Genomic DNA, 72,089 nt, shown 5'->3' with positions numbered 1-72,089 from the left:
GCAGCCTTGTGTGTTCAGTTCTCTGTCTGTAGACACAATTTAGGATGACAAAGAAAAAAATAGGACAGTCCATTTGTTATCCTAATTTGCTAATATTTCACAAAAGATGATCATTTAGTTTTTTTTAAATCTTATAGGACTTACTATCCTCATTTTCAAGCAAGGAAATTGAGCTGGGTTAAATTAAGTAGATTGTCCTAAATTCTCACCATTTTTCCAAGTAATCTTAAAGAGTGACAACCAGAAAATCTATGACTTCTAGGAATATATTTAGAAAAACATAAAAAAAAATTTAGAAAAAACACTGTGTGCAGTGTTGTTTTTAACAGCAAAAATTAGAACTAGATGTGCATCAATTGGATACAGATAAAGTATGAGATATTCATGAACCAGAATCCTGTGCTGGAATTGAAGTGAATGAACTGGAAATATGTGCACCAATATCCCCAAATTACAATATTAACTAAAAAAAGCAAAATGCTGAATGATTCATGCTGTATGATAACATTATATAAAGTTTGAGAACATGAAAATCAATTGCAAACATAGATTATAGATGCATAAATAAATAATAGTATAATAAACATTTGTAGGAATAGAATAGAGAAAAACATTAAGAGAGTGATTACTTTTGAGTAGGGAGATGGGAATAGATTCAGGGAGAATTTACAAAGGAAATCGCAATTTCATTTTAATAACCATGAAGCCAATGATAAAAACTTACCATGTTATTTAGTCAGGCTGTGGCACTCAGAGGTTTATTATATTATTACTTTAAAATACTTTTAGTGCATAAATTATTGAAAAATAAATCAAGGAATAAATGCAAACAGTATTTCTCAAATAGGAAGACAAACACTCTGCCTCTCAATTCCCTTTGTTCCATATGAAAATGCACATGCATTTAATCTACTTCAAATCAAATAAATCTGCATCTATGGAGAATATATGTAGAAAAATACTCTTGTATACAAGCACACACCATACACAAACAAAACACCACCTTGAGATATATTGGGTGTTTATTGCATAAAACATTTTGAAAACAATATATCTGAAAGAACAGTCATTGAATTATTTTGAGCCAAACAAAGAATAAGTAAGTATGACCTAAGGACCTCTGGATTATCTGTTCAACTTAACCTAACTCTTAAAGACAAAAATATATAAAGAGAACAATTGAAAATCTAATGCCACAATTTAATTATCAGCCTTGCCTCTCGTTGGTTGCTCTGTCTACATGCTTAATCTCTGTCCTAGTTCCTCTGTATAAAAAAAGAACAATGGAGTAATCTATTTCTATGAAATTTGTTTTAAATGATATCCTCAATAAACCTGAATCATCCATTACTTCCTAACATTGAAAAGTGATTATATTATGTCATTTGCTGTATCAAATATTAACTAAATATCTAGCACACAATAGGCACTGTATTAAAGCTCAATTCAACTCTTACTGGAGACCCGTTCTGGTACCTAGATGTGGGACTGTGTGATGGTTATTTTCTTCAGTAGTTCTCCATTTCAGCATGAAAAAAAGAGCAGGTATAAGGTCTATACATTATGTGAGACATAATCCCAACAAATTATTGCGATAACTTTGAAGAATAAATGTATGTTTCTCTTTCTCTACAGTTGAGAAGCCAATAGCTGTTTATGGGTATGAAACCATAATATGAAAAAGCCAGGATTTGAAGTATGTCCTACAAAGTCTAAACCCAGGGCCCTTACTTTGTAGTTAGTGTTGTTAGGAGCAATGATAATTGTTCTTAACCTGTTATTGACAGATTCAGTCTTCTGATACTTGATGAAGTCCTAGTTTACCACAACTGAACTATAGTGCTTCTTGAAAATATTCTAATGCTTCTGTTGCGTGACGTTCTAAATTTCTCCTGACTACACCTTCCACCACTCCTGTTAGTAGCATGTTGGACTTAGCTTCTGTGGCAATGTTGGCTGTGATATCCCCTATCATTTTGAAACGAACACCTTGCCTCAGAAATCTTCACTTAATCCAGATTCTTGTCCTCCTGGGGTGAATTGATACTAAAAACAATTTTAGTGATCACCCCAAGATGTTCATTCAAAGTAAATAAAATAGTCCTCTTATTGTTGAAGGTCTCAGTCTAATTAGAGAGAATAGCATGTAATTACCAGCATAGTCAGTGCATGATCTGAGGCACAGGATAGGAATGCCTTTCATTTAGCTGTTTAGAAACCTGCTCATGTAGATAACATGATATTCTTTCCTAGAGGGACCTGAGTTGTCACTTTAAAACATTGTTTAAATGCTGTTGAAATAATCAACTTTTTGGGAAAAGTCAAAGACACCTATGGATCTGGATAAATAATATGATTATGATGTTGAGAAATAATATAGTGGAAAAAAAAAAGGCCATGGATCATTCTACTTTCCAATGTGGGTTATTTCTCAGTTCCTTTTTGGTAACTTGGTTTTCCTTTCAGCTGATGTAAGAATCTCAGACTGTCCTGATAGCTGATTTTAGATGTCAACATCGTAATCGTTTGGTGGGGGCATTACAAACTGTACCCATGTAAGAAAGTGAACTTAGTCAATAGTGTTGCATGTGTTCTGACTGCTCCACCAACCTGCAGTTCCTCCATTTCTCTCCCATACCTCAGGCCTCCCTATTTCTTGAAACACAACATTAGGGAAATTAGGCCATTTGTTGACTCTATAATGGCCTCCAAGTGTTCCAGTTAAAAGAAAAGTCACGTCTCATTCTTAACCAAAAGCTAGAAACAATTAAGCTTAGTAAGGAAGGTATGACAAAAATCCATATAGGACAAAAACTAGGCCTTCTGCTCCAATCATTTGGCCAAGGTGTGAATGCAAAGGAAAAATTCTTGAAGGAAACTAAAAGTGCTACTCCTGTGAACAAACAAATGAAAGAAATAAATATATCCTTATTGATAACATGGAGAAAGTTTGAATGGTCTAGATAAAAATTCAAACCAGCCAAAACATTCCTTAAAAGTAAACAATCATTTCTATAAAGGCTGAGAGGTCAGAAAGCTGCAGAAGTAAAGTCTGAAGTTAGCAGAGATTGGTTCATAAAGTTTAAAGAAAGAAACTATCACCACAAGATAAAATTGCAGGGTGAAACAACAAGTCGTGATGTAGAAGCAACAGCAAGATATTCAGAAGATCTAACTAAGATTATTGATTAAAGTCACTACACTAAATAACAAATTTTCAGTGTTGATGAAAAAAGTCTTCTATTGAAAAAAACATACCAACTTGGACTTTTATAACTCTAGAAAGGAGAAGTCAATGTCTGCCTTCAAAGGACTGGCTGACTATTTTGTTAGGGGCTAATTCAGTCGGTGATTTTAAGTTGAAGCCAATGTTCATTTACCGTGTCAAAAATCCTAAGGTCCCTAGAAATTATGCTATTTCTACTCTGCCTGTGTTCTATCAGTGGAATAACAACCTCTGGATGACAGGCCACCTGTTTATCACATGGTTTCCTGAATATTTTATGCCTACTGTTGAGACCTACTGCTCAAAAAAAAGAAAATAGAAATCCTTCAAAATATTACTGCTAATTGATAATGCATCAAGAGGTCTGATGGAGATACAGAGGAAGATTTATGTTGTTTTCATGTCTGATAACACAGAATCTATTCTGCAATCTATCAGAAATAATTTTTACTTATTATTTAAGAAATACATATTGTAAAACTATAGCTGTCATAGGTAGTAATTTCCTTGATGGATCTAAGCAAAGTACAATGAAAACCTTCTGGAAATAGTTTACTATTCTAGATGCCATTAAGAACATTCATTGTTCATGGAAGGAGATAAAAATATCAGCATTAACAGGACTTTGGAAGAAGGTGATTCCAGCCTTCATACATGACTTTGAGGGGTTTAAGTCTTCAGCTGGAAGAAGTAACTGTAGATATACTGGAAATAAACAGGTAACTGTCATTAGAAATGGAGCCTGTAGGTATGACTGAATTGGTGCTATCTCAAGAGAAAACTTTAATAGACAAGGTGTTGCTTCTCATGAATGAGCAAAGAAATTGTCTAAGATGGAAACTACTCCTGGTGAAGTTGCTGTGAGTATTGTTGAAATGAAAGCAAAGGATTTAGAAGGTTATATACTGTTAGTTGACAAAGCAGTGTCAAAGTTTGAAAAGAGTGACACCAATATTGGAAGATGTTCTACTGTGAGTAAAATGCTATGAAACGGCATCACATGCTACAGGAAAAAATTTTGTGACAAGAAAGAATCAACTGATGTGGCAAACTTTATTGTTGTCTTATTTAGGAAACTGCCACAACCATCTCCACTTTTAACAACAACCATCCTGATCAGTCAGTGGCCATCCACAGTGAGGCAAGACCCTCTACCAGCAAAAGGAATACAACTTGCTGAAGACTCAGATGACTGTTAGAACTTTTATAGAAATAAAACATTTTTTAACTAAGGTGTGTATACTTTTTTTACACATACTGCTATTGCACACTTAGTAGACTATATATAGACTTAATAGACATGATTTTCAAAAACATGGAAAAAGAAAAACATCTGTGTAACTTGCTTTACTCAAATATATGCTTTATTGTGGTGATCTGGAATTGAGCCTACAATATCTCTGAGGTATGTTTAGGCTATATTAACTATCTGTGAAGCCTTTTTTCTTCACTATTTACCATGATTATTATACCTTGTGTAACTGTGTTATTAAACACAAATTTGTTTCAATGCCTGCCTTTCCTTTGAATTATAAGCATTTTGAAACTGTGGTTATAACTTATTTATTGTCATAAGTCCAAGACCAAACATAATACACAAAGTAGATGCTAAGTTTATACCTGTTGTAGACGAGTATCAAAGTAACCACTGTTTTCCACTTTTAAAATCACTTAAAGAAAATACCACACTTAACTTATGTTCTATAAATAGTTAATGCCTATAACCTCAAGGAGACAATTTTCCAACAATAAAATTATCACACAAGTGTGAGTTAAAATGAATTTGCAATCTAACAAGGGTTTTGTAAATCTGTACCCTAATGTAAAATGAAAACTTTCTCTAGCTTCTGACTTCTGAATTTAGTTATTAGAATGAAGCACATGATTCTTCCAGATCTGTATTTGAAATGGATCTCATTATTCTCCCACTGACTCTACTACTCCTTCTATAATTCTAACCAAGTCTATTTTCAGTATCATGGCTGGCTGAGGTAAATAATGGAGAATAATTGGTGACTACTTATTTTAAATTGACAGTTTGAATCTGGGGACATTTTGTGATGACACTCCTTTTAGTAGGACTCTGTACCTCACAGCAAAAGAACATGTAAAAATAATCACATCAATTCATAATAACAACTAAACTGATGTCTTAATACTTTTCCAACTTATTCAGTAAGACAAAGAAATGATAAATCACAATCCACATAACATCCCAATCTTAATAAACCTCTCTCATTGTGCCAATCATTGTGTCAAGCATTGCATAAATCATCTCTGATACTTACAAAGCCTTTCACTATGGGCATTATTATTCTTTTTTTACAAATTAAAACAAAACAAAATAAAAAAACCTAGGGTTCGGCATCAGTGACAGTGATGTCCTAAGTCTGAATGACAAGAAGTGGTAGAACAATGAAAAACATTTTGTTTTACTGCAGAAGTGAGCATCAGTATTTTTTTTAACTTTATTTTTTCTTTTAAGCTATGCACTGAAAGAAATTTTTCCCCTGATTTTAGGACAATGGTACGATTAGTGGCCACATTCCAAGGATGGTTGCTGGTGGGCAGTTACAGATGCCCTGAGACACAGGAGAAAGGAATAATTGGGTTTATGATGGGCAGTGACTCTGGTGTTCAGTGCAAGCTGGCACTGTTGTTTTCTGGATGACCTTTGTTAGGTGTGCCAAGAGGTTTCCATTTTTAATGCTGCTGCTAGATGTCATTAGTAGCAATCACTGTGAATTTTGTCTTGTCACTTGCACTAACCTCAGAAGAGAATTTTCTAAGGGACCTATATCAGAGAAGGTCACTAGCTCTTTCTACCATCAAACTTCTGGTCTGTGATTAGTTAAGGCAGGTAGGACATCAATGGAATGGTAAACTGTAGGTCTGGGGAACACAGGAGAGTTAAATTGGAATTAAGTTTCAAGACCAGGAAATCGAAACCACTATTGATCAGACGGACAAATAAGTGGGGGGCCAGGATTAGGGAAGAGGGAGCCTAATTTTGTTCTCCTTTTCCATCAGAAAGACAAATTAAATTTTACAGTGTTGCACCAAATACTTTTACATATTGATTTTGAAATTTATGCTTGACATTTAAGATAACAGAAAAGATACAGGAAAAGGGATGGGGATGTCGCCCAGGTATATGGTAGATGGTCTTTTATCAATAGTGATTTTAAAGATTTCCTTAAAAGTGGGACACAATGTGGATATTTAAACAATTTCTGCGTTTGTTCTCATGTGCATTATCTGAAATATTCTTCTCGAAAATCACAGCGGCTCTCACAAGGTGTTAGTTCTTCATTGAGGCTGTGAGATTGCGGCTCATGGAAAAGGAAAAATTTACGGCTCTAGAATTGATGCTGTCAGAGCTCCCTCTACTGCCTCTCCTTAAGTCTAAAACCACATAGCAGTGTTTTGGGGAAAGCTGAGAAACTGATCCAGATGTGAAGCAATTACGTGATTTTCCTGATACATTAAAGTAAGAAAATATGTAGAAAGAAGTGCTGCAGTGAAAGGACACCTTTCATGAACACATATTATAGAGACTGGAGAAGAAGAGGGTGGAAGAAGTACTAATACCTCATAGGCTTAAGGATCTTCATTGTTAAAATTATACTTCATGTTTAGAAAGAAGTCACTAGTAAATATATGTGCCTTTAAAAATCATACCAATTTAAGCAACTGTATTGCTGGCATTTTAATCTCTTTGAAGGTCTTCTAAAGATGACAGACTCATATGTTTCTAACATTTGAGAAAATCATAAGCAAAATTTCCAAAATGCTACCCTTTTATGGCATATTAGAGGAGAAATATATCAGTCATTCATTTTTATCTATTTGATGATGGGGCTACATTCTGAAATGCATCATTAGACAATTTCATTGTTGTGTGAATATCACAAGGGGTACTTATACAACCTAGGTTACTTAGGCTATGTGGCATAGCCTGTTGTTCCTAGACTATACATCTGTACAGTATGTTACTGTAGTGAATATGAGAGGCAATTGTAACACAATGGCAAGTGTTTACATGTCTAAACGTATCTAAAAATAGAAAAGGTACAGTAAAATTATGGTGGTATGGTCTTAGGGGATCGCCATCATCTATGTAGTTTGTTGTTAACCAAAACATTCTTATGGGCCTGGCATGGTGGCTCACGCCTGTAATCTCAACAGTTTGGGAGGCTGAAGCAGGTGGATCACTTGAGATCAGGAGTTTGAGACCAGCCTGGTCAATATGGTGAAACCCTGTCTCTACCAAAAATACAAAAATTAGCCAGGCATGGTGGTGAGCATCTGTAATCCCAGCTACTCAGGAGACTGGGGCAGGAGAATCCCTTGAACCTGAGGGGTGGAGTTTGCAGTGAGCTGAGGTCACACCATTGCACTCCAGCCTGAGTGTCACAACTGGACTCTGTCTCCAAAACAAAAACAAAAACAGAAAATCATTGTTTCATAGTACACAATTGTATAGTGCTATGGTGAGCCGTACTATGTGACACGCCCCTTCAGATTGGATTCAAATATTATCTTTCTGGTTTGTCTTCATAGTTTCCTTGTCTTTTCAGCAAAACTTGTTTTCAAACTATGTTCCCACTACCTACTATTTAAAATCTCAAGTAGTATGTAACTAAATTTATTCCACTAATTGCAGTCTTTTAAAGGGCATTCCAGAAAGAAAGACCAGTGTTCATATGATCCAAGCCAGGAAATCCTACCCAGGAAGGACTTGGACATGATCAAGAACTGTTCAGTTTTCCTGAAGCACCAAAAGAGAGGCGATGAGGAATGAGATGCCACTGAAGAAGTGAACAGGAAATGATTAATACTGGGCCACAAAGTCTATGCTAATCTTTAATTAAAAAGCAGTTTAAGGCAAAGGAAAGGTTTTAAGTATAGACATGCTGAAATGGGAAATAATGGGACTGGTGTGTTTAAGATTCGTTAGCCATTGTCAAGAGAACCAGGTGCAGAAAAAAGTAGCTGAAAGCTCTAAATAATGTTTCTTGGCCAGTTGGAGTGCCTCACTCTCCTAATCTCAGGGATTTTGGAGGCTGAGTTGAGACCGTTGGTTGAATCCACGAATCAGAAAACAGCTTGAAACAACAGTTGCTGGAGAGGATGTGGAGAAATAGGAATGCTTTTACACTGTTGGTGAGAGTGTAAATTAGTTCAACCATTGTGGAAGACAGTGTGGGGATTCAAGGATCTAGAGCCAGAAATACCATTTGACCCAGCAATCCCATTACTGGTTATATACCCAAAGGATTATAAATCATTCTACTATAAAGACACATGCACATGTATGTTTATTGCAGCACTGTTCACAATAGCAAAGACTTGGAATCAACGCAAATGCCCATCAATGATAGACTGGATAAAGAAAATGTGGCAGATATATGCATGGAATACTATGCAGCCATAAAAATGGATGAGTTCATGTCCTTTGCAGGGACATAGATGAATCTGGAAACCATCATTCTCAGCAAACTAACACAAGAGCAGAAAACCAAACACCACATGTTATCACTCATAAGTGGGAGTTGAACAATGGGAACACATGGACACAGGGAGGAGAACATTACACACTGGGGCCTGTCAGGGAGTGGGGGCGCTAGGGGAGGGAGAGTATTAGGAGAAGTACCTAATGTAGATGACAGGTTGGTGGGTGCAGAAAACTACCATGGCACGTGTATACCTATGTGACAAACCTGCATGTTCTGCACATGTATCCCAGAACTTAATGTATGATAAAAGAAAAATAAAATAAAATAGAAAGAAAAGAAAATAGCTTGAAAAACATAGCAATACCCATCTCCACAAGACGATTAAAAATAAAAATAAATTAGCTAGGAATGGTGGTGTGTGCCTGTAGTCCCAGTTATTTCAGAGACTGAGGCAGAAGGATTGCTTGAGACTATGAGTTCTAGACTGCAGTGAGCTAGGATTGTACTGATGTACCCTAGCCTAGGTGACAGAGCAAGGCCCTGTCTCCTAAATAAATACATACATAAATAGATTAAATAAAATAAGTATTTCCTATCTTCAGGACACTTTCAGTATGATATGTTAGAGGTGACATGTAAAGCATAGCAAATAAAGTATTATGTAATGTAACTTTTAATTACACTTTTAACTTTGAAGTAGTTGTAGATTGGTGTGCTGTTTTAAGAAATAATGTAGAAAGATCTCACATATTGTTCACACAGTTTACCCCAATAAAAATCTCTTATAAAACTATAATACAATATCACAACCAATATAGTGCTATTTGTAGTCAAGATACTGAACATTTCCATCACTGCAAAGATCCCCTATATTGTCTTTTTAAAACTAAACTCCTTCCCTCCTGCCCAATACCCTCTTTAAGCCCTAGCCACTAGGTCTCTTTTTCAATTCTGTAAATTTGTCATTGCCATAATGTTACATAAATGAAATAATATAGTATGTAAACTTTTGGAATTAACTCTTCTTCACTGAGCATAATACTCTGGATATTCATCTAGATTATTGCTTATATCAATAGTATGATCTCTAAAAAATTGCTGACTAGCATTTAATGTTGTGGATGTATAATAGTTAATGTGAGCTTTTAATCCATTGAAGGATATCTGGGTTGTTTCCAATTTGGGACTCTTATAAATAAAGCTGTTATAAACATCCATGCAAAAGTTTCATGTTAACATAAGCTTTCCTTTATTTGAGACAAAGGCTGAAGAGTACAATTGTTTGGTCTTGTGGTAGTTGCATTTTAAATTAAAAATATTTTCCAGAGTGTCATGTCATTTTAAGTTCCCACAAGGAAAATATGAATGGATCAATTCATCAGTACCCTCATCAGCATTTGCTGTTTATCTATTATCTATCTATCATCTATCTATCTATTTATCTATCTATCTTTTTACCATTTTAGTAGATGTTTGGTGATGGCTCACGTGATTTTCATCTGCATTTCCCTGATGAGTAATAATATTGAACTTCTTTTTATGCGATTATTTCTCTTTGGTGAAATGCCCTTTATATCTTTTGACTATTTTCTAACTGGATTTTTTTTTAAATGTTGAGTTTTGAGAGGTTTCTAGATAGCTTAGAGACTAGCTCTTTGATGGAGGTATGGTTTCTACATTTTTCTTCCAGTCTGTAGCTTGTCTTTTCATCATATTGCCAGAGTCCTCACAGAGTAGATGTACTGATTTTGTTGAAGTATAATTTATTATTTTTTCATGGTACAGATTGTGATTTTGGTATCAAGTCAAAAACCCTAGCCTTACCTCTTCCATAGTCCTGGATCCAAAAGATTATCTTCCATTTATTTATTTATTTTTTATAATTCTTTGTATTGCTTTTAAAATTAACTCTATAATCTATTTTCATTTAATTTTTATATAAATGTAAAAGTTAATTTGAAGTTCATTTTTGCCTATGGAGTTTCAATTGCTCCAGCACCATTGATTTAAAAGTTATCTCTACTGCATTTAATTGCTCTTTACATTTTTGTCAAAAATCGTATGGACATATCTGTGTGGTTTTAGTTCTTGACTCTCTATTCTGTTCACTTCAACTACATATCTTTCCCTCCAACAATACCAGAGTCTTGATTACTGGAGTATTTAATAAGTGTTGAAACAAAGTAGACTTTTTCTCTCTCATTTTACTCTTATTTTTCAAAATTGTTTTAGCAATTCTAAATTAGTTTCCTTTTCCTGTATATTTTAGAATAATCTTGTATATATTTCTAAAAATTCTTTTTAAGATTTTAATAGCAAATGAATAAAACTTTTATATCAATTTGGGGATAATTGATATACTATGAAGTTGAATCTTCCAGTCTGTAAACCTGAATTTCTTCATTTATTTAAATCTTTAATTTCTTTGATCAGCATCATGTAGTTTTCAGTATATTACTCCTGCATGAGTTTTTCAGATTTGTATGTAAATATTTTTATTTTACTACTTTATTCAATTTTGATGTCCATGTGTTCATTGCTAAATAATAGGAATACATTTGATTTGTGTAAGTTTATCTTGTGTCATGCAACCTTATTGAAATCATTATTATTTATTGAATACATTTTCTTGGTAGCTTGGTAGGTTTCCAGGGATTGCCTATACAGACAATAATATTATCTGCATATTAAGGAGTTTTATTTATAATTTGCATGCCTTTTATTTTTTATTCTTTTGCCACACTTATTGCACTGTGTTTTAAAAGATATCTGTCATCCTCAACCTTAGTAGAAATGTATTCAGTCTTTTATTATTAAGTAAATGTTAGCTGTAAGTTCCATAAATGCTCTTTATCAAGTTCAAATGTCTTCTTAATCATTGATTTAGTCATTTTTATGATGTCACTTTAAAATCTTTGGAAGACAATTCTAATACCTCTGTCATCTCATTGCTGACATCTTTTAGTTGTGTTTTCTATTCAATTTGTGATGTCTCTGGTTTTTTGTATTAGATGTGACACCATGAGATGTGCGTGTGGCCTTATTAATACTCGGTGGTGGTGAAAGTCCTCCACAAGACTTCCTCTAACACAACCCCAACTGGGAGGAAAGGGGTGCCTTGTTACTGCTGACATGGGGGTGCAGGGTTGGAAGTCTAGGCTGCCCATATAGCTCTTCTGATACCATGTTGGAAGTGGCAATGAAAGCTACCATGTGATAGAGATGAAAGTTCTGGCTCACTTTTCTGATGCTACTCTGGTGCAGGTGTTGGGAAACATCATTGCAGCCTGCTGAATAAAGGTGGCAGTCTATATTTATCAGTTCAGCTGTGCTAGTGTTAATGAGAGTAGGGCCACAGTTTTTGTTGTGGTGCCTGTCTAAAGTACATTATTTTCTAAAATATTACTCTCTTGCTAGAAGTCCTCTTTTCTGGTCTTTCAGCTAAAGAGAGCAGACTTTCATTGGGGATTTCTGTCTGTAGACATTGACATTTCTGGTATGGTGGCTTCTTTAGCTCTGGGTCTGGGATAAATAAGGTGAAAAGGAAACCCAAGGAATTTACCACTGTGGCATTCCTTATGCCCGGGGTTCTCTAGCACGTTTCTCTTCTTCTCTCCTTCACAATGTTTTTATGTGTGTTTTATATATAATGCCCTAGGTTTTTAGTTGTACTTGGCAGAAGAAATAGAAAAAGTATATCTATTCTGTATTTCATATATAATGTGTATCTATTCTGTGTTTTATATATAATGCCCTAGGTTTTTAGTTGTACTTAGCAAAAGAAATAGAAAAAAGTGTATGTATTCTGTATTTCCAGAAAATAAATTCTCAAGAACACACATTTTCATAAAGTTGCAGACTCCCTTAGCAGCTCTTGTGAAATAAAGCAAGAAAGATGGTCAGTGTTAGAATACATAAAGTGAAGAAAAAGAGGATGTTTGAATGAATTCCAAGCACAGCAAACATTTTGAGGACCAAATGTTAGTTTATAATGTGCTATATTGATTGCAAAGCAAGAGTAGCTTTATTTGATAATGTTGACCACAGCTTTGTAAACTTCATCATGGGAGCCTTGGCTTTGTTTGCTTGTTTATTTTTCCTTAACCACTTCAGTCTGATACTTCATATACTTCTAATTATTACACATTAATTAGTTTGAAAACACCTACAGTTGGAACAAAAGGCATTATAGGACCATAGTATTTTCAGAATTGATGTTAAAAATAAACAGAAAGAAAATAGGGAACAGTAAAATAATAATTCCACCCCTTTAGGGGGAAATATGTTGTTGATATGCTGAAAGGCAACACGTTCTATGTATGTACTGCAATACTCAATTGCAGAAATGTAACTGTAGTTGTTGTTAAACATCAAATATTTTATTGCAATGCAATCACAGTATGTTATAGAGGAGTGAATGGCATTTTTAGTTTTTCTTGGGCACTTGGTGCAAATCCAGTTATATTAAAAGCCAGAGTTGTAAAATCAAGGTGGCACTTTGCTGGTTGATTCCAAGGTCAGTGAGAATTGTTAAGGCAACTGTCAAAGACCTAACAATTGTACTTAATGAAATCCAATTTCATCTATGGAAGGCTTTTGGTCCAGGCTCACACTCTAAGGCTCATATCAACAAGTGAAAAAGAAAAACAATTCAGAATAGTAGAAAAAGTCTACTTTGTATCATTAATAAACTTGCTTAGGTAATGTGGAAGAATATGTTTTTTAAAATATTCAGCATGGTATTTCATTACCACATGCCCTTGTAGTATCTGGACAGAATGGAGGTTTATTTCTCCTCTCTTTTGTTACTGCCTTAATCAATATATTGCAACAGAAATGACTTTCTATAGGATTCATAGCTAGGTTATCAAAGACAATATACATTTCTTGTGGCTCTCTCTTCTTTTCCTTTTTTTCTTTCTCTCCTCCCTTGTTCTTGCTTTTGGAAACAGGCTACCTTTTTATTTATTTATTTTTTTGAGATGGACTCTCGCTATTGTTACCCAGGCTGGAGTGCATTGGCATGATCTCAGCTCACCACAACCTCCGCCTCCTGGGTTCAAGCAATTCTCCTGCCTCAGCCTCCCGAGTAGCTGGAATTACAGGCATGTGCCACCATGCACGGCTAATTTTTTGTATTTTTAGTAAAGACGGAGTTTCTTCATGTTGGTTATGCTGGTCTCAAACTCCCCACCCGAGGTGATCCACCTGTCTTGGCCTCCCAAAGTCCTGGAATTACAGGAATTAGCCACTGCTCCCGGCCCAGGCTACCGTTTTGTAAGAAATCTCAGATCATATGGAGAGGACATATTACTGTCCCCGTACACAGGTCCGGTTAAGTTCTGAAGAGGCGTAAGAGGATAGCCAGAATCAACTGCCAGTCCTGTGAGTGAATGAGTGCACAGTTCTTTTAAACATCAAGCTTGCAGGCCACGAGAGCTGGCATCATATGGTAAACTTGTGGAATGTGAACGCAATTAGGTGTCAAAGTACACCTGTGACATGGGAACATTATTTAATCTACTGAACACTGGTATTACCTTCTGCTAAAAAAAGAATATCTATTGTCATTCTTGTTGTACAATTTAAATAACATAATTGCCATAAATTGTTTATTAGAGGGCTTTGGACATTCTGAACATGAAATAAAACTTGATGTCCTTTCTTCTTTGTATATTTAAACACAACTGTGATGGTTGAAGTACAGTAGTCTGCGCTTATCCATGGTTTTGCTTTCTGAAGTTTTAGTTACCTGTGGTCAACAGTGGTCTGAAAATATAAATGAAAAATTCCAGAAACAAGCCATTCCTGAGGTTTAAATTGCCCACTCTTCTAAGTAGCCTGATGAAATCTTGTGCTATCCCGCTTTTCCATCCTGGGATACAGATCATCTCTTTGCTCAGTGTATCCATGCTGTAAAGGCTCCCAGACCATTAGACTTAGGAGGCTTCTTGGTTGTCAGCTCAACTGCTGCACCATAACAGTGCTTGGGATCAGTCCTCGGGTTCAATCCTCTCCACTATTTCAGCGATCCCCTCAGGTCTTGGAATGATTCCCCTGCAGGAAGGGCAAATTATATTATTTAGATAGTCTGATAATAGAGAACATGAACTTCATTGAAAAGAGGTAGACAGGTTACGTTAAGAAACTTTGAATCCAGGCCTAGGGAGCAAAATAGTGCTCTTTCATTTGTTTTAATGCTACTGACAGAAAAAAAAAGACAAGAAAGATAATCCCTTAAGGTAAATGTTATGGCAATTGGAAAGAGTTAAGAGAAAAAAATAAAAATTTTAGGGAAAGAAAGTACAACAATAAAAAGTTGAAATGGATTCGTCTAAGTCAAAATTTAGAGGACATACTTATATCTCAGAATCGGTAGTTGGAGAAAACAATATACTGGAAATCACATTAAACAACAGCAACAGAAAGACAAAGGATAAATTGGCTAATTCTAGGATCTCGGGGTTAAAAGGTTCTGATAAGTTTATCTGAAATCTGGCACTTGAATGGCTATGAATACATAGATTCCAATGTATTTAAATGATATCCCAAAACACTAAGACATCTTTTTCCATTTCTGGTTGTTTAAATGTTTGCTTTTCATTGTATCGGTATCTTTCCCTGAATACACAGGGTATTTACAAAGATAGGATGTTGTTCTTTCCCATGAAACACTGTGTAATGGTTTCAGAAAATTACAGTCTTCATCTAGGGTTTTCTTTTTTCTTAGGAAAATCAAAAGAAAAAAGTACTTTTAATGACTGCCTGAAGGGCTTGCTTGGAAATCTCCTCACATCCTGATATCCTTCCTTTGGACATGCTCTGTTTGCACCAAGCTAATTGAGTAACACGGAATATATATGTGATTTACAAAGTATAAACAACAGAAACCATAATTGCGATTTTACAAATGTATTCAATATGGATTGTATTTGTTATTTATAGAGTATACAGGTCTGACTTTGTGACTTCAGACCGTCAGGGTATAATCTTAGCATTCTGTTAAATGACAACTATTTAAATTTAGAAATGAATTTCAACGAACTAAAGAAAAGTTGAGGGAAGAGTTTTATGTTATAACATATCTTGAAAAAACAATTCTCCCTCATTTACTAATTGATAAAAACATTTTTCAAAACAGTGATCACAAGTTCACATGTTAGATATATTGCTTTGATTATGGTTTCTTTAAAACTCACATGATTATTTTGCCTTAACAGTGAGTAAGAAACTCAGTTGGACACAGACAATCAATTATTATTTGAAAGGTGATTATTTGATAAGTATTACTTCCACACTCTAGAATTTCATGCAGTGCCTGATAAACTGATTTATATAAATGACACTTGCAGTTGTGGCCAAGAAAGAATTCTAATATAAAAAGATATTTCATGTGATATGGACCCATTTCCTTCTTTCAATATAGAGTTTATTCAGGAATAGATGTTTCCTCATAGGAAAGTGTCAGAAAAGACAGAATCCCAAAACTAAATTAATGTCAATATAATATAAAGGTATTTTTATGGTGTTGCAAAAAAGTAATTAGCCAAGGCCTTTGACTAAAGAATGGGAAAGCTGAAATTTATGAAACACATCTGGTATAAAGCCCATTTCCTGCCATACTATTTTATTTTTAAAACACTTTTGTTTCATTATTGTAGCAGAACAAACAATAGAAATGCATTTGAGTTGTTTTGTTTTTCAGTGTAAAAGGAAGAAAATCATGCTTTTTTTTTTTTTGGCTATCCAAATGCGAATTTCAGATAAACTAAAAATGAAAAATACATACTGAAACAAAAAGAAATGCAAAAAGCTAAGAGTTTATTAAATAATGCTTAGTAAGTTACAGAGTGTTTTAGTCTTATGGTTGAAAGACCCCATTTTTACAGATTAGCCACAGAAGCAGAGGATAAAGACTAAATATATATTTTTAAATACTATGGATTTACTTTATTCCTGTGACTGAAAGGATATGCAGTAACTATGGAAAAAAAATACATTGATTCCAGATATTCCTGACTTAGACTTCTTCACTTATTAGTTTCATTTATTAGACTTCTTCACTTATTAGCCTATATGAGAGCTTGCATTCTTTTTTTTTTTTTTTAGATGGAATTTCACTTTTTGAGCAGGCTAGAGTGCAATGCTGCGATATTGGCTCACTTCAATCTCCTCCCAGGTTCAAGTGATTCTCCTGCCTCAGTCTCTCGAGTAGCTGGGATTATAGGCATGCGCCACCATGCTTCTACTAAATTCTACAAAAATCTTGTATTTTTAGTAGAAATGGGGTTTCACTATTTTGGCCAGGCTGGTCTCAAAGTCCTGACATCAGGTGATCCACCGGCCTATGCCTCCCAAAGTGCCAGGAATACAGCACGCCCACCCCCAAATTCTCATTTTTTGTGAGTATTATGTATAAAATATCCAGACACCTAACAGGGCAGAGTACTCATTTTTATCAAAGAAATAAAAATTAATTTTTGTTTTTATGTAAAGATTTCTTGTAAAGTTCTCCTCAACGTGTTAACAGAGAAGGTGTTTATTCTCCTCTGTGCATTTTTTTTTCCCAGTTTGAATTGACAATGAGCCAGCTTTCTCTAGAAGGCACAGAGTAATCTATATTGAAAGATGCTTACTAGTTGAAAAAGGCGGAGGGCAGAACTCTCTTGCTTTCATGGTGATCCAATCCACTTTGTTGGCACACTTATATTCTGATCTACTGAAGCTGTTTAGAACTGAAACCAAGCATACTCTTTGCATACTATTTTCAAAATTAGAATAAAAGAAACTGAGTTATATTTCTATAGTGTTGAGCACATTTATGTGGGGGCAATCAACTTCACAGCACTTAATACTGGTCTATATATTAGAATTCCTCAGCCTTGTTCACTTATTTTTTCTTTTCTTTTTTTCCCCATTTTGTTTACAGAAAGCATTCTGTAAACGTCTTATTAGTAGGCTTATTAGCTAGGCTTTGTGTACCTAATAGGTCAGGAATAATGTGAAAGTATAACTATTTTGAGACAACTTCTAGGATTGTTGTAGGAGAATCTTCATGGATCTGATCCTCTGCAAAACTATTAAGTGCTGAAAATTATTAAAAATAAACATATAAAGTGTATAACATTTATCTTGGGGGCTTGCAGCAAATGAAGAAACATTCATTCAGGAGAACCCACTAAATTCCAATGAGATGAGTGAGAGTTATTGGAACGTGACCCATGACTCACTTCCTCACTCATCTTTACCCCAGATTAACATTATAGAAACTCCAGGTTATGTGGGCAAAACAATGAGGCTTCCTCCTTCTTGACTCTCAAATAGGCACTATAGCATCCCTGCAGGAGGAATAGCCACCAGAATTTCTTATGCCCACCCCTCAGTTTTATGTTGCAGAGAATAAGCTTCAAATTCAAGAGATCAGGGGCTCTGTTATTGCACCTATCCCACACTCCTATGGTGGAGGTTCTATCCAACAAATGGCAGACCACCATTTCTTTACTGTAATGTTAAATTACCTTAGTTTCAATAAAAAATATACTAGAGTCTCAAAAGTGTATCTGAATTGAAAGAATAAATAATCAGAAATATGAAGACATATTGATACAGATTATGCAATACAAAAGACAATGAGGGGATAAAATGAAGAATAATAATCAGAGCTTTAGAGAAATTTAGAACACTATTAAGTGCATCAATATATGTACAATGGGAGTACCAGAAGAGAAAGAAAAGAGCAGAAAAGTATTCAAAGATATAATGGTTGAAAATTTTTCAAATGTTAGGAAAAATTTGAATCTACAAATCTAAAAACTCCATTGAACTGTAAGATAAACACACACAAAAAATTACATCTAAAGACATCATAGTAGAAATAATAAAAAAAAAAAGACTAAGAAAAAATATCTTGAAATTAGAAAAAGAAAACCAATTCATATGTACAAAAGGACTCTAACAAAATTAAGAATTGACTTCTCATCAGACAAAATAGAAGCTAAAAAACAGTTATATGACATATTCAAAATGCTATCAGAAATGGAAAACTTCAGCCAAACCCCAGCAACATTATATTTTGAAATTAAGATAAAATAAGAGCAATTCATTGTAAATAAAAACCGAGGCAATGTGTTGCTAGCAGACTTATAAGGAATACTAAAGAAAATTATGTAGGATAAAAGCAAATGAAAAAGACATTAATTTAAATTCACGCTAGGAAATAAACAATACCAGAGTACTGGTAAAGGTAATTATTTAATTGTAAAAGGTAATTTACATAATATTTATCCTCCTTTCTTTTCTTAATTGATTTAAAAATCTCTTGTCAGAAACAATAATTATAAAATATTATTGTATGGGGTATATTTTGCATAGAAATATAGTTTACAATAACACACAAAGAAGATGTGTGGAAGCAAAGATATGTCATTGTAAGCATGTGGTATCAGGTGACAACTATGATAAAAAGAATAGATGAAGAGAAACAAATAGTAAATAAAAATATTTAATAAACTCTATAAATACATAAACTATGTCAATAATTACCTTAAATAGAAATGAAATAAATTGTTCAATCAAAAATTGTCAGCCTTGATTAAAAAAACCAAAATTCTGCCACATGTTGTGTACTGTAGAAACCCATTAGATTTAAAAACACAAAAACTAAAGAGCTACCATACGACCGAGCAATTTCACTCCTAAGTATATACTCTAAAGAATTAAAAACATACGTCAACATCAAAATGTATGCATAAATATCTATAACAGCATCATTTATAATAACCAAAAGGTAGAAATAATTTAATTAGTAATCAATTCATGTGTAGATGAATAAAATGTAACATATCCCAATGACAGAATAGTAATACGTAATAAAAGAATTGAAATACTAGTATATGCCACAAAATGGATGTGCCTTGGAAATGCTATGCTAAGTGAAAAAGCCAAACACAAAAGACCACATATTGTATAAAACCTTTTATATAAAATGTCTGCACCAGTCTATGGAGATAGAAAGTATAATAATGATTCCTTATGGCTGGAAACATAGGGAATTATGTAGTGGGACTGATTGAGTGTACAGGTTTTTTTAAAAGAGTAATGAAAATATTCTAATATTGGATGTAGTAATATCTGCTCAACTCTGAAAATAGACTAAAAACTCCCTCACTGAATTGTACCCTTTAAATGGTTGAATTGTATGATATGTACATTTAATTTAAGTCAGAATATCTCTATTCATCTATAATTGCTATTCATTATTTGATGTTTATTTAAATAAATTTATTCAGATGATACTATCTATTACTATTATTAATAAAATAGTTATATATTTATCTTTATAATATATGGCTAAATTAATTTAATATGTAATAAAATATATGTTATAATTTATGAATAATTTCCACATATAGTTTATATATTATACATAATTTTTTTATGTATCATACTATAAATTATGTGTATAATTTATGTATACATCATTGTAATATATATAATTATATATCTTTGTTATAAAAGATACCTATCTTTATGGAGTTCTAAATCTAATAGTGGTATAAGGAAAATAACAAGGCTACAAAAAACATCAGACTGCAGGTACTTTCTCCGCAACCCCTCCATTGGTTTTTCATTTTATTTTACTTTGTGTTTCATGTTGTTTCATAGCAGGCATGTCTGTGGATTCTGTCTTTGCTCCCTTGTTTTACCTCACTGAAATATTTATAATGTAGAGCTTTAACAGTGTTGAACATTTCTACTGCTGTCAATTTGCATTTTCTTCCATGGACTTGAGCTCCAATGGCATTCGAAGAGACTTGAATCTGCTCTACTAATTACTATCTAAGATGATTGACAGACTTAAAGCCAGACATATTACATTAAAGAAAAGCCAGACTTTCTTTAAACTCATTTGCATGCTTGCTTTCTCTCTCTCTCTCTCACTTTCTTTCTCTCATCTCTCAGATCCCTTCAAGCATCTTCTTATTTCACACGTTGGATTTAAGGTACTAATGTGTCTTGATTTATTTCTCAATCAATCAGTCAATTCTTGGTCCATTAAGCTAAGACTAAAAGAAAACTAAGAGAACTTAATGGACACCTGAATAAACTTAGGAATAACCCTCTCTGTTCACCAGTAGGTGGGTAAAGATAATTATGCAACACTAGTCGGAAAATTATTTACATCTTTGCACTTGAAAAGCCCTCTATTTTTTTTATTACAAAGCAAATATCTATATTTATTAATTAAGCTAGTGTTATTAGTACCTGTGGTTTATATAGAATTTATTATATATTAGTCTCTGTGATATTTGCTTTGGATTGATTGACTCATTTTACAAGTGAATTTTTCTGATAAGGCAACAGGGACTAATTTATGAAAGTGGAGAGAATAGAAACTTCTTGCAGTGATTTTGAAAGAAGTAGATAAATATGTTGTCTCTTCTCTTAGTGAGAGGTGGGATCCTCCTCATCTCCTTCCCCTTAAAACCACATGGGCTCTGAGACTGTTTCAAACAACAGCCTATAATACAAGCAATTGCACATTAGGTCATGATCACAATGCACCTTTCATTTTTCTCTCAGGTATTGTCTGTCTTCAGAGATCGTAACTACTATGTAAGCTGTCTGACTATGCTGAGCTCACCATGTTGTGAGGAAGTTCAAATTATTCCACATGCAAAAAACCACATTAGTTCTAAGACTACATTAAGAGAAAAAGATGCCCAGCTCTCTCCCACCTGGTCTTCCAGCTCCAGCCACCATCTGACTGTAATCACATGTAAGATGCAAAGTCAGAACCACCAATAAGAGCCTGTCTTGAATTATTTTACCACAATATCTGAGAGATAGAATAGTTTTTGTTCATTTTAGCCAATAAATTTTGAGATAATTTATTATTTATCAATTGCTACAAAGAATACTAAGTTCTGTACTTTCTTGCACACCCACTTTATTTACAAAGCCTTAAATCTTGATAAAGCCTCTAAATAACTACTTACAACTTGCTGCTTTGCTTGAGATTATTCTAAACAATTCCCAAGATATTTAGAGTAGATTTTATGTATCAGAGTATAGCAGTTCAGAGTCTAGAAGGATGCCAAGTTCAGAAATCTCTGCAATTTAAGAACAATTGGGGCTCAAGAGACAGACAAGTAAAGGACTACAAATGTGAGAATACCAGAATACAGGGTCTTTTTAAGCTTTCACTAGTTGCAGTTTGTATCATTTATTAACAATAGTATGTTCTTGCTTTAAAACGCATGATCCTATGTAATTTCATTTGAAAAGGAAACCTTATAGACAGTAGTATCTGTCACTCAGGCAAGATATAACAAGCATAATTGCCACTACATTTTAAAGGTAAGAGACTTTGGTGCTGAAAGAAGTTCTTCATTTTATTCATGACACAGGTTAACCCAGGGGCAAAGGCACAATTCAAATTCAGGTCTACAGTTTTAGTTATGACAGAGTGCTTCTAGATGCTGGAGTAATTAATAAAGTCTCAGTTCCCCTCCCTCTCTTTTGTTTTTTTCATCCAACAATACCTATGGCTCGGCAATTGAGCCCATTTCTCAGATCTGGATGAACCTTACTCCCCAAGGAGTAACGGTCAACCGTGCCCAAAGGCAAATACGTTGATATGATGGGTCAGGCACAAAGTTTGGAAAACTTTATTGTCCTAAGGAGATGCCAAACAACAGGTCAGTTTAGGTTAAATGAGGTCAGTATTTTCTTTATAAAGTTTTTCTGTATGATATTAAATATGAATAGTGCCTGAATTTCCTGTGCCAGCTCTCCTGTGACATTCATGAACAGACCTACTTCTGAGTTCTAGTAAAACACTTCCTCCTTTTCCCTCCACGTCTTTGGAGTGTTAATGGCTTCCTGTTTTCTAAATTCTGAGTTGTCTCACATCTCTTTGCCAACTTCTTGTTTCATTCATTAACTGTGTAAACAATTTCCTGTAAAAAATATCGCTTTAAAGCATACACTGTTTTCTTATTTTTTGAAAGGCAATATAGCTACTATTACTATTCCCATTTTGCAAATTACGAGAAAGAGAACATGAGATGATAAAGTGAACAATTTTCCTAAGGTCACAACAAAAGTTATCAAGAGAATCAGGTTTATATAGTCATGTCCCACATAAGAATATTTTTGTCAACAAAGGACTTCATATGTAATGGTTTCCCATAAGATTATAATGAAGCTGAGAAATTCTTATCATTTAGTGACGCTGAAGTGGTCATAATGCCATAGCACAATCAATGCATTACTCACATGTTTGTGGTGATGCTCATGTAAGCACACTAATTATATAGTGCATAATACTTGATCATGATAATAAATGACTTTGATACTGGTTTATGTATTTACTATAGTATAATTTTTATTGTTATTTTAGAATGACCTCCTTCTACTTATAAAAATAAATGTTAGGACAGGTGTGGGAGCTCACGCCTGTAATCTGTAATCCCAGCAATTTGGGAAGCCAAGGTGAGTGGATCACGAGGTCAAGAGATCGAGACCATCTTGGCCAATACCCTGTCTCTACTAAAAATACAAAAATTAGCTGGGCATGCTGGCACGCACTTGTAATCCCAGCTACTTGGGAGGCTGCGGCAGGAGAATCGCTTGAACCCAGGTGGCAGAGGTTGCAGTGAGCTGAGATAGCACCACTGCACTCCAGCCTGGCAACAGAGTGAGACTCCATCTTAAATAAATAAATAAATAAATAAATAAATGAATGTTAACAATGAAAACAACCTCAAGCATGTCCTTCAGGTTGTATTTCAGAAGAAGGCATTATTATCATAGGAAATAAGAGCTCCATGTGTGTTTCTATCACTGATAACCCTCCAGTTGGAAAGATGTGGAGATGAGACAGTGATATTGAGGACCCTGACCCTGTGTAGCCTTAGGATAATGTTTGTGTCACTGTTTTAGTTTTTAACATGGGTTTACAAGCTAACAAATAAAATTTAAAAATTAAAAATATTAGAAAACTTATAGAATAACGTAAAGAAAAAATATTTTTGTGCAGCTGTCCAATGTGTTTGTATTTTAAGTGTAAAGGTTATTATAAAAATAGTAAAAAAATTTAAGAAATAAGAAATTATAAAGTATGAAATTTGCAATAATATGAGGTTAACTTATTGAGGAAAGAAATTTTTTTAAATGAATGTGATGTAGCGTAAGTGTGCAGTGATTATGAAGTCTATGGTAGAGTACAGGAATGTCCTCGACCTTCACATTCACTCACCACTCACTTACTGACTTATCCAGAGCCACTTCTAGTCCTACAAGCTTCATTCATAAGTGCCCTATACAAGTGTGCCTCTTTTTATCTTTTATGTGGTGTTTTTATTGTATCTTTTTCATATTCATATATGTTTAGATATACAAATCCTTACCATTGTGGTACAATTGTCTGTAGTATTTAGTACAGTAACATGCTGTACAGGTATAGCCTAACAATTGACTGTACTACATAGCCTAAGTGTATCTGTACCTGTAGGTATGTGTATATGTGTATGTATTTAATTTTACTAATATTAACTTTCTCTCTGAAATATGGAGAGTCAAAGAGAGTGTGTGTTAAAAAAGGCCTCTTCTCAACATTTAAGAATCCCATCAAATTTTTTTTTCCTAAGCTGTTGTAAATGAAGTTATTTAATTTGGGCTTTGTCTTTTGACTATATGATAACAATTCATTGAAAAGAAATAATTATATTTTAGAGTGGCAATCATATAAATACAGTTATCCTCTTAAAACTGTCTTTTTCATCATCATTATTCTTTTTTAAGTTGTCTCATTTTTTCAAATAAAACTGTTTCACTGACTACGATCAACTCTTTTAAAATTTATCCTACTATGAATATATTCTGTGATAACTAAACTTTTAAATAAAAATCTAACAATTCACTTTGCTTTTTTATAAAGCTGACTATACATAGTCCAAAAAGAAAAACTAAATTAGAATTACGTCAGTAAGAAAGATGGAATAAGAATCTCCAAATACCTGTTAGTTCATAAAAGAAAGACAACACAGATTAAAATCATCATAATCAATTCTTTAGATCTCTTTAACCATTTTAACCATTTTTTTTTAACAATCCAAGGAGTGTTTTTTAAAAAACAAAAACCAAAACAAACAAAAAACCCACACCACCAGCACCAACAACAAAACAGCTGAATCTTGGTAAGGGTAATGAGCTTTCTAGTATTCTGTCTTATGTCCATCTTACTCTATTGCCTCCATTGTAGCCTTGGTTGGAAACAAGTAGGCCCATTATCACAATGAACTCCAGCAGTCAAGCAGACATTGACAGGGATAAAACAGGACTAAAGCTTACCAAATGCTCCATTGCCAGAGAATTGTCATTATTTGATCACTCTGGATGTTTCTTAGGAATTCCCACTCATGGGGAGGACTTCTTGTTGTTATTTAACCTGACTTAGTCCTCAGTCAAGGCAAACAGTCATTTCCCTGGGGGTAAGTCTGTTGAATCCAAAGAGAGGTAGTTGTTCTGCACCACCTCTCTCTGAGGTAGTGATAACAGCAATGAAAAGAGGCTGACTAAAATACCTAAAAGAAAAACCTTGGGAATGAAATGTTCATAGCAGGCCTTGGATGAAGTTTAAAATGCAGGTATAGGGTTGCGTACACAGCAAGGAGTGTTAGCATGAAACAGAAAGACCTGAGAATATCCAAGACTCTCAGCTCTTGTTTACCTTGAGAAAGTATAAAGAATAACACAGAATTTTATAATTTTGAACTGAGGCTGAAGGTAAGCCACAAGACACACCTAGAACCTTCTGCAAATGCGGGAAGGCTTATTGATCCAAGGACTTTGAGGACATTACTGTCCAACTACTAGTTGATCACTAAGCTAACACTGCAGAAACTTTAGTGGGCATACACTACAAAGGATACAGGCTTCATAGAATTAATTCATGAAATTCACTAAATAAGCAAACAGCAATACTAACAGCAATATAAAATTTTTATTGTTATTATATTATTATTGTACAGCAATATAAAATCAAAAGCTTGGAAGGGAGGAAAATATGATTTTCAAAGTTGCCACATTACATATTTTTAAATGGCTATTTTTAAACAAAAAGTCATTAGATATGTGAAGAAGGAAGGAAGTATGTCCCACTCACAGAGAGAATGCAGTCAGCAGAAACTGTCTCGGGAGGTCCAAACAGTAGATTCAAAGTAAAAATATTATTGTTAATATTTTATATTTTATTAATATTACTAATAAAAAGTATTTAAAACAGTTATTTGAAATACATTCAAAGGACTAAATATAACCACGTCTAAATATAAAAAATTGGAAAAAAACAATATTGATAAAGAGATAAAAGTTAAAAACAAATAAAAATTATGGAGTTCAAAAGTATAATAACCACATTGAAATATTGCTAGTAGTTGCCTAGCAATATTACATAGCAGATGTGATCTGGCAGACAAAAGAATTAGCAAACTTAAAAATATGTTGATTATCCACTTAAGAAGAGAGAAAAAAAGAAAACTAAAGTCTCAGATCTCAGAAAAACAGAAAAAAAATGCAAAAAAGAAAAATGAACAGAGTTTCAGATCAAAGACCTCATGTAAGACATCATCAGACACAAAGCATATTCATAATGGGAGTTTTAGAAGGAGAAGAGATAGAAAATGGGAAAAATAGTATTTGTAGAAATAATAGAATAACCTTTCGAACTTGAAAGAAAACATTAATCTATACATCCATGGAGCTCAATATAAACTTCAAGTCAGATGAATTCAAAGAGATTGACAACAAACTGAGATTGTTGCTAGTACGCTTGCCCTATAAGAAGTATTAAAAGGAATCCTTCAGGCTTAAGTGAAGTAATGACATTGGGAAATATGAGAGCTAATATAAATGTATTTTAAAAATTACCTTATTGAGACATGAGTGACATTTAAATAGCTAAACATATTTAATATATACATCTTGATGAGTTTCTGGGTAAGTATACACCCGTGAAACCACCACCACCCCTGAAGGGGGTGTGTCTATTGCCTCTCAAAGTTTCTTCCCACCTCCTTTATTATTATCATTGGGGTTTTATGGGTATATGTTTATTTTTGGTAGGAATGCTTTATAGAAGCTACATAAGCTATACCCTCTTAGCAAATTTCAAGTACACAATGAAGTATTGTTAGCTATAGACATTATACCTTATAATAGAGATCCAGAATTTATTTATCTGGCATAAGAGAATCTATGGGTCTTTTAACCCTCATTTCTAATTAATCAGTCTCCCTAGACCCTGGCAACCACTATTTTATTCTCTGCATCTCTGCGTTTGACTATTTTACATGCCACAAATGAGTAGGATCATATAGTATCTCTCTTTCTGTTTCTGAAATATTTCACTTAACAATGACTTCCAGTCTCCATGTTGTCACAAGTGGCAGAATTTCCTTTTTATTAAAGGCTAAATAATATTCCATTTTATATATATAATGGAATTACGTAAAAAATTATATAATTGGAATTATATATATAATTGAATTGTGTATTATACTATATATTATAATTATATACAATGGGATTATATATAATTCATCTATATTATGTAATATATTTGATATAAATGCTATTCCTATATATTATGATTATAATAATATATATTCCATTATATATAATAATTCTATTATGTACAATTATAATGTATATATATTGGAATATTTGCATTATACATAAAGAAAATCCCTTTTATTGTGTCATCCCATTAATGACCTATATTGTTTACATATCTGACTAGTGTGAAAAATGTTTAGATAAATAAGGGAGTTCCGATGTCTCTTCAAGATACTGTTTTCAGTTTACTTGGATATACACCCAGAAGTCATAGTCCTACATCACATGATACTTCCATTTTTAATTTTTGAGGAATTTTAAACTATTTTCCATAATGGCTCTATCAATTTACATTTACACTATCAATGTGTAAGCATTCCCTTTTCTCGACATCATTAACACTTGTTACATTTATTATTATTTTTTAATAATAGCCATCCTAACAAGTATGAAGTGATATTCATTGTTGCTTTAACTTGTATTTCTCTGATTAGTGATGTTGAGCAGCTTTTCATGTACCTATTGGACATTAGTGTGTCTTCTTTAGGAAAATGTCTATTCACGTCCTTTGCCCATTTTCATTTGAATAATTTGGGTTTGATTTGTTTGATATTCAGTTTGTATGAGTTTCTTGTATATTGTGGTTTTTTACCCCTTATCAGAGATATAATTTGGAAATGTTTGATGCTACTCCACAGGTTGCCTTTTAATTTGTTGGTTATTTCCTTCATTGTACAGAAGCTTTTTAGTTTAATGTAATCCCATTTGTTAGTTTTTGCTTTTGTTGCCTGTGCTTTTGATTTTATATACAAAAAAATGTTTTGCCAAGACCAAGGACAAGGAGCTTTTTTTCAATGTTTTCTTTTAGGAGTTTTACGATTTCAGGTTTTACATTTAGATCTTTAATATGCTTTGTGTTCATTTTTGTGCACTATTTTAGGTAAGCATCCAATTTTATTATTTTGCATCTTAATATCCAGTTCTCCCAATACCAGTTATTAAAGAGAATGGCATTTCTCCGTTGTGTATTCTGGGCACTCTTGTTGATATATATTTGATTTATATGTGTGAGTTTATTTCTGGACTCTATATGGTGTCTTATTGGTTTATCTGCTTGTTTTATGCCATTACCATACTGTTTTCATTACTATCACTTTCTAATGTAATTTGAATTTGATATGAAAAAGTATGATGTCTCCAGCTTTCTTCTTGCTCCAGATTACCTTGGCTATATAGGGCCTTTGTATTTCCAGAAGAATTTTAGTTTCTTTCCTATTTCTGTCAAAAATATCACTGAAATTTTGATATAAATTTCATTAAATTGACCATTACACTAGAGATTATATGAATTAGCACCAACATTGAAGCATTAGAGTTTTCTGTATTTGATAATGTGTTTAACTTTATCAGTGAGTTTTATACTTTCCTATGTTTTTATGTTACTAGTTAGTGGCCTTTAATTTCAGCTTGAAGAACTTCCATTAGCATTTTCTCTAAGGCGGGTCTAGTGGTGATAAAGTTTGTCAGTCTTTGCTTTTCTGGGAAAGGCTTTATCTCTCCTTCACTTCTAAAGGACAGATTTTCTAGGTTAAGTATTCTTAGCAGATTTCTTTTTATTTTTAATATTTGTTTGTGTTTTCTTTCAGCACCATGAATGCTTCACTCTGAATATATCACCTTGAATTCCAATGTCTCGTGGCCCACAAGTTTTCTGCTGAGATATCTATCTAGAGCCTTATGATAGTCCCTTTACGTGGGACAAGTCACTTTTCTTTTGCTTTGTCTTTGAAAAATTGAATATATTGTGTCTTAATGAAGACCTCTCTATGCTCAAATTGTTTAGACTTCTTTGGACTTTATGGGTCTAAATATTTATTTTCCTCTCTAGATTTGGATACTTTCACTTTATTTTTTAAATAAGCTTTTCCTCTTTCTGTTTTTTTTTTAACTTTCATAATGCATATATTGGTTTGGGGGATTGTATCCAAAAGGTTTTGTAGGATTTCTTCATACTTTTATATTATTTCTTCTTTGTGTACCTCTGAATATGTAATTTCAAATGAATTATATTTGAATTCACAGATTCCTTTCTCTGTGTGATTGAGACTGCTTTTTGAAGCTCTCTATTAAATATTTCAGCTTAAACTTTGTATTCCTTAGCTCCAGAATTTATGTTTGGTTCCTTTCTATAGTTATTATCTCTTTATTTAGCTTCTCATTTGTTCATGTGTTATTTTTCTGGTTTAATAGACAATATGTTTTATCTTGTAGCTCACTGAGCTTCTTTCAGATAAATATTTTAAATTTTTATCAAGGAATTTACAGATTACCATTTCTTTGGTGTCAGCCACTGGAACTTTATGTTCTTCCTTTAGTGGTGTCATATTCTCTTGACTTTTCATGTTTAATGAAAACTTATATTGACATCTTTATATCTGAAGAAGCAATCACCTTCTCCATTTTTTTCCAGCTGGGCTCATGGCGAAGATCTTTTCTTTCATTTCTTTTTTTGAGACAGGGTCTCCCTCTGTCACCCAGGATGGAATACAGTGATACATTCATGGCTCTCTGTAGCCTCCACCTCCCAGGCTCAAGTGATCCTCCCACCTCAGCTTCCCCAGCAGCACCAGCACACCCAGCTACCTTTTTTGCATTTTTTGTAGAGACAGGATTTCACCATGTTGCCCAGGCTGATCTCAAACTCACAGGCTTCAGCAATCCTCCTGCCTCAGTCTCCTTAAATTCTGGGATTATAGATATGGCCACCATGCCTGGCCCTAAAGGTCTTTTCAAGTATAACAAACTTTTCTGTGAGCCCAGCTAAAGATTCTGGTGATTTCACAGTCCTTTACTAAAAAAGTTCTTGATCTACTCCTCTTGTTTTCTCTTAGGGGAACAAGTCTTAGAATTGTGTATCTTCTCTTGATCCTGTAAAGCCAGCTCTGGTGCTAAGAGCCTCCCATTTATTTTCACTAAGAAAGTGCTTTGAAGTACTCAACATTATGCATCTTTTCCCACACCAGGAGAGTAGAGCCACCTGTTAAGATTCACAACTGCTGGTGAGACACAGGTACTTTCAGATGGTACTCATATGAGGTATCCACTGGGACATGGGCTTGATGTTCATAGAGAGAGCCTGTGGGGTGCAGGGAGAATCTGTTGTTAAAATTTCAAGATTGTGCATTTTTCTCATAACTAGACCATATGGATAAACTAAAACTTTAAATGTGCGCCTAGTTTTTAAGCTAAAAGTTATACTGATTCATTTTAGGCAAATAACCTTCTCATGCAAAATAAAGATGTTTCACATAATATGTTATAATTTTATTAACTGTTAATACAAATAAAATACAGTAATCAACATCTTTCTAAGAAAAGGAGAAGATAGCAAAGTAAGTTATTTTGGTAAAAAGGAAATCGATAATTATTCAAGCCAATTGTTAAAACATAGATCAGAGATCAGGTTTATAGTAATTTAAAGAAATTCATTAGAAAATTTAAAGAAATTCATTAGAAAATTCTAGCAAACCATTTCAACATGTGTCTTTTGGGAGAAACCATGTTGCTAAAGAATTAGTGTCATTGCAAAAGACCATTCAATATTAATCTGCAAGTTATAGAGTTTATAACACCTTAGAGTAATATTTGGACCCATAATGCTGTTTGCTTCTCTCAACAAACGTTAGACAATTCAATAGGCAGAGAAAAAGCCAATTCTGCTTCTTATTTATTAGCATGCCTGAGTTTACATACATTTGATTTTATTCTGGCAATTAAATATGAATCAGACTCATTGTCACCATGGGTTTCTCCATGGGAGACATATACTTTATTCCCTGCTCTATGAAAAGCCATTTGCTATACCATCACCTTCAGCTAAAATTTCATTTTGCATTTATTCAGGCATAAAATGCATCAAGATACCTGACACATGGCAGTAAAACATTTTGTATACTGTCAGTTTCAACTTGTTGAACAAGTATTTCATGTGGAAAGAAGTGCCTACAATTGGCACGTTAGTTCCTAGAGTAGAAAAATCAGTACCTAAAGTAATTTTATCTATGTTATTTTCCCAAACATTTCCAGATACATCTGAGATCCTTAGTCTAAAATGATGTCTTACTTGTTTGCACATAGCTTGGGTGGCCAAACATCTTTACTGTTATTTATTATCATTATTATTATTATTATTTGAGATGGAGTCTTGCACTGTTGCCTGGGTTTGAGTGCAATGGTGCAGTCTCAGCTCACTGCAATCTCTGCCTCCCGGGTTCAAGTGATTCTCCTGCTTCATCCTCCCAAGTAGCTGGGAATACAGGTGCCTGCTGCCTTGCCTGGGTAAGTTTTTGTATTTTTAGTAGAAATGGGGTTTCAATATGTTGGCCAGGCTGATCTCGAACTCCTGACCTCTGCCCGTCTCAGCCTCCCAAAGTGCTGGGATTACAGACGTGAACCCCGGTGCCTGCCCATGGTTTTACTATCATAGTGGATCAGTATTACCTACTTTAGTTTCCTTTTCAAGAAAGAGGATAGCCCAGGTCCTTGAAATCTGGACTATGGTGAGTCAAGATTTACAACCTTAGAGAATATGAAAATTATCATCTGCTATCGCTATCTGAATTATCGCCACATTGATCAAAGCAATGCACAATAATGCATAGAACAACTCATGGATTTACATCTTCCATTTTCCATTCGGCCATTCATTCATTCAACAACCATTTACTGATTTTATGGGTATTAAAGTTAGAATGTTAAATAAAATCATTTTCTTATATTTGTGTTTATCTTTTTATTGTAGGAGAGATAAGCCTGTAAATCAGAGAGAACAAAATAACAATTAAATATTTAAATAAGTATAAAATTACTGTGATAATAAGAGACAAGAGGAAAAAAATACTACTAACTTAGTTTAAGTTTTCCCAAAAACATGACACTGAATTAAGGCCTTGAGGGCTGGTACTTCAATTGAGAGGTGATCTCAGAAGTTTCAAGTGAGGGAGTGAGTAAAATGAGAAAGGAAGGAAGAAAGGAAATAAATAGAGGGTGTGTTAGTTTTACTTCTGTGGGCAAATGAAGCTCAAATACAATGAGGAGCTGTGGAGAAATGATGTAGAACAAGCTCAGAATTACAGGATCAGAGGGCAAGAAGTTGGATTATCTGTCCTCCAACTCTCATTCCCTAATGGCAGAGGCTCGCACCGTGGGTGTTAATTCCTCATATTTAAAAAAAAAAAGAACTGCTTTCAGTTTAGTGACCCTCAGGAGTATTGGAGAAAATCCTTGGACAAAGAAACAGAGATATGTAGGCACTTGAGTTTGGAAGCTATCTGCCTGTTGAAAACACATTATCACAGTTACAGACAAATTGTATGGACCAGTGTCTATGGAGTACACTATTAACAGTATTTTCCATGCCCTTCCCTATATTGTATTTAATAATCACAACCATTCCAATATGTCAGTATTAATTTTCTTAGTGAATGCATAAGTCCCACCATGGACTTTTTCAATCATGCTTCAATTTACCATTTTAGATAATGCGATTTTTGAATAGAAGCTTCTTTAAGAACTTTACTATAGGTCCATGAGCATAATTGAAATGAATGGCTTCTCATCTCTTATTGGTCAGTTGACACCTCTTTTATTGTTTATTTCAACTCCCTCCAACACAAGTGATAAATTTAGAGGGGCATTTTGATTATTGTGGCTAAATGTTGAAGAACATCACCAGATTCCTCAGCTTTGTTATTCCTAGAGAATTATCAGTCTGAGATGTTTGCAGAGGTAAAACACAATGACCATGTACTGATGCATGAGCTATTTCCTGTTTGGCTGTGGAGTCACTTAAGAAACCCAGAACTAGATTGTAAGACTTACTGATTTAGCTTTGGTCTTGGGGTAAAAATGGAAAGAAATATTATATTCTAACGTGGGTTTTGCTAAATAGTTAGGCTTGCACCATAATTCAATTCTATATTGACTCTTCATCTTTTCTAGAGGCAAGATTCCTCAAGGCCTGAGACTGTACTATCCCCTCTAGTTTTTCCATCTTCACTCTCTAAATTACATGATTCCTGAGCAAAAAAGCTGGACTCCTGCATGCTTGGATTATTCCCACTTATTCCTTGCTGGCTGACCTTGATACACAAGACTTGGCTTAGTAACTCACAGGTAGTTTGTTAAGTGAATGAATGAAGGACTAGTACTTGCAGCTGTTCTACCCATACTACACCTATTTCCTCCCATCAAAACACCGTAGGAATGGAGTTATGTGTTCATTGCTTTGCCTCATGCACTATCATAAGATAAAGTAAAGATGAACTAAGCAGGTACAGCCAAATCTCGCTTGTCTGAATAAAATCTATTTCAAAAGGATATTATACCTCAAGGCATATTCATGAATTAGCAAGTAATTCAACTTAACAGGAATATAGTTCATATGAAAGAAAAGAGATACACATTAGGAAAGGCAGAACATGAAGTTCTTTATCTGGCTGAGAAGAACAATGCTTATTTGGTTAGCAATAGGGAAATACTGATGATTTTAACCCTTAGAAATATCCCAAATATTAGGATATTTCAAGCTTGTTAGTCAATGGAAATTCTACTACTTTTGAATAAAAATCATGCAATGAATTTCAGCATGACCCATTGAAAAAATCCTATCTGATGTGTGTACATTGGTAAACTGTCACCACAATAACTTTTTAAAAATCCTATTTGAGATAATTTTGGGATTAGGGAACCTAGCTTTATGGGGAAAATCAGGATTCTCAATTTTTTTTTTTTTTAGTCTAAATGATTCTCACTAGAAGCAGGAGATATCTGTGAAATGCTTAGACAAATGTGGTTAATATATCCTATCATTAATTTGTCAGGTCTAATTAATGGTATCAGTTACCAGATGCAGAGGGAGAGCATTACACTTCCTAGGAGTATAGAAAGGCAGTCAAGGATGCTATAGAAACCCGCATTCTCCCTGGATCACTGGAAGTAATGGGGTGAAAAATAGTAAGTCAAATAGAATACTTATCACAGATTGAGAATATGCATATCGTTTACTCTTTGTTCAACTTAATTAAGGGTAAGTTCAAACATCTAGGGCTATAGTAAGAAAAAAAATCTAAGCAACATAGTTCTAAGTTATGACACACTGAGGTTAACAATCATACAGATCTTGTCTTTGATTTTTCCTGTTTTCTAATTTTTTCATTCACGTTGGTGGGTTAGTTGAATTGATGGGGCACTAATGATATCTATATATCTATAAAAATATAGACTGAAGATCTATAAAGATCTATAGATATCACACATATACATGATATACATTTCATGTACGCATCTGTTCATATATGTATGTATAGGTATTTAAACATATAAACAGCATATATAGCATATATAATATTTAATGTATCTTAAGCTTGCAGACTCAAGATGTCACAGTATTCTTTTTAAGACTCCTCAAAGCCTGCCTGCTTGCCAAATTTTTCCACATAGCTTTTTGGAAGATGGAATTAATTATAATACTTGTACCATAAAATAGCAACCCTGTTGACAAAAATGCAGCAACCACATAAAAAATGTACTTGCTTTGAAGACAACATTTAACTGGTCAGGTTCTTAGTGTACCTTGGTCACAATAACACTTCAGTTTGATAAAGTGCAAATCATGCTTAGCGCTCTGTTTTTCACTTTAAAAAAAATATTTGCTTCTCTAATAATTCATATTCCTGGCTATGGGCTGTCTAACTGGGGATTTTCTTGTAACTATATTTATTTTTAGTATTTCCACTGCTTAACCTTGATGCCTTTTTCTATTTTTATTCAGTAGACCCCTTCATACATCCCTTAGTGATTGACATCTTTATATTCAATATATATGATTTGAGCTAGATATAAATTCACACATATATGTTTATTTACACATATACAAGAAGTGAAAGTATATATACATGTGTATATATTTATACTTGTATGTACACACATATATGCTTTCTTTTCGTGTGTGTGTACATATACACTTATGCATGCATATGCATATATACACATATATACTTCCATTCCTTATGTTTCTTCTCTTTCCTCTTTTTCCATGACATTACTGTGTTAACTCAAGACTCTTTTTGTTCAAATAATTGGAAGTTTCTCCTGACCTTGTTTCCTCTTTCAATCCTTGACCTTTACAAATATTTGACAGACTGTGACTGTGTCAGTCACCTATTAAAAACATATATAGTCCTTTCCCAGCTGTCAGAATCTTTTATTGCTTGAAATAGACTTCACTTTTTTGGCTCTGTCTGTCACTGGATCCTGTCATCATTTTGTGCTCTATCCACACGGAACTTCTAACTTAGTTGCTGTTCATCCGCTGGGTTCTATTAAATTTTTTTTTTTTTAACTGAATATGTTTCCTTTTTTTTAATTTGTATAAATGTGATTCATCTTTTTTTTTTTTTTTTTTTTTTTTTTTAGAGAAAGAGAGAGAGAGAATAGGAAGGAGAAAAAAGGAAGAGAAAGAGAGAGAGAGAATGGGGAGGAGGGAGAAGGAAAAGAAAGAGGGAGAGAGAATGGGAGTATTGCTTTCTTGCCCAGGCTAGAATGCAATTTAGTAATGGGTATTGAAAACCTCTTTTATACTGATAATTATACTTAATGATGTAATCAGGAAGGAGTAAGGGAAGAAGATAACAAACAAACAGCCAACCAATATTTAATTTAAACCTATGAAATGCTATGCGATTACTGAGGAGTGATTTACTTCCAATTATATAGTCACCTTTGGAATAGGTGTGAGGTGGTAATGTATGTTTTGTGTATTTGAAGTGGAGAGTACTATAAATATTTATTAAGTTTACTTGTTCCGGGTCTGAGTTCAAGTTCTGAATATCCTTGTTAATTTTCTATCTCGTTGATCTATAGAATCGTTAGCTCTTCTTGTTGCATTGATCCTTTTGCCATTATGTAATGTCATTCCTCGCCTCATTTGATCTTTGTTGCTTTAAAGTCTACTTTATCAGAGGTGAGAATTGCATCTGCTGCTTTTTGTTTATTAGTTTATTTTTACTCTCTGTTCAATTGGTAAATCTTCCTCCTTCTCTCTGAGTCTTTGTGTATTGTTTCATGTAAGATGGGCCCGGATGCAGCATACCGATGGGTTTTGGCTTTTTATCCAATTAAAATATATGTAAGTTTAATACCAGCATTTGATGCTAGCTGGCTGTTTTGCCCATTAGTTGATGTGAATTTTTTATTGTGTTAAAGTTCTTTGCTTTTTGATATATTTTTGGAAAGGCTGATATTGGTTGTTCCTTTATATGTATAGTGCTTCTTTCAGAAGCTCTTGTAAAGCAGGCCTGGTGGTGGTGAACTCTCTAAGTACTTGTTTGTTCGCAAAAGATTTAATTTTTCCTTCGCACATAAAGCTTAGTTTGGCTGGATAGGAAATTCTGGGTTGAAAGTTCTTTTCTTTAAGGATGTTAAATATTGGTCCCCACTCTTTTCTGGCTTGTAGGGTTTCTGCTGAGAGATCTGCTGTAAGTCTGATAGGTTTCCCTTTATGGGTAACCTGAACTTTCTCTCTAGCTGCCCTTAGTATTTTCTCCTTCATTTCAACCCTAATAAATCTGGCAATTATGTGCCTTGGGGTTGGTCTTCTTGAAGAATATCTTTGTGGTGTTCTCTGTATTACCTGGAGTTGAATATTACCCTGCCTTGCCAGGTTGGGAAAATTTTCCTGAATGATATCCTGAAGAGTATTTTCCAACTTGGATTCATTCTCTTCATCACATTCAGGTACACCTATCAAACGTAAATTAGGTCTTTTCACATAGTCCCATATTTCCTGGAGACTTTGCTCATTCCTTTTCATCCTTTTTTCTGCATTTTTGTCTTCTCGTTTCATTTCACTGAGCTGGTCCTCGACTTCTGATATCCTTCCTTCCGCTTGATCAATTCGACTGTTTAAACTTGTGCATGCTTCGCGAAGTTCTCGTGTTGTGTTTTTCAGCTCCATCAATTCACTTATATTCTTCTCTAAATTGTCCATTCTCATTAACATTTCGTTAAACCTTTTTTCAAGGTTCTTAGTTTCTTTGCATTGGGTTAGAATAAGTTCTTTTAATTCACAGAAGTTTCTTATCACCCACGTTTGGAAACCTGCTTCTGTTATTGGAATACCGGTGTAATCTATTAAGCCTTGTTCCGTTACTGATGAGGAATTGCAATCCCCTGTAGAGGAAGAGGCATTCTGATTTTGAGTATTCTCTACCTTTTTATGCTGGTTTCTTCCCTTCATTATATATTTGTCCGTCTGTCGTCTTTATAATTACCGACTTTCTAACTGGGTCTCTGACGTCCAACTTGTTGATTCCCTGCGCCGAAATCTGAGCAATCCACTGAGCCGGCCAAAAGAGCGGTGTTAAGATTGATGGTGCTTTTCTGCCCGGGAATATCCGGACTCTGCACCAAGAACTGGCGTGCTAAGGCACCAGCAAAACCGCCACGCCGGCCACAAGAGTCGCCCTGGCGACCCGTGGAGCTCCTCCACTAGGAATCTCGTGGTCCGTGAGCAACTAATATTCGTCTGAAAGTGTGGCGTCCTCTCGTTCTTTGCGCTTTCACTGGGAGGTACGTGCCCGAGCTGCTAATCATCAGCCATCTTGGATCTCTCTCTCGATTCATCTTTTAAAAATTATTCTAGATTCTCTCTTAAGAACCCTAAAATAACACTGCTCCATACAAACACTCACTCAAATTTCATATCCTTAAAATAAACTAACTTGTAATTTTTGGCTCTGAATTTTTATCACCTAATTTTCTACATCCCTAAGTGTATTTTATGCAATTTTAATTTTAGTTTCTTATTTTATTGTTTGTATTTGTCATTGAATGTGATGGTATGTACATAAACCTTTTGCATAATGGCATTTATACAAATCTAGGCTGGTAAAAAAGGGAGTATCTATACTAATGTCTTTTGGGTGCCTTCTATTATCCAAACACTGCAATATTTTATAGACATATTCTTATTAGAATCTCAGAGTAACCATGTAAGTAGACCATGCGATTTATTGTCCAAACAAGACTACATCTTAGAATGTACTATAAGCAACACCATAGTTATATTGCCAGAAAAACAGAGGTAAACTGGGTTTTTCTGGGTATATCAAGATACATAGGCATCCTACCTATAAGAGATGTGGAATTTTACTTTTCTTAAAAAATGGTAAAAAGCCTTTCTCAAAGGATAGAGCATAAAGGTAAACTCAAGGCAGTCTGAGTCCAAACTCAGACTTTTCTTTTCTTGATCTTTCAAGGCCATGTTATTTTACAGTAAAAGTCTATTATAAAATGTCTTTGCTACATAAAAAGCCCTAACTTACAATTTTTGTGGTAGGGAGAATTCTAAGATGTCCATCAAGGTTCAGGAACCTGGGATATATGCCGGTTATCCCAGGCATTCAAACACTAACCTAGGTGCTCCTGTGAAGGGATTTTGCAGATGTAATGAAAGTCTCAAATCGGTTGCCCTAAAAATAGGGAGATTATGCTGGGTGCAGTTGACCTAATTAAGTGAGTCCTTTGAAAGTAAAGTATTTCTTTCAGCTAGCCCTACATATAGACTTTAAAGAGTCGTATTTCTGCTGGCATGGAAGAAAGCAAACAGCTTTGTTGTGAACTGATGTTGGAAGCTGTGTGGCTAGGCACTGTGAGCAGTGTTGGAAAATGAGATTTGACCTTGTTAACTGCCAGCAAGAAAATAGGGACCTCAGTACTTCAACCACAAGGCACTGAATTTTTCCAACAATCTGAATGAGTTTGGAGTAGGACCCAGAGACTCCAAAGAGTTGTGTTGTGACTGACAGCTTGATTGTACTTTTCCAAAGCCCTGAACAGAGAACATGTCTATGCCATGCTTTGAGTTATAGTATACTTAAAGAAACTAAGATAAAATAAATTGCATAGTGTTTTAAGCTGCTAAATTTGTGGTTATTTGTTACACAGCAATATACAACTAATACAATCTTTAAAATAGCTAAATAAATTAACAACAGAATGTCTGAATATGGATAAAATCACACATATGATTTGAAGGTGAAATATTGACTAATTGGCATATCAGTTATTCATAAAACCATCATGAGGTTATTTTTCAATGTAGGATATGCTATTCTAAGCTGTTTAATGTGAACCTGCAAAAATTCATAGTGGAAAAGAATAGGAAAAACTCTTACTGGCTGTTTAAATGCAAAGCATTTTGTTATAGTCTGGTGGTAAAGGTTAGTATCATTTATAAGGGGCTTAGGTCAAATGGCATATTTATAAAATTGGTTTTGTTCTGCAATTCCACTTGAATTTGTAAGCAGCAGAATTGATGGAAAAAAAAATCAGATAATGTGTATATATCAACCTTTCTTATTTTGAATAGTTTAATTCATGTTCCATCTAGTTTCTTAAACATCAATTGTCACTGCGCCCAAAATTGTAGGGTTAAGAGTCATCTCATTCTACGTAGAATATACAAACCTCCATTATACTTGCCAACATCTTATTTAAAAAGTCAATTTAGCATACTGTTTTCTAACTACTCTCTTTTTCTTTGACTCTGTTTTACATATATTTTTATGAACTACAGGGTCTTTTTTTGTCATTTTAATTTTCAATTTCTATTCCAATTTTAATTTTAATTAGCACCATTATTTCAAGGCAGCAAATGTCAAAATCATATTTGAATCTCAGGATAGTTTAAGAAAAGGTAGTTATTTTCTTGAAAATCACCTAAAGCAAGGAGAGGTGTGACCTCATATAGCTGTAGAATCTAAGTACTTTGAAACGTGATCTTGAATAATAAATATAAAATGTACCATCAAATGGAAAATGTTCCTATTTGAGTCTGAAAGATATACTTTGCTACATTTACTTGGTGGTATTTATAAGCTAGCTATTCACAAATAAAGATACTAATCTGTGAACATAACTAATATGTTAAACAGCACATTCTGTGTTTAATATACATGCAGTGCATATGAAGGAAACATTTAAATTACTGCAACAGATGCTTGTTTATATATATTTAGTGCCATTATAAAAAGGAGCCTGGAGAATATACAACTGAAAGTTCTCATGTATATGCCCAGTGCTGAGGGAAATGGATTTGATTTCTGGTAATTTAAGAAACTTAATCACTATCATTAAACAAATAAGGATTCATTACATGAGCAAGAGAAAATCACTGTGAACACAGTAAAACTTGGAAATAAATGTGATCTAGAACTTTAATTTCTAGGCACATTTTATTTGAGCACCATTTATTTAGGAGGTTTATGACCTGTGACTATTTCTCAATTTAATAAAACTAACAACTCAATGGTAGGTCTCAACCACTTGGATAATTGGAGTGAAGAGGAGGTTAGCAGCAGAGGGGAAAATGTCTCTGCATATTAATATCTTACACAGACACACACGCTTACAGGTAGCAACTGCTTTAATGAAAGAGGAGATCATTCAGAGGTATAATGGCCCATTGTATTGAGAGATACACTGGGAAGGCTCTGAGAAAAATAAACTTAATAAATATCAAGCATAAGAAATGGAAACCAGCTCAGAGTTCCAATCTTAGGAAAATATCCAGTGGTTTCTTCAGCTGTGAATAGCCAGTCCTCTCATGCATTAGTCTGGTGGAAATATTATAGTAAGACTTTATATCTAGAGAAGCCTGAGATAAATCTCATCTTCATCATGAATGAACTCCCTAACACATGCACAGGTTAACTCTTAAAGCCTCAGATTTCTCCCCAGTGACAATGTTGAATATTTTGTGTAGATTCCTGTCTGCAAAAGGCAAGGTAAATTCAATGTTTGTCTCTCTGTTTTGCTCCCTAATTTGAATAGGTAAGGAATAATCCGTCTTTAACAAGGACATCCTCCATGGATACATTTAATAAGAGAAAAATGGAGGTTACCTCAAGACTTGTGTATAACAAACCAAGGGATAATCAGAAACAACAGAAAATTACTTTTGAAGCTGACTTTAATGGATCATTCTTGAGTATTAAGAATTAGAGAAAGTTTTCTTTTTTTGTTGTGTCTCTGCCATGTTTTGGTATCAGGATGATGCTGGCCTCATAAAATGAGTTAGGGAGGATTCCCTCTTTTTCTATTGTTTGAAATAGTTTCAGAAGGAATGGTACCAACTCCTCTTTGTACCTCTGGTAGAATTCGGCTATGAAACCATCTGGTCCTGAACATTTTTTTGGTTGGTAGGCTGTTAATTGCTGCCTCAGTTCAGAACTTGTTATTGGTCAATTCAGGGATTTGACTTCCTCCTGCTTTAGTCTTAAGAAGGTGTATGTGTCCAGAAATTTATCAATTTCTTCTAGGTTTTCTAGTTTATTTGCATAGAGGTGCTTATAGTATTCTCTGATGGTAGTTTGTATTTCTGTGGGATCGGTGGTTATATTCCCTTTATCATTTTTTTTATTGCAGCTATTTGATTCTTATCTTTTTTCTTCTTTATTAGTCTGTCTAGCAGTCTATTTTGTTGATCTTTTCAAAAAACCAGCTCCTGGATTTATTGATTTTTTTGAAGGGTTTTTGTGTCTCTATCTCCTTCAGTTCTACTCTGATCTTAGTTATTTCTCATCTTCTGCTGCTAACTTTTGATTTTGTTTGTTCTAGCTTCTCTAGTTCTTTTAATTGTGATGTTAGGGTGTCAGTTTTAGATCTTTCCTACTTTTTCTTGTGGGCATTATTGCTCTAGGCCAAAGAAAAATGTACAGGTGGCTTCTCCATGTGCCACCAATGTACACACCTGGTTGTTAGATTCTCATATCTCTGTCCTTTTCTAGACATTTCCTCTAGTTGTAGCATTGGATGAATGATACATATATATACATGTATGTACACACACTCACACGATGAGCTATAGTTTTTGTAGCACTTGGAAATTTTTCAAAAACAAGTGTCTAGAACTTCCTCCCTAGACTAACAGCTTCAGCATCACCTGAGAACATCTTATAATTATATATGAACTCATGGGCCTTCCCATACCTGTTGAATGAAACAGTCTGGGTTGGAAATCAGCAATCTCTATTCTAATATATTCTCCAGGAAATTCTAATGACAATAAAATTTGAGAACCATGCTCCAGCACTAGCATGATGCCAGCTTCACCATATTTTCAAATGTTCTAAAAGAAAAAAAATAATTTCCTAAAAGATAGAGAGACAGCCAAAAACAACATGAAACCTTCTTTCCACCCTCAACACCCACCCTTGCATAAAATCAAGAAAGAAAAAAAAGTTATAGCAGTTATGATAATTGAGTATCATAATTGAAAATACACTCATGAAAAAGGAAGCAGACAGAAAATTTCATTCTAACTACAAAAGCTTATCCAAATGTTCTATTACATAAAGCTCTGAAAATTAATAGTTGGGTGTCTTCTGTGGAGTCCTGACTAAGGATGAATTTCATTGACCACACCTGTCAGCTAAAGCAAAGCTTTCTATCAATGTTTTTCTGAGTTAGAGGGAGTCTATGAAGTTGTATTTGAGGCTATGAGCACTTTTAATTGCAGGGCAGATAGGATATAATAGTATATATGAACACAACTTTTAACCTCTCAGTTGTTTTTCCTATGGAGCTGATGTACTTTCTTGACCTCTATTCTGAATAGATAAACCCTCTCCTACCTCAAAAGGGGCTGTTTTCAAAGATGAATCACATCCTAAAGGCTGTTTCTGTTAGTACTTCAGAGGGCACAATGTGCCACCTTCTCATTTCAGTTTTTCACAGAACCTACAACCCCTGTGGTTTTCTGACTTTTGCCCCGATTTAAATGATGTATCTTACTCTCTAGCTGAACTCTTGTTATATCACATGGTAGAATAAAAATTGCCTCAAAAGAATTTTTGGTGGGAATATGGATGTTAAATGTAATTCTGGTGAGGTCTCAAATGGAAATGAGACCTATGCTATTGGAAACTGTAGGAAAGGTAACTGTTACAAAGTGGCAACTAATTGGGTGAAATGTATTCTTGTGTTTAATAGGAAAGTAGAAATTGAAAGTGATGAATTTAGCTATTTAGCAGAGGAGATTTCTATTCGAAGTATTGAAAGTAAAACAAAGCCTGGTTTCTTCTTATAGTAAAATATGAGAAGAAACAGATAGATTGAAATAATCAGTAAGTATAAAGAAACCAGAACTTGAACACCTAGAAAATTCTCAGATTATCCATATTGCAATAAATTAGAAAGTGCAATCTGAAGAGAACCCCAGGAGTATGTCTGGACAATTGCTACAAAAAGAGATTACCCATGATTTAAATCAGCCATATAAACCGTACCAGGAATGGAGATTGAATTATGTCGGCAGAAACACTGCAAGTTTGGACTAAATAGGACAGAGAGGGGATGAAATAAATGTAGGCTTTCAGACTCTTGGGGTTCTACAGGACAGGGCAATAGAGTCACCTGGCTATGAACCTGACTCACCATTCAGGAATAGGGAAGACTGTCTCCTAGGGTGATTCAGAGACAAGGCAGTTTCTGCCTCAGTTTCAAAGTGATCTCTTCCTTGGTTTGGGGTGGTCCGGGCTGGCATTGCACAGTGACTTGGGAACAAACTGCTACTCAGAGTCTTGGATGCAAGACTAACAGCTATAGCCTTGAGGATGGGGCTGACACCTAGTTAGGGGTTGCATTAATGCCTAGAGCCATAGGGGCAACTTTTCTGCCCCAGTGGGCCCAGAAGATTATTCTTGAGCCTTAAGATCCAGTGGAATTTCTCTTTCTAGATTTTCAACTTGCTTGGGACTTATTACACCTTTTTTCATTCTGATGTTTCCCTTTGGGAATAGTAGTGTTTTTTGGATGCCTGTCTCACCATTGTATTTTGGAAGCACATACCTTGCCTGGTTTCATGGGTTCATAGCTAAGAGAAACAATGCCTCAAGATGAACCATCTGGCATCATCCATAACAGATTTAGATGATATTAAGATTGCACCATGTATTTATAGTGGATGCCAAAATGCATCAAGATTTGGTGCACTTGGAGATGGAGTAAATGTTTTTTTCATATGAAAAATACATACATATTAGGAGTTCAAATGGCAGAAAGTTATGAACTGAATTGTGTCTCTCCAAAATGTATAGCTTAAAGTTAGAACTCTCAATGTGACTTTATTTGAAGATAGGACCATTGAGGAGATAATTATGGTTAAATGAGGTTATAAGGGTTGGGCCCTAATCCAATAGTGATATTCTTACAAAAAGAAAAAAGGAAATCGTGTATGCAAAGCACACACACACACACACACACACACACAGAGCACACAAAAAGAAGGTGGCCATCTTCAAGCTAATGAGAGAGACTTCACTAGAAACCAACCCGACTGGCATCTTGATCTTGGACTTCTAGCCTCCAGATTATGAGAAAGTAAATTTCTATTGTTTAAGCCACCCAGTCTATAGAATTCTGAGATGAAAACTAATACAGATTTTGGGTTCTTTTATATTTAATCTTATAAATCACTATTCTCTTTAGTACTATGTCTCCAGGTCCTCCTACCCTTATGTTCTCCCCCTTACTCATTCCTTTATGATCAAGCCAAGAGTCCCCGTCATATGAATATTCCCTTGAATTCTACTATCAGAATTAAATTTTCCCTCATTGCTGTCTTCACATATTATTATCATGGTACCTACCACAATGCGTTGAAATTATTTGTCTTCTGTTTTTACTGATTTGGAACATAAACCTTTTGAGGGAAATGAAAATTATTAATTCAACTCTTCTTTTTACCATATCTTGTTCATAATATACACCTAAAGCAGACACTCAACACATTTCAAATGAATAGATGATTAAACAATTGATAAGTGGCTTACGTTGAATCAATCCCTATACAGATAAGTAAGCAACTCTGAATACAGTGTTGATAGAGAAAGAGAAAGAGGAATTAAAAGCAAAAGCTGACTTTAAATGTGTTTTTTTTTTGTAAATATGAATAGTGGAGTTATTAAAGTGAATTCCAGAGAACATGTGAATTAACTGACTAATACAAGGTTAAAGTTTCTCTAAAGCAATTATCCATAGAGAACAAGTTGAAGATTAAACAAATTCTTTGACACAGAAAAATGAGTAATACAAAGATTGTTGGGTGCAATGCAATTGGAAATGATCAAAGCAAAGGTCATCTGACTTCAAAAGAATTTCATGTAAACTAAAAGATACAGCAGAGAGAGAACAGGCATCAGGTATTTTTTTTCTTTTTAAAAAATTTTCCTCTGATGGCAAGTGAAATGATCTACATTTCCATAGAGAAAAAAACATGCTGTTTGGTATCACTCAGTGAAATTCCAGGAGTAGGGAGACAAATATAGTCAATATCTAGGACAAGAGATTGTTCCAGGTCTCATCTGACTTTGGCTCCACATTTTTGCTGTCAGTGTGGGAGCAGCAGAGGTTAAGCATTTTAGAAGTAAGAACCCGGAACAAATAAGAAAGAGTTACTTTTCCAGCACATCAAGAGCTGCAGCCATTGTGTCAAGAACATGATAAATGATTTTGAAACAGACATTCTCCTTTTCTGGTTTGACTGTCAGGCCCAAGCTGAGTGACTTTGGATAAATCACTTAGCCTCTTTGAAAGTTTTCTGTGTGGAACTTTGGAGAGAAAGCATCACAAAACAAATAAGCCACAGCACGCTGTGTCTCCTCTGTATACTGCTCACTTTAATCTGTGAAAATCTGACCCAAACTGCCTAAAATATCCAGAATGCCATCAGCTCTGCTGACAAAAGGGGGTGGGATTCCACCATTTCAGATGGATGATGAAATGGTGCCACAGCCTAGACAATTTAAAGAAAAAAGAAGGTCTCTTTTAAGTGTAAACTTTCTCATCTGTAAAATAAGGATTATTTCTGCTTTCCTTCTCAATCAAATTATAAAAAAAAAATACAACATAAATTCTGAAAATAACATTCATAGCAAACTGTAAAATGGGTGTTAATGGCAAATATTGCAATTGTGACTGTTTAATAATAATCTTATGAAATTCAGAGACATATACATTTGTGTATTAAATAAATGTGGCCTTTAATTGTATAAACTGATTACATAAATGCAGTAACATTAGCCTCTGTAGACAACTGGATTTTGATCTAGACGTATCTGTGTTTAACCACAAGATGCATTACTTAGCTATATCATATTGGACGACTTACTTTACCTTTCTGAACATTTATTTTCTTATCTTTTTGTGGCATTTTGATATGCAAGTAGTTTTAACAACTAAGTGTGATAATATATGTAAAAGACTTAGTGCGGAGGGGATGATATGATAATTTCCTTCTTCCTCTATTGGTTCGGATTTATTGCAATCTAACTTCAGTGTGATTTCTAGAGCTGTCACACTTTGTGCTGAAATTTTGAGACAATCCACATTCTTCTATTTGTCTCGGACAGCCAGTTATCTGCACTAAATGCATACTACTTACTGTTTCACTAGGTAGCCCTCATGTTCTAAAGCCATTATTTGGAATGCATGAATATTTATTGATGATAATTCAGATTGTGCTTCCTTTTCCAAATGGAAGACAAAAATCTGAATATGTGGAATATAATTCTACCCTAGGAGGACTGAGTAACTCTTCCTGTCCAAATAATAAATCAGACAACTATATTCCAACCACCCCCTTATTCACTGGTTTATGCAGTAATATATCCATGGCTTCATCATACATCCAGGGCTTATCCACTGGGCTGAGTAGTGGATGTTTTAGTGCATGGCTGAAATCCACCTCTAAGAGAAAGGCACCAGTTCTCCTGGTAGTTAAAAGTGTCTGTTGACTGCTGATAGGCAAGGATTTCCCCTGTAACTGCTATTAACAGAATAAAGTGACTCATTCCTAAGAGTTCACTTTTATTGGAAGCAACTCAACTTCACTGAGTGCTGGGGTTTAAGTCCTATCTTTCTGCCTCAGTTTGGAACTTTTCTGAAGGGCCAACCAGGTGACAAAAGTGAGCAGCTTCCAGTACAATTTTTTTCATTTTACTTTTATTTTTTATAAAAGGGACTATAACTAGTATCTACCTTTTGAAAATATGGGGAATGTCACATGAATTAATACGTCTAAAGTACTTTAATAGTGCCTAGAAGATAGAAAGTGTTCAAGAAATGTTACCTGAAGATTATTTAATTTAAATAGTTTGATTAATAGCTGAAGAGGAAACTTTATTAAGCTTATCATATTTATAATTACCTCAAGTACCATTAAGTGATCCAGCTTACCTATTTTTTTTAAGTAAAAAAGTATTTGGAAGAGCATACTACTTATCAGAAATCTCTGTTCTTTACTGTTGAAGAATATCTTGTAACCATCAGCTTTTGGTTTTAAATCATCTTATGTTTCCACACATGTCCTCCTGTTAGGCCTTCCAAATGATTTCAAAAGTGTTCTTAGTGAAAGGTGACGTTTGTAGACTAAATGAGAACTGTCAATGGTCTCTCAGCATGATCCGGGAGAAACACTGACTAATGGCAGCAGGAGCTATGTGGGGAAATGCACAGATGTCTACGCTAGAAGCAAGATGAATTCAGATTGAACTCTGGCCTCCTGGGCAGGCCTTGTGAACCTTAGTGGAAATGAGGTGAGTTGTCATTTAAGCTTGCTGCCTGTGAGCCTGTCTAATTACTTCACTGCTTATACTACCATTTCTTATTTAAGAAATAAAGACAAAATTTTGTTTTTTGCCCTGAATGGGTTTTCAAAATTTTTAGTCAATTTATATAATTTATGTAAAATTACTACCCTATTAGATGACTGCAGATTTATGGACATGAGGGAAAAAATGTTTTCCAAATAAGGAAAATAGATATTTAGTTCGATGTGTGACTAGACAGGAGATAAGTTGCAGTGACTGTCAGCATCTCGCTTTGGGCATCAAAGAATGCAAATGGAGCTAAGAAATGTTAAGGGATGTGGAATGCATGTAGGGACAAATGTCCTTGGACAAAGAGTCTTCACCTTCTAGAACATACCACCATTGATCTAGGTGACTGCTCATGGGTAATTATTGATCAATCAGTCATGTTTCACGTTTATGGACTAAAACATTCACCTATAAAAAGGATAATTTCAAAACCTCATAGAGATACCTTATTAATTGGAACTGTACAGAGACATTTTCCATGTGATTTCTGAAACTGAATATGATATATATACAGATATGATCAATTAAGTGTCCAAGATATTATCAGTTAATAATGGATTATTTACTATTGAAATATTTAAAACCTTGGTTTAAGTATGTAATTAATAAATAAATAAACTCATCTTTAAACATGAGGTTGCAAGAGGTATCTTGGTGAATAAGCATATTCCATTATTGTTTAGCACGCGCGCACACACACACACACACACACACACACACATATATATATATTATTTTTATCCATAGTTCACATTAAGAATATAGCAATATTATTTCAAAAATTAAATTAGGTAGATTAGAGAAATAAATAGAACTCAGAGTTTCTGAAATTATAGTTATGTGTAATGAGTTTCCATACTACTGAACAAGTATCCAAGGAGCAGGATGAAATCTAACATGGAGTTCAACTTTGAAAGAAAAATCAAGTGTAATGTCTATAATTTATCTATTAGGAATATGGACTTCTTAATGTACACAGCACTCCAGACTTTCCTCAAAATAGTGACCATTAGAGCAAGAGAGGAGAGATAGTTAAGTAATATTTAGATGTGGAGGGATGACTGTTCAGGATCTATTAGAACTCCATCTTAATCTTACTATTAGGTTGGTGCAAAAGTAATTGCAGTTTTTTCAATTTAGTGGCCCAAGCCGCAATTACTTTTGCACCAACCTAATACTTGCAAGATTTTGGAGTGAGAGAAGAATACCATGCTTCTTGTCAGTAGGGTGAAGGCATCCACAGAATTAAGCGGCATGTTGTCAATTCCACTGACTCCATCTGGTCTGTAGGGCAACATTCCTCATGCATCTGATTTTCCTGTTCCTACTGCTTCTGATATTTAGTAGGTGGTTTATTTAATTAATGCTTGACTCTGAATATGGTCATCTCAGACTGAATCACTCTCCTTTTATCTTTTGCTAAGCAACAGAAACCTTCTGAATCCCTATTACTTCCTCCATCTGGTGTGCTACTTCCAGGGAGTCCTTCTCTGCACTTTGATGGCTCCAAATACAAGTTTTAAATATTTAACTTCTTTGAACTTCAGCTAAGTCACCTACAAAATAGTTATAATATTTCTTCTTCCCTATTTAGTGGTGTATATTAAATAATAAACATAATAAATAACAACTAAAAGTACTTAGCATTAGTACTTTTATATAGTTAAAAGTAATTAAATATATAAAAATAATATAATGAAAACAGTCACTTCTTTACATACGTTTACAAAAAGAAGAAGAAAAGAGATGCAAATGGGCATTGGACAATCTGAGTTCACTTTATCTCTTTCAGTCTGTGCCCTTCAATCATTTTTATCTCCCTGAAGCCTCAGCTTCCTTTAATATTGACTCTAGTGAGTTCTCCCTGAAAGACTGATATCTATTTAAGTTGAAGAAAGGCCGACACAGGGAGAATTTCTTCTGCCAGGAAAGGTTTCAACAACTTCCTAATTGCTAGATAAAACAGCAACAACAATAGAACAATAACAACAATGGCAACAACAACAACAACAAAACCCTAATTAAGAAGGATCTTATACAGATTATGGTACGAGATGCTAGTACCATAGCATTCTAGTTCATTCTTAATCATCCTCCAGTTTAGTCGTAGTCATCCTCCAGTTAATTTTTATGATATCATCTGAGCTAGAAGTTATATCCATCATGAAGTAGTCAGTAATTTACTGAAACTTTTAAATATTCACCAAAGGACATTCTAAAGACCAGAAGCCAAAACTATCCCCACAAGTATTACTGAGACACAGGGCAGAGTACAAGGCCTGTCACTCAATTTTTTTTTTAAGATTTAGGTAACTCATTTCCTTTCATTGTGCCAAGAAGTCCAAAACTAATTTGAACTAGAAACAGGTAATTTTAAAGGTTCCTCCAAGTTTCAAAATACTGACTTTAAAAAAAAAAAAAACTTTTAATTTCAACATTAAAAATAAATTTAAAAAAACAGGTGTATGAATTTTGGCATCTTATAATTCAAATAAATGTGTCAATAATAGATATATTATGTATTTTAATTTAAGGATAGCACAAGAACAGATCATTTTACTCCAGGAACTAATAAACTGTGATGTAAAACAATGAATTTAGTATTGGATTTTGGCTAACTAGAACTAACAGCTGACTAAATAATATCAATTGCTGTGTCTTATGTTGGTTACAATTTCCAATAAGGCATTACATGTCTGTGAATAAATAAATTTGTTAGTTGCTTGCTAACTAGGACATGTTTGATGCTGTGCTGGTTTTGGTGGGGATACACAAATTTATAGAATAGGTTGGCTACCTCTGGAAACATTCAATGAAGCTTACCAGCTAATAATATTAGATTGGAATCTTACTCCCATCTCTTACTTGTTATATGATATTTAACTTCTGAAACTTAGTATTTCTATTTGAGGAATAGGGATGGATACTAGTGGAGTTTAATGAACTATTGTATTGAAATTTTTTTAGAGTAGTACATTGAGTCATGCATAGTGAATCATAAATGCTAGAGTAGTACATTGAGTTATGCATAGTTAATCATAATAAACGCTAGTCATCACCATCACTATTGCTTTTGTTAATTTTCTGACTTGAAATAATACAATATTTTTAGAACTTGAGATGTTTTCGTTCACACATGTATTCTATTTGACTTTCAAAGGAATTATCTGAGAAAGACTTTGTTATTTCATTGTAAACACGATGAATTTACAAAAAGAAAGGCATCCATCATCACTTAGGTAGAGAGTGGCAAGGAAAGTGCTACAACCCAGGTCTAAGATACTATTTTCTGTTTCACTCTGAGCACATTTGGACAGCTATATTAAAATAAGCAAATGAACAAACCACAACAACAACAAAAACCTTGTACTGAGTAATTTATAAACATCAGAAATGCACTTACAGTTCTAGAGGCTGGGAAGCCCAAGATCAAGACTCCAGCAGATTTGCTCTCTGGTGAGCACCTGTTTCTCATGGAAAGCACATTCCTGCTGTTCCCTCACATGCTGGAAGAGGCCAAAGCCTCCCTAGTAGCTGGGATTATAGGCACCTGCCACCAGGCCTGGCTAATTTTTGTATTTTTAGTAGAAGTGGGATTTTGCCATGTTGGCCAGGCTGATCTCAAACTCCTGAGCTCAGGTGATCCACACCCATCAGCCTCCCAAAGTACTGGGTGTTTCTAAAATTTGATTCCCATCATATCACTTAGTGGTAGTGGTGGTGATGATGGTGGGGTGTGTGTTTAAATGTTGTGGGAGGAGGAAGGGTCTGTTGTCATATAAATTTGAAAAGTTCTATGTAAAATGGTAATGTCAATTTAGAAAATATAAGGTATTCAATCTTAATTGTGGCTTTCTACAAAGGGTATATTTTGTTTCAGTGCTTTCAAAATATAGTTAATTCAGGACCACAATTTGTTAGTGTGCTAGCATTTCTCAGAGTACAGTTTGAAAAATTATACTCTGGAGAACAGAGAATGACTATAGGATTTCAAATGCCAATGAGTCTGGGCATATATTAGTTAAGGGGAAAGGTAGTAGGAAGAAATGGAAAATAATGGAAACCACTTTTCAATAGTTATTCTTCACTTGTGTTCTTATTAGAACAGAGATTCTCATAGTCTTATGATCTCAAAGACTTCAAAGTTTTGAAATTAGGAGTAAACAAATGTGAAGACATCACTCTTAAGATTCTACAAGGCTTGATCTGCTTTGAGGAACTTAAAGTATTTGTGTACAATCTGGCTCTGTTAGGACAAGTAGTTCTTGCCTTTCATTGGAATATATATTTCAATGAAATAAATATGTACATGTATAGTACACACACACACACACATATATATATACACACACACTTCAAACATTGGAATGCCTGGTTAGTAATGAATATTTGTGCTACCACGTGTGTTTGTGTGTATGTGCATGTGTTTATGACAGCCTGTACTTTACAGAAAAGTGTGTGAAAGTGTGCGTGTGTGTATATATATATGTGTTTCTGTGTGTGTGTGTGTGTGTGTGTATGTGAACAAAGGGGGAAGCAGGGAGAGAAAGAGAGAGAGAGAGAACCATTAGGGACTTTAAATACCTTCTATCTCTTGTATATGTGTGTGCGTAATATTTCTAAAGAATTTACATATATATGTAAACCATCCTGTAAGCTCAGAATTACAGAATTGTTTGAAGACATTAAACATATGCATATATACAACACAGACTGTTTGTGCTTTTGGGAACATAGAAACAAAAACACTTAGCAGTAGGGGTAATTTTAAGGGAGACAGCATGGTGTAATAGACACAATACACTGTTTTTAGTGTATCCTTCCACTTAGGATAATCTTAAGACACCTTCTGCTGTACAGCAAGGGCAAATGTCACAATGGAGCCACCTTTGAATATTGGGAATCTCCTCTGCATTCCCTACTGCAGTAGTGAGATTTTAGATGGGATAAAGAAGGGGTTCAAAGTTTGTTTCTTTCTCAGAATGCAATATTTTTCTTAAAACTCATAGTAAAGTACAGACTAGTAGTGGATGTGAGTGAAAGAGGAAAATGTCTGTTTTCATGTGACACCTATCTTTATCTTCAATCAAAGAGGCCAAATATGGGAAGATAACAGACAGTGAAGAATTCCTAGTTTCATAATAAAGAATAAACAGAGCGTGCGTAGATTAGAAATCTGCTGGAATTAGTGTTCAAAATGCTAATTATGCCGAGTTTGTGCTTCAATACTTCGGGATAAAAGTCTAAACTGTTACTCATGGCACATAAGACCTTACCAGAACTTTGTTTGTTTGTTTGTTTTGTTTTTGAGATGAAATTTCGCTCTTGTTGCCCAGGCTGGAGTGCAATGGCTCAATCTCAGCTCACTGCAACCTCCATCTCCCCAGTTAAACCGATTCTTCTGCCTCAGCCTCCAGAGCAGCTGGGATTACAGGCATGCACCACCATGCCAGGGTAATTGTGCATTTTTAGTAGAGACGGGGTTTCTCCATGTTGGCCAGGCTGGTCTTGAAATCCCGACCTCAGGTGATCCACTCGCCTGACCTTCCAAAGTGCTAGGATTACAGACGTGAGCCACCACGCACAGCCCAGAACTTTCTTCTATGTGCTTGCACAGTCTTATTTCACATTCTCAAACTGATCTCATGAGAAAGTTGAAAGCTAATTTCCCTAATAATCCGTATCCACCTGCTTTCTACTCAAACTGACTAGTCTTATCTTGCAATATTCTCTAGTCATCCTGAACTATTTGTAGTTGCACATTTTGATATAATGTCTAATGCCCTCCTGCTATTTTTTTTTTTTTTGAGACACAGTCTCACTCTGTCACCAGGCTGGAGTCCAGTGGCTCAACGTTGGCTCACTGCAGCCTCCGCCTCCCGGGTTCAAGGGATTCCCCTGCCTCAGCTGGGACTAATTATTTTTCCATTATAATAGATATGAGAGAAAAATTTTAAATATCCCATATTTACAGATTTTTTATGCACTCTAAATTTTTCATATATATATGTGTGTGTGTGTGTGTGTGTGTGTGTGTGTATATATATGTGTATATATACGTGCATACATTTAACGTCCAATTAGATCAATTTAGGATATAAGAATTCTTACCCCTACTCAGTCAAACACATTTATTTTATTTCACTTTTTAACACTTTCACACATAGTGCTTTATTTTGAACATACTAAATACTAATTCATCACGTAATTATTACAAAATCTTGATGTTTACTATCTTGTTATATTTATAGAAGGTTCATACCAATTTATAATTATGAAAGCCCAAAAATGTGTTATTTTTTAAACAAGTGTTAAAACATCACAATCAAGAAATTAGAATTTAATAATGTACACATAATAAAGAATACTCATTTTTTATCTTTAAAAATATCCCTTAAGCACTAAGAGGTTAGTTATGTCCAAATTATTCCACCCAGAAGGAGGCAAAATTGAGAATAATTGGTTTGTTTTTGGTCTTGCTAGTTAGTTATTTCTATCCCATAGTATTCACTTAATACTTGATTTAAAAAGTCAGCTTCATTCCCTTCATAGTTTACTTTTGGTTGCTCAAATACACAAAATTTTTAATGTTGCCATTATGTTGTAAATAATAAACCAAGCATGTGACACTCAGATTTCTCAAAGAAGCAAGTCACTTTCTAAGTGATACTAAAAACTGCTTAGCTTTAATAAGGAATCTGGACAAAATAATACTTAAAGATTATACATGATATCCTCAGATCTCATATGCCCCATTTGGCTTTTCATATCAAGTACTAGAACTATTGACATCAAAATGTGGGTGAAGGATATGAACAGACACTTTTCAAAAGAAGACATTTATGTAGCCAACAAACATATGGAAAAAGGCTCATCATCACTGGTCATTAGAGAAATGCAAATCAAAACCACATTGAGATATCATGTCACACCAGTTAGAATGGTGATCATTAAAAAATCTGGAGACAACAGATGCTGGAGAGGATGTGGAGAAATAAGAACACTTTTATACTGTTGGTGGGAGTGTAAATTAGTTCAACCATTGTGGAAGAGAGTGTGGAAATTTCTCAAGGATCTGGAAATAGAAATATTATTTGACCCAGCATTCCCACTACTGGATATATACCCAAAGGATTATAAATCCTTCTATTATAAACACATATGCACACGTATGTTCACTGAGGCACTGTTTACAATAGCAAAGACCTGGAACCAACTCAAATGCCCATCAATGATAGACTAGATAAAGAAAATGTGACACATATATACCATGGAATACTATGCAGCCATAAAAAAGGATGAATTCCTGTCCTTTGCAGGGACATGGATGAAACTGGAAACCATTATTCTCAGCAAACTTGCACAAGAACAGAAAGCCAAACACTGCATGTTCTCGCTCATAAGTAGGTGTTGAACATGAGAACACATGGACATAGGGAGGGGATCATCCCACAATGAGATCTGTTGGGGCGTGGAAGGCTAGGGGAGAGATTAGCAGGGAGTGGGGAGATTGGGGAGGGATAACATTAGGAGAAATACATAATGTAGGTGATGGGGGCATGGATGCAGCAAACCACCATTGCATGTGTATACCTATGTAAAAATCTTGCAAGATCTATGCATGTACCCCAGGACTTAAAGTACAATTTTAAAAAATACAAAATTAGCTGGGTGTCATGGCACATGCCTGTAATCCCAACTACTTGACAGGCTGAGGCAGGAGCATCGTTTGACCCGGGAGGTGGAGGCTGCAGTGATCCAAGATCATGCCATTGCACTCCATCCTGGGCAACAAGAGTGAAACTCTATCTTTAACAAAAATAAAAGAAAAGAAAAAGAAAAAAAAAAAAACTATAACTTTCAAAAAGTTATATAACTTCTATTTCATGATCTCCAAAATAAAATTGATAATAATAGAGCTAAGGAAGACTTGTTAGGAAGCCTAAACTCCCACCTTCATTGAAACATTAGTACTGGATGTTGACAAAGAAATAATCTTGCTAAATGTGTTAATATGTATAAATCCTTTTAGCTGAGTACTTATCTGGTACCTACTCAATAGTTGTTGGTTATTATTGGGACTGGTAGTAGCAATAGGAATAGTAGCAGTAGTGCTAGTATTATTAGTATAATACTAGTATTAAATATGAGGCTACATCTATAATATGCTATGCTAGCAACATAGTGAATGTTAAAGGGATGAATAAATGAATCAATATATAGAAGTGGAGATGAATATTTTTCAGAAACAAATAATCTATATGATAATGGAGAAGCAAACAGTTTATATGAATTCTAATTTCAAAGTATTTGGATCATAAAACCTAAAGCAACTTAACAGATTGTATGATTCAATTCCCTCACCTATGAGCAAAATATTAGGTACATGAAACCTAATATTGTGTCCAAAGTCACATAGCTTATGGCAGAATAAAGTTTCTTGGATTCAATTATGTGATAGGACAAACACTCCAGGATGTATAAAGCATTTCTCTTATAATCGTGAAAGTATTTTGTAATATAAATATAAATTTGAAACATAACATGTTTTTATGTATATTATAGTAATAGCAATATATATGGTACAATAATATATATACAACTCATTATATAATTCTGTTTAAACTCCTGTAATATAATATTCATAAGAGAAAGATTAATATATGTCTGTTATCATGGTATGTTGCCAGAAATTGTAAAGTTTGCTTCAAAAAGCAATAGTAGTTTTTATGAAACTTTATGTAGTTGAGAAAAATATGAATAAAATATTGAAAAAAATTCAGTTTTATCTTTATGTGTGCATTGTTCCTATCCCAAACTCATATGTCTATTTCCTTTTAGAGAACCCATAAATATATTGTAGGACAACTGCTGATTAGTCTTTTGCCATATATTGCTTTAAGCTGATGATCAATGACTCCCTGATAATTGGAAAAGTCTTTTTAATCCATGGAACAAAATTGACCGTTGGAATTATCTTATTAGTTAAGCTTTAATTCTTATAAACATACATCTGATCAAAAGTAGAGAAATGTTTTGATGGTAATGGCAGAGAAGGAATCTTCTTTTCTGTTTTCTTGCTTCTTATCTCCAATTCTTGTTAAGAGGAATGCATTAGGCTCAAGCTTAGCTACCCAAATTCCTTGATTCATCAATTATTTCATTCACTAATTCCATAAATTCTCATTGAATGACTTCTCTGTATTTAAAGCACTGTCAATGTGAGTGCTAATAAAAAGTTTAATGCTAATCCTTATGGAGTTTACAATTAAATGGATCAAATGGATGAGCATCTAATCATTGGGGATGATCAATGAATGCCATCACAGTAGTAAGTGTACTTTGACAGCTCATAGAAAAGACATCTAATCTAACCCAGAAATAGGGGACCATGGAATGCTTCCTGAAGAAAATGCCTTTGAAGCTGATACTTGGAGTAGAGTGAGTTAAATAAAGTATATCTTGGGCAGAAAGATCAGTATAGGGTAAAATCTAGAAGCAGACAGAACACAGAATTTTAGAGCTTAAAGGAGGTAAGAGTCAGACGTGGGGAACTATGAAAGGTATGGCTAGAGAGATAAGTAGGCATTCAGTGAAAAAAAAAATTAAGATGTGATAAAGTATCAAATTGATTTTGAAGCTGACAGGAAAATTTAGAAAAAGAACTAAATAGAGGAATAGTGTAATTTGATTTGTTAAAAATGCTCTCACTAGGTACTCTCAGAAAGAGAAAAATGCTCTCACTAGGTACTCTCAGAATTCAATGGATTACAGCCACTATAATGATGCTTCCTGCTTGCCCCAGATTTTAGAGACTATCTTGGAAATGTGTGTGTGTGTGTGTGTGTGTGTGTGTGTGTGTGTGTGTATTTCTCTTTTTTTTTACAGATTTATTTTTATTTATTTTTTATTGTACTTTAGGTTCTGGGGCGCATGTGCAGATCATGCAGGATTGTTGCATAGGTACACACGTGGCAATGTGGTTTGCTGCCTCCATCCCCCTGTCACCTACATCTAGCTTTTCTCCCCATATTATCCCTGACCTCCCCACCCCGCCGCTGTCTCTCCCTTGGCCCCCTCCAACAGACCCCAGTGTGTGATGCTCCCCTCCCTGTGTCCATGTGTTCTCATTGTTCAACATCTGCCTATGAGTGAGAACATGTGGTGTTTGATTTTTTGGGCCATTCTGTTAGAAACAGTCAGCATGCCAATGATTAATATTGCCCAAGTCATTGAAGCTACCTCCCTCCGGCTCTAGGTGCCTTTAATTTTTTTGGTATGCTTTGAATGTAGACTTATCCTTGGAGATTCTTTCCCAGCATTTCAACTATAGAAATTTTTTGTAAACTTTCCAAACCAGACTGAGACTCTTTAAGTACATGACTAGTCTTCTCTTTGGGGCTTGGCTTCCAGCAATTTTGAAATAATGTCTGTCTTATAAAATCAGTTAGCCAATCATCTATTTGGCTAACTATACGTAACTGTAATTAACTAACAAGAAAATCTTTATTAGTACATACTAGGCGCTTATGAAATAATTGATGAATAAGTAATGTTAATACTTGAAAATAATAGTAGCACAAGAATCACAGAAGCCTAGAAACTTAAAAGGCAGAAACCTTAGCTCCCCTTATCTGTGATACTATTTTCTAGAGCTCCAACTATATAATATTTTCTTCAGTGATCAGAAAGTTTTAAAATTGTCTTTTGTATCTCTGTTTTTACCAGTCCTTACATTTGCTTTTTTTCTTTGTGAATTCTTCATGCATTTTAAACAAAACACTATAAATACATTCTATAACAGTCTTTTCTAGCCTATAATTTGATCAGAAGAAAATTTTACTTTTGTTTTGATGTAGTTGATGTTTTTGTTTGTGTTTGGCATATGGCTTTAATGCTAATATAATTTTCATTGATTCACTATATTTTAATATTGTATGTCTTTAATATAACTTTTATATCCATTCTAGCCAATGATTCCCTCCATGGTGCAACTGAAGTTTACAACAAGCATTCAAAAGCTAATTTATAGATTTTCAAATACTTAAAAGAAACCATAAGTATAATCAGTACAGAGTTCACCAATACAAATATCATCTGAGTTTATCTCTGGTACAAGTCTGGTCACAATAGTTCTCCTGTCATTGTTTAGATGCTAACATAATATTTATATCCATTTTTGTTTGTTAAACATGGGAAAATATGATTTTGTATTTCATTGAAAGTGAAATCTGGTTGAGAAAATCTTTTTAAATGTGATGTTTTTAAAATAAAAACAAAACACCTCATAAGTGATGAAAATATTTGAAATCACTCAGCCTTTAAATTCTTTATTCTACTTAGCATTTGTATTTTTTATACTTTTCTGCCACAAACAGCATCCTCCCTCTTTTTTAAAACATGTTTTGATTATGTCCTATATGTATTAAAATGCTGACATAGACAGTTGTAAAAGAAAATATAAATTATCTGTTGTCTTGCCAGTAAGAGATAATTTTCAGAATATTGTTTGTTTAAATCTGATATAAATATTTCACTACTCTGCTTAATACCACACTAAGGGTCTCACACTATAAACTGTGTTTTAAATATCTGGACTTGGAATCAAAGTCTTTGGAAATCTATAGCCTGGACACTATTCTAGCTTCACTGATGTCTTTCTTCCCTCATACCCTGTGGTTCATCCACTCTGAATTGAAAGCAATTCCTGAATCTCACTTTGCTTTCTCCTGTTTCCTAGCCTTTGCACACTTGTCTACCTTTGAATTATGACTCTGCATCCCCTTCCCCTTCATCAGCTAAGTTCCTATATTTTTCTTAGCATAATTGTTATCTTTTCTACTTATGTCTTCCCTCAAGCTGCTTGGGTTTTTACAACATTGTCTTCATGACTGTCATATGACATAATTCTCTCTATTAAGCTGTCCTTATAACTAAAATTACATTGAACTGCCATATGGCTAGGCATTGAGGATTATATAGCAGAATCCCTGGCAACTTTTATATTACCTGCATAGAGTAGATGCTATGAGCTAGTCTCCATGAGTATATTTTAGTTCATAGCTAGTATGATGGACACTGTTACTAACTTCCAAAGTGACTGCTGCTATTTCAGATATAGATAAAAGACAGGTTTTTCCTTAAGTGGCCCTACACAATGAATGTAGGGCATGTAATCTCCATCCAATCATTCTTTTAACATAAAATTGATATTTAACATAATCCTAAGTAGCATATCATGTCACTTCCTGCCATGTATATAAACAGTGAGATTACCACAACGGTATAGCTATCCCACGACCTGGAGGTAATATTAGACAATTAATTTTAGAAATCGATATTTCCACTGGGACAACACATAATGAAAAGCTTCGAGAAGAAAACATTATTTTCATTGGACTAAAATTACAGTCAAGAGTAAGTAAAACTTTTAAATTACAGACTAAAGTAAGATGATTTTTTTCAGCATAATGCAGAAAAGTGCAGCATCAAAACTTTAGAAATAAGTAAGTAAATAGGTAAACACATAAAAACTGCACATCTTTGTGTGTTTTTAAAAGGTTTTCTTGTAATGCACTTTCTGATGTGCCCTCTCTTATAATATTAGGGAAAAGAAGATATTTAATATTTTATTCTTTAACTATGATAGACACAAATGTGTAGTGGGAGGCTAAATATACGATATCCACCACACACTTTATCTCTACTAACATACACATTTATTGGAACTATAAACATTTTGTTTACTCAAAAATATTTGAGAAAGGAAGCCTCCTCGGAGAAAAATATCTAGAAAAACATTTATCTTCTATCCAAAGAAGAGATTCATCCACTGAAAAAATTTTGTAATGTTAAGGATTTTAGAGAAACAGATAAACAAGCGGCTTTCAAACACTGTTTCGTAGGTTGGTAAATTATAACAATAGAACCCATTTTTCTTTTTGTTTGTTTTTTAACTTTTATTTTTAGTTCGGGGTTACATGTGAGGATTTCTTACACAAGTAAACTTGTGTCCTGGGGGTTTGTTGTACAGATTATTTTATCACCCAGATATGAAGCCTAGCACCCATTGGCTATTTTTCTTCATCCTCTCCCTCTTCCCCCTCCTCCTCCTTCTGATGGACCCCAGTGTGTGTTGTGAAACTCATTTTTCAAAAAAAATTTATGCTAAAATACAAGGTGTAAAACTGATTATTGCCCAGCTGCATTTGAGTGTGAATGTGATGCCAGTTACAGTGTGAGTATGATACTACATCATTTCAGCCTATGCAATTTACCTGTATATTTTTATCCTCTTATCTCTTCAAGTCAGGGTAGAGATCATGTCTCTGCCTTTGGGAATGTAATTTAGTGTAGTAAACTTCGCAGTTAAACTGACCAATATTTATTTCATAACTCCTTCCATTTTAGCTGGAGTTTGAACATTTGATTTCTGAGGGTTCTGCTTAATCATTATGAAATGAAAAAAAAAAAAGTCTAACTTAAAGGAAGAAGTGAAAGTACTCCTGAGGATAACTCATGGAAAGTGACAAATAGATAGGCAGTCAATATTGTGGTATTTTTTTTCTTTTTCTCCACTATGACAATATTTGTTTCATTTATATCTTAGTTTTATTTGATCATTACACAATATAAACATGGATCAAAACATTACACTGTATCCCAGTGTATCCTACTGGGGTATGAATATACATATATATTAGGTCAGGGAAAACAGGAGATAGTTAGGGAAAAAAGAATATAATATCCTGGTTATACAGTGTGATGGTTTGATCCATGTATATACTGTGTTATGATCAAATCAGGGTATTTAGCATATCTATCATCTCAAACATCAATTATTTCTTTGTGGTGAGAACATTCAGAATTCCCTCTTACTGCTATTTTGAAATATACAATACGGAATTGTTAACTATACTTACTCTACTGTGCAAAAGAACATGATAACTTATTTCTCCTAACTGTAACTTCAAACCCTTGAAAAACCGCTCCTTCACTCTTCTCAACCCCCTATCTCCCTCTTGTCCCAAACCTCTAATAACTGCTATTCTATTCACTACTTCTATGAGATCAACATTTTTAGATAACACATATTAAAGAGATCATGTGGTATTAATCCTTCTGTGCTTGGTTTATTTCAGTTATTGTCTGCTAGGTTCATCTACATTGTCACACATGGAAAGATTTTATACTTTTTTATTGCTGAATACTATTCCATTGTGTATGTATATTCCTTTATTTTTATCCATTCATCCATTGATGGACGCAGGTTGATGTCTTATCTTGGCTATTTTAAATAGTGCTGCAACAGACACAGGAGTGTAGATAGATCTTTGACATATTAATAGAGTTTTCCTTTGGAAATTACTCAATAGTGTTAATTTCAAAAATTTTGAGTAGCCTCCATATTGTTGTGCATAATGGCTATACTAATTTACATTCCCACCAACAGTGTGGCTGTTTCCCTTTTTCCACATTCTCTCAAGCAATGAAGGTGTTGTTAAAATAAGAATAAAAGCTTACAATATACTTTGTGAAAATACAACATATTTTGAAAATGCTTGTAGTTGCCTTTAAAAAATGGATTTTTCCAGGGAAATTATATTTTTGTTAACTAATAGAAAACCCTACTTACATAAATATATGAAGATTTAGAAAGACTGAAATCCTAGTGAGAAAACTTAGTAGCGATAGTAATGCCTAAAGAAAATCAATAGGCGAAAGATTTAAAAAAATTAATAATATGTGTGTGATATCTAAGTGTACATATATACGCATTCACATATACAAATGTACATATATAAATATGTGTGTGTGTGTGCACGCGCACCTGGGTGAGAAAGAGTGTATGTATACATAGCACCGCCCATATAATTAGTACTTGATATGCAGAAGCTCAATCATGGGTTTCTCATGACAGATCTTACAATAATTTATAATCATCTCTACTTCTTCGTGTAGTAAATCTTCAATTGCATCTGAAAAGAGTTTTTAAAAATCTGTCTCCTACAATGCTTTCTGGGTAGCACATTAAATATATCTTAGATGCATTTTTCACATTTAATCTTGAGAGAAACTAGCAAAATGAGGAATCAAGTCAAGACTACAATTATTGTTGATGAACTTTTGATAATATTATCTGCAAATGACTGTTCACATTCATATGTGAGCAGAAGCCTTTAGGAAAATAGAGACATATTTTTCTTCCATTCAAAAATTTTATTATTATCATCTGTTTCTAGGGTCTTATTTACAATGACAGCTTTCAAAGGGCATGCTTGTCTGATGTGATGGTAATTTACTGAGTTGAAAAGCCTTTTGTTTCAACAATTATTTATGGAGAAATGCTTTCATAGAATCAGATTGTACAAAGGGTTGTTTACTGGTAAAACATATAAAGATAACTTTATTTTGAAATGAATAAAATTTTAATTTCTCTATGAAGAACAAATGGATAAAATTATCCCCTAATGTAGAAGATGATGAGATGCAAATAGAAAGAATAATTTATGTTCTAATGTTCATATAGTGCTGTATATTCAAACAAAGTATCGTATCTGAATCTCTTAGAGGCTTGCATAATAGTTAGAGCAGTACTATTCACACAGGTTTAAGATTCTTCCACATGATGTTACAACTGACCACCCAAACCTAATGCAGCTAACTTTAGCATACCCTGTGCCAACCTTCAACCTAATTTCAAATCACTTGCTCATTGCCTAGGTATTGTCTGGGTGCAGGAGAAAAATAATATGGGTCAAATATGCCATTTCCAGGTTACAGCTTATCTCAGTGCATTATAATGACTCACTGCTGCCACCACTACCCAAATATAATTTCTTCATTCTCAATTGTCATGAATGTGATAGATTGTGTTAAAAATGAAATTAACTACATAAATTATAAAGCCAATATTAAAACTTAATTCATTCTGTGAAAGTTTGAAATTAATAACAATAAAATTTTATGAAACAAATTTATAGTACTTATTTTGGCCAATTTTATGCTAAATGCCATGCCAAGAAAAGATTTTTCACCTCCTTGACAAATTACATTGCCTAATTTGTTGTATTTCTACTTTACTTTTTATTGTAGTTATCTTGTTTGTGTTAACTTTAATTTGCCTCATATTCTTATTTATTCTTTAATTGATTTTCCATTCTTTTCTATATAAATCTTAAGATATTCCATAAAAAGAATGACAGCAGGAAAATATGCATCTATGGTAGCAATAATAATTGAAACTACAGAGTTATATTATCTTATACCTAAGAAATAGTTATTTCAAAATGTCACCCAATATCGGTAATATGACAGACCACTACATTCATTTATCGACGATAGCATTTAAACTATTGCATTCCTTTGTAAAGCAGTATTGTAGTTTGCAGCAAGAACTATAATGATGTTTTTAACCATCCATCAAGTTGTTTCACTATTTTATCTTAAATATATATTTCAACCGAAGCAGAAACTACATTAATGAATCACTTTTTGCAGCATTATGAATAATACAGGAGAAGAAAAAAAGACAATAATATAAATCGTTCCATAAAGAAAAAGAATTATTTAATAAATACCATATATCAAAATACTAGAAAACATTTCAGTCATCATGGAAACATGACTGCTAATTCTGGAAATTGATAGTTGAACTGGATTGTGTCAAAGAAAATCAGAGCTGAACAGAAGTTAAAGTGGAGCAAATCGATTTTATTTTTGACTATTGTCATAGGGACAGAGAGACCCAGCACAGAACTGGGCTCCATGCCAAGTACAGCAGAAACAAGTGGAGATTTATAGTTCAGAAGCACAAGAGTTGGTAGATGAAAAATTACTAAGAAGAAATATCAGGTTTAGTGGAAATTCTGGCTAAACCAACCAAATAGGATTCTTGCTGAAGGCAAGCTAGCATGATCAGATACCAAGGATGGGAAGATTTTACCAGGTATTAGGCTGATCATGTACCAAAGGTAGGGGCTCATGGGAGCAAGATTATTTGCTATACTGAATTTTACAAGAAAGTGTACAGATGAGCCTTAGAGAAAATTTAGAAGCCTGAATAAATTTAGATCAAGCAAAGAATATTTCATACAACCCTTTCTTGTTCAATGGAAGAGAATGCATTCTTTTTTTCTTTTATGAATAATGTGAATCTGTTTCTCATTCAGTCACCTTAGTTCATTTAGAAACAGCTGATCACCTGTTGAGACTTGGCTTCTGACTTGTATATTGTGTCACCCATGAGTCATTTAATGAGACGGATACTTATGCTTATAAAGAGAAAGACAACAATTACAAGTGGAATTAATCTGTGTGCCCAACTTTGCAGACCTTCATGGATCCACCACAAGAAGTCCTGGGACCTGTATTCTTTCCTCAGTAATTTATGCATAAAGGCAGTGATTTGATGCATCTCTTAATTCACCTCTGGAGCTTTCCTGATTATTGGAGAAACATCAGACATATTTTCAGGACCAGTCACTTCCAACCACTACACAAGTGTTCTCTTCTGCAGCCAGCATCTTATTTACAGCAATGCGGTAGCACACTGGGTTTCTTGTGGATCACTGATTTAAGATCAGTAGTGACGTTGTCTAGGGACATGGGGAATTGCTTCAGTAATGTGTAAATGATTCTGTAGTTGAGTCAAACTTCTTAGAGTTATAGATTCCAAGGGATGGTACCCAAAAGATGGCAAAATTTCCCCCAAAATTAATGAGATTGTTGATGGAATTTATGCCAAGTTCTGCAGTTATTTTTTCTAAATCATGTTCTCAGCAATCAACATCACCTATAAGAGTCTTTGTAATGTTTTGGACACTGCTTTTGTTTCTATAATGAGAGTAGGGTGAATTGGAGAGGATGGGTGATTTCTTAGAGATGGTTCAAGATAGCAAAAAAAATCTCAGGAAAAAAAACAAGCAATATGAAGAAATTCATAAGACTGGAAAGATAACTGATGGTTACCAGCCAACTGAACTGGTAACCATCAATATAGGCTTGGGTTCCACAGATAAAATAAGAATTATTAGGACCTAGACAAGGAAGATGGAAATAATTCCCTGATATCTGAGCATGACCAAAGACTGCAATTTGAGAGTAAGAGAAGGACTTGTAAGAGGTTGTTTATGTGTGTTTTGGTTGAGTCAAAAGCATTAGGCTGAGAGGGACAATGGGGACACTTCCATTTGTTTGAGAGATAGCTAAGGTAGCATCTTGGGGCCTTATATAAGATTTATTGATTGCTGGGTAAATGTAATGACAAATGCTCATTTATGAAAAGATGTCAGTAGTAAAATTAGTATAGAAACTAACCAGTTCCTTGTGAAGATAGATTGGAGTTAGTGTGGGGATTTTCTCACAATGTAACTGCCCAGTTTAAAATAATGGAGGGAATGAAAGGGCTATAGCAAAACAGGTATCTGGATTAATGAAAAGGATTGAGAAAATACAAGATGTGATCATGGAAAAGAATGTGTAATACTAACAGTCTGCTATATTACTAAAAATAGTGACCAGTTGGGCCCAAGCTTTCCAAAGCTTCTGTGGGTGAAATTGTCTTCCTGAGAGGTGACAAAAGGAAAGAAATGGGGGTGAGGACAGGAGCTTCTAACTTTAAGGACAAGAAAATGAAGGGGAAGACTTATCTCAGGTGAGAAAAAGTTATGGCATAGAAAGGGAGTCAGGATAAGAACAGGAACGCCTCTAGGCAAGCAGTAAGGATATAGAAGCAGGAAATAAGGAGGGATAATCCAGCTGGGCCATGGTTCATGGTGTTGGGTGGAAGCTGATTACCTTGTGACATCATCCACTTGTTCTGAGGTTCTTGGGGTATCTATCTGCTTCTGGCTGTCATCTAATTCTGAGGTCTCTGGGAAAGACCTCAGTTTGAATTCTTCAGTTTGAATAATTCCACAATTTGAATAGCTCTTATATTTCTTTATTTACAAAACATACACTGAAGATTGAACACCCTGGAATTTGACAACCATGTTAATGATGAGGAAGAGTATAAGATCGCTTCCACTGGGGCACAAAGTTAGTTTTCAAATTGTGGGGTTTCTAGAATACCAGATCACCTAATTATAAGTTGTGTAAGAATTGATCAGGAAGATCTGAAAAGAAGGCAGCCTTGACTTAGGGCCTGTAGGTTTTGAGGAATGACAGCATTCAGACAAATCAAATTAACTAAATAAAATAAATGAATCAACATACATGAAATGTGTCCCTCCTTGGAGAAAACCTGCATTCCATTTGTGATTTTTTTCTGACCTTTAACATTGTAGTGTTTGTCCTGCCTTTAATACTGGTATTTTTTTTTTTTTGCCAACATCATTAGTCAAGATCGCTCCATGTTTCTATGTAGTATATTTTGCTAATGTCAATTTGAATGGGCCACAATGTGCCCAGATATTTACTCAAACTCGAATGGGCAACACTGTGTTCAAATATTTGACCAAACATTATTCTGGGTGTGGCTGTGATGGTGTTTTTGGATGAGATCAACATTGAATTGGTAGAGTGAGTAGAACAGAATTCCCTTCCTGATGTGGGGAACCCTCACCCAATCAGTTGAAGGCCCGAATAGGACAAGAAGCCTAACCTTCCTGTGAGTAAGAGGGGACGCCTCCTATCTACCCACCTTCAGCTGGGACACTGGTCTTTTGCTGCCTTCATTCCAGCTGAAACATCAGCTCTTCTTAGGTCTGTAGCCTGCCAGATTTCAGACTGGAACATAGACTGCTGGCTCTCTTGGCACTCAGGCGTTTGGACATGGACTGGGACTATATCATTAGCTCTCCGGGGCCTCCACCTTGCTGGCTGTAGATCTTGGGACATGACAGCTTTCATAGATGACTTTAAAATTCTTTTTACTACATCCCCTCAAATGATTGTCTAGTTTCTGTTTGGCACTACCATAGACAGAGTGCTGGCTACCTACTGAGGAGGCTTCCAAACATATATATATATAATTTTAGAAAATCAGTTTCTTACCTTGTACAGAAATGCTCCTTTCAGCCTGTTTTATTTATAACATTTCAGATAATTCTTTTTAGATTTTCCCTTAACTCTCTCAGTTTTCCTTTTAGCCTCCATTTCCTCTAACCTTGTCTTATCGATCACAGAGTTGTTCATTCTTATTCTTTGTAAATTATAATGTTCTCTTATTTGAAGCAGAAAGCACCTCTTATCAAAGGTGTCAGTATAAGTCCATGTATCTAGCTTCCTCCTTTGTATTTTCTTTCTCATCATTCATTAATAACATTCTGAGACTGTCTTCTGAATCTTTATATGTTTCATCGTCCATGTTTTATGATATACAGAGCCATGTTATAGGCCCATCAAAGGCTTCATGATCCCACATTTACGTGAATATGTATTAAATGTTCTTTGCCATTTATCAATATTTAAATAAGCCATTCTTTCCTATATTCTTTTTTATTTTAACTCTGTCACACTCCTTACTATGTCCTTCCTTTTTCTCTGGTAACAGGATTACTTCTGATTTTCAACACATACATGTTAAAAACTGAGGCTATGCTCACTGTTTCATCTTTGCCACAGGGGACTCTCTCAAGGTTATTGGCAGTTTTAATTAATCAAATGGGTGGAGTTGGAGGCTGCTTTTTTGAATCTCAAGCTTCTTTTACTCAAGGCAAGATGTGGAATCAGAATTTTACAGCTTTTAAATGCATTTAGAAGATAAAGAACCTGAGATCATAAGAAGGCAATTTATTTGGTACTATTGTTTCATTTGTTTAAAACTGTAAATTTATTCATAAAGTGTCTTGATTAAAGGTAGGAGGAGCTCTTAAGATTTTCTGTATCTCTCATTCCTCTCACAATGCTGAGCAAAGTATCGTTGTTCAAAACATGTTTATCAAACAAAGCTACTGATACAGGGTATTTGAGAAACAGGACTAAAACTCAAGTCTTTGGTGTTTCTTTTATTACAAGAATTATAAATGTAAAAAAATGCAAATGGCAAGTAAAGGGGCTCCATGCATTTTATTGTAGTCCGTTGATTTTTAATGAAAAGGAAAGTTACGGTGTGAAAGGATCGAGTTCTATTAGCATATGTTTGTCTAATGTTAGCACTGTATGCTATTGTGACCTACCATTGGTTCTGATCCCAGTCAGCAAGCTGAGACTTTTTCCTTTGCTCAGCTAAGCCTTGTGAACAACTCTCACTCACCAACCTCCTTTTTACCTCTCTCTCTGTCCTCAATTTCTCTCTTTCTTTTTTCACATCTAAGTTCTGGACCCTGTGCTATAATTCACCCAATGCAGCAACTATTCTCATTCCTTTCTCAATGATTATACCAAGGACAGAAAATGCCCCTAAATTAATCCATCACTCTGGCACAGGTTCTAATGAGTGGGAAATGCCAAAAACTGATCCATTATCACTGCAGTTGGAAAATTATAATATCATAGTTCAGCCTGAGCAACCAGTAAAGGAAATCTCCAAAACATACAGAGATGGCCAGATGTGGAAAGCAATCGGGTCCGAAGCTGCCTCAGAGGGGCACTAACTGATTTGTATGTCCACACAGCTATGCCCGTCCACATGTAGAGACATTACCCCAGAGTACCTGTGTGTGCTTATTCTGGATTTTGAAAAACTAGATTATGTTCCCTGAGTTGACTCTTTAAAGGCCACTTTACCAAAATGCAATGCCATAGTGCCCTCAAGTGGTCTCAAATGCTTAGAGTAGTTATTTCCCTGGGCGATAGGATTCTTGCTAATATAAAAGTCTTAAGAAATTTGTATGTTTGATTTTAAGAGAAATTTAAAGATATGAAGAACAACAATAACAACAGCAGTAACAGCAATGACAGAACAATAATAAAACTCCTGGTGCATGCCTACTCTCATTTTTTAATTGGTTTCCTTAATGTAGAATTTTATCTCACTTTTCTCCCTATCCCCATTCTCTCTTTAATAGTCCTGTGTTCTCTGAAGCCCACTCTGTGAAGGTAGCGAAAGAACCATTCCACCTAAGGTCTGTTTTGTCAATGCTATAGTCTGACGAGTAAGTAACACTACTTTCTCTCCCCCACCAACTGGATGAAATAAACTCAAGGAAAACAGAATAACAGACTCTCGGATAAGTGAAAAACAATGTAAAGACAATCATAATTTTATCTTTGCCACAGATGAATATATATAGTGTATATAATGGGAAGAGTATTGCAAATATCTTTCAATGGTTGGCTTTATTTGATTAATCAATTTAGCAATTGCATTAATTATCTACAAATTCTTATTTTGTGTATATTTCTAATAATCAAGCCTCACAGATTTCATTAGGAAGAATGTGATGGCAATTTTAAGGATGACACTTTTTTGAAGAGAGTTAGATGTACCCATTTCTCTTCATTTTAATTTTAAAATACTATGCAATTCTAAGAAAGTCTCAAAAAATCACTGATCAAAGAATTATTATCAATGGTGAAAGTCTAAATGTCATGTTGAATAGTAATGAACAGTAAACATAAAGTAAGCTAGGTTACTAAATTGTGTAGATATATATGTATATAATGTAAATTATATCTTATTTAGTTTTCATAGACATGTAATCTCACACACATCAGCTATACACTTGCAACCCTTTTCGAGAATCAAAAAATAAAAATAATACAACTGCAGAATATTTTCACTGTATTCACCACAATAGTAAAGTAGATGAGAAGTCAGAGTTCGACCAAATAAATCAGAGTCTACATGAAGAGAAAGGATGCTTGCATTATCCCCAAATCCTGAGTCATGACGCTCTTGGCATATATGAATGATAATAAGAAAAACTAGAATTCAAAGTTTTAGGTATTACTTCTAGGCTTTATTTTATTGACTATTTTTCCACTAAAACCAAGAAAGGATTATTTTTTATTTGTAAGGGGGAGGATGAAGTAGCTTAGTAGCTCAACAAGGCTACCTTTCGACCTGGCTTTAAGGACAGCCATATTACACAGTAGCTCAGAGCAGTCCTCAGCATTAGGTAAACTAGGAACAGAATCCAGGCTCTGAGGTGTTTTGTTTTGTTTTGTTTTGTTTTTTTCTTACCTCACCTCTTCTTACATAAAATAAGAATACTTGGGAATACCTACACTGTAAGATTGTTGCAAAGAATTCAAAGCCACAATATCTGTAATTCTATAAACATAAAAGGCTGGCATGTGTAAGGCACAGTGCACAACATAGTAAATACTCAACCAGTTTAATTTTATTTTTAATTCAACTTTAAGATCATTTCAGACTAAAGGCAATGCATAAGCAATTCATATATGTTGTTTCCCACATTAAATACATTCCATGATGTTCCAATCACAGGAAATAGGTGAATGTTTAGTTTGGCTTGGTCTAAGTCAGAATAAAAGTGGATAGAGGTAGAAAAACTATTTTTAAATAATCTCAATTTATATAACTTATTAATGATTGCATAGTTTACTTGAGTTTCAGAGCTTTCATCTTAAAAACAAGAAAATGAAAAAATAAAGTAGTAAACTCCTATCATTTCAGTTACTAAAATATTCAACTTATTAATATATTTTTATACCTCCAAATATGTTAACATATATTTAGTGTATAAAAATATTTTAATACAATAGATACGTCACATTACAAAGCCAGAATAGCTCTAATAAAGTATACTCTTATGCTAAATAAGCAGATGTAAGAGTTTAAAAATCTCATATTTTCCTCCTGATGAAAATAGCAATTGTTAATTGTGGTAAGGTAGTACCAAAATTGTAAAAAGTATATATGTGACAGATTCTCTTAATTTTATCAATAAATAGTCAGTGACTGATGGTTGCAAGGAATTTTCCCAGGTTTCAAAGAGTTGTTTGCTCACAGATTTTGTTCAATCATATTATCTAAGCATAGCAACCCTCCAGTTGTGCACCACAGCAGATCCACACGAGCATGTTCACATATCACTCCAAGCACTGCAATGCTAGCCTCCCTCAGATTCTTTAAATGCACCTTCTACTACTTCCATCTACACCCCTCTGGTCCAGGTGAATCTCACTCTTTATCTCTGTCTGACCTTGACA

Source organism: Aotus nancymaae, unplaced genomic scaffold (genome assembly GCF_030222135.1).
Source record: "Aotus nancymaae isolate 86718 unplaced genomic scaffold, 86718_ANA_hifiasm-v0.15.2.pri h1tg000030l, whole genome shotgun sequence".
Lineage (NCBI taxonomy): Eukaryota > Metazoa > Chordata > Mammalia > Primates > Aotidae > Aotus > Aotus nancymaae.
This window is presented reverse-complemented; position numbering follows the sequence as displayed.